Source organism: Maylandia zebra, linkage group LG14, assembly GCF_041146795.1.
Source record: "Maylandia zebra isolate NMK-2024a linkage group LG14, Mzebra_GT3a, whole genome shotgun sequence".
Classification (NCBI taxonomy): domain Eukaryota; kingdom Metazoa; phylum Chordata; class Actinopteri; order Cichliformes; family Cichlidae; genus Maylandia; species Maylandia zebra.
The window spans coordinates 8810177-8868023 of NC_135180.1; the positions used below are offsets into that span (position 1 = coordinate 8810177).

Here is a 57847-nt window from a genome sequence, read left to right on the forward strand (position 1 = left end):
GAATATTTAATCTAATATTCTGTAGTTAGTAGTGTTAAATTAAGTCTGTCTGTTTCTGAAAATTCAACGAGACCTCCTTCCAATAACCAGTTTTTCACTTATTAAGCAATAACTAGGACGTTATAATGAGAAAAGTCTTACTAACTTACAATCTGGTTGTGCTGAACAAGGGAAGTGTTGTATAATGACTAATGAAGAGCTAATAAACCACTAATGAATGTTGATAAGCCACCAGCTGAAGGTGAATATAAATGCTACCCTGCAGTTTGCTCTGTGAGTTATTTTGGGGCATCTCTGTGTGCCTCCGTGAGAACATTCAGATCAGCCGTGTTACCCGTTAGCACAAACTTAATAACATATGTTGTGTTAAAACGTGTTGTTATGCTGTGAGTGAAAGGAGGTGTTACAGCTGTGATAAAAGTGATGGGTCGTTTAAGTGTTTGTGATGTAAATGGCTGTAATCTGTGTTTAGATAAACAGCCTGTTGGATAAAGTGCGAAGATTTATGGTCCAATTCAGAAAAATGCTTGAGAAAAATCCGGATCAAGATCTGATCAAGAAATCAATAACTTTTGATGGTCGTGTATGTCGTCAGCCATCCGGGTCACTGTAGTCTTAAGGGCTTGAAAAAAAAAACTTTGAAAAAATTAACTTATGTTAATTCAGTAGGCTATTTGTGTTGTGGAAAGGGTTAGAGGAAAATCTAAAGCCCTGCGAAGATGAATCCATCAGATGTTACACGCTTCGGTGTTAATCCTTTCATTTAACCTGTTAAAGAGAAAACAAGCCTTGGATCGCCTTTTCCAGCCCATTGACATGGCATCGTGGCTCAGTGTAGGATGGGGCTTGAGCTCTGTGATCACCCCCGCAGGAAAGCAGCACCCTGCGGAGTTGAAAGCCCTCCCCGGCTGCAGGGACGACGCGGGGCCCTCGCAGGCGGCCCTACGGCCAAACACCGTGCCGCCCACAGAGCCGCCTGCCCCGGCCTCCTGATCCCCGCCAAGCCGCTGCTGATTGAAAAGCAGCCGCCTGTTGGCCCCTCACAGCAGGGCCCGGGGGAAAAGAACGTTTTGGATAATTATCATGTTACTTAGATGTCATTTACAACACAAGACGGCGAGTTTAGCAATGCCACTAACATCTGAAAGGTCCCCCCTCTCTCTCTGTTTCTCTCTTTCTGGTTAAAATGAAAGTTACGCGTAATGGTTTTATTTTCGGACGTCTTTCAATCAACAACAACAATTAAGAAAGAGGGCCAAAGGGTGGCATTTGATTTGGGTCAAAAGGCTGCCCTTGAATGGACGTCAACAAAAACAGCAAAACACTGTGAGCCTGTAAATGTCATGAGCACGCTCCAAACTTATTTATGAGGCACAGGAGGGATAGCTTCACCGAGACCAACTTTAATCCTATAATTAGTGGAGATGAACTCCGCCGAAGGCAAACCAGCGTTATTTTTCTACAGCTTTCTCTTTCTAATTCAAGTCCTAATTGTTGCACATGTGATTAAAGTGCCCATATTTCAGAAGGAGACCGTTTTGAATGAAATGTCTTTGTTGTGTGTGTGTGTGAAGGTGATCACACACCTTCAAAGTGTCTGGATTTTCATAGATTCTCTTAAACAGTGTGAGCTATCGCTATTCTTCTCCCCAGTTATCCCGAGATGATAACCGCGCAGCTGCAGGGGGAGGATGGAGGGGTGGAGGAGTGAAATCAGCGCGGAGATAAAAACAAAAAAGCGATCGAGGGGGTCTGCGTCTTCTTCTTCTTCTCTGGCGTTTGTGTGTGTGATAAGGATAAGGAGGAGGGGAAAAGAAGGAAAGGGAGGAGGAGGGATGAGGGGGGGCGTGAGTGGGGGGGCAAGAGACCCCGTCGTGTTTTGACCCTCCGAAACCTCCCCGCACACCGCCACCATCACCATCACCACCACTCCACCTCCTCCTTCTCTGCACCTCCTCCTCCTCCGTCTCTCCTCTGGAGGCTGAAAACACCATTGCTCATTCCCAGCCGTGACATTTTCCAGCCTGTCGCCGTATGCTGAGCGGACAGCCAAACGCGAGGAGCCAGGAAAGGAAGAAGAAGAAGAAAAAAACTGGGGGGAAAGGAGGGACGCTGTCTGTGAGTCCGTCTTCCACAGCACCGAGCATCCCGACGCTCTGCGATCCGGAGCGAGACGCGCACCAGGCGGAGGCGAGGCGCTGCAGGAAGCCGCCGCTCCCTTTCACACCGGGGGATTGTGGACTACACCGGACACGGCGTAGGACAGGATACGGCGAGCGTTTACGTCTCGGTGGGACATTTTACACCATTTATTTGAGCCTCGCATTACTCCTCCTCATCCGGCAATAGCGTTTAATGGGCTGCTGGGATTATTATAGCGTTTATTAGCTATTATCTTACTATAAAGCATTAGGTCCTCCATAGAATATCAGCCGTCCATAAAACCTCTAGTCCCGTCGTTATGTTGTTATATAAAGCACGATGGACTCGGAGTAAACACACACGCACACAAGGAGCAGGTCCTAAGTGTTTATATCCAATACCTCACGCTGTTGTTGAATCCCATGGGCTGTTCTTACAATTACAACTTAATTCACAATAAATATAAAAACAAATGCACTTTTATTTCCAGGACCCCGGAAGGCAGAGGAAGGGAGCAAAGCACGCTGCGCTAGCCGAGCAGCGCATCATCATCCCCGGTGTAGGACTGGCTGTCGGGTCGCATGGAGAAGAGGGTAGGGCTGCTCTTTTTTTTCTTTTTTTTAATGAGTGAGGCAGACAAGAGCCTGTCTCGGCTAACATCGTTTTATCATTACAGAGAAGTAATTAGAAAACAGTCACAAAGGGAGCACATGGTAGGAAATCCTCTTGCTTGCAGGGCACATAAAAAAAAAGAAAAAATCAAGGCCCAGTGAAAGGAGAGCAGTGGATGTTTAGTAGGGGAAAGGACAGAACATTAATATCATTTCATGCTATAAAAACTCATCATAAAATATTCTGTATATAGCAGCTAAATGCTTACTTATAATCAATTTGATATTGATTCAAAGAACTTTTTGGCCCACCACTTTTAATCAACCATAATCTATTTCACGAGTTAAAATTCGGTCTAGTTTAGTTTATGCGATGCATAACTTGCAGTGTGGGAACCATAAAAGAATGTCCTTTTTTTTTTTTTGCGTATAGCCTAATGTCAGATAGGTTTAGAGTGGAGGTCATTAAGAGGCAGAGGAGAAGAGATGCAGCTCTGCAACTCGGTAAGTAGGTCAGTTTTTTTGCTACAGTGATTCAGAGGCTTGGTGGTGGTGGTGGTGGTGGAGGAGAAATAGGCTGACGGGCAGCAGGCGGACAGAGACCTCTGAATGGAGGAAAGCAAGTGTAGATATTCAGTGTGTATACAGAAAATCACTGCCGTGTGAAAACAGCGCAGACAGCGAGAGCAGCAGGGGCCAAACATGGACAACCACGTGTACCGGGAACTGCTTGCACACAGAGCCCATATAAAGAAACTGAAAGATTTTCAGATCGCAGAAATAAAATGGATACTTGCTGTATGGCTCATTTGTATATTGAGAGACAGAAGATTTTCACTGCTCCATTTAACGTTAAATGTTTTTATTCGGGTTCGTACAGTAATAACGCAGATTAAAAGAGAAAAGTTAAAAATTAAATTTAAACAATCAATTCAAATGGAAATCAGTGCTTTAACGTGTCTCTGCGAAAAACACGCCTATATTGTGGCGCTCCAGTCTATAACCTGCAACAGGTACGGGTATTTTACCCTCAGAAGAAATATGTAGATTTCGTTTTGGAAAGCTGTAGATAATCATTTCCATATCTTAGGCAAATTTAATAATTAATACAATTTTTAAACAGTGCATTATAGAAATATATGCTAAATCTATGTTCTTTCCTTGTGGAGGGTATCGCCCGCTGCTTGCGCTTTGCGATTTTTAAGGTTTATTGATTTTAGAAGAGCGTGGAAAATCTGAAGTTTAGCACAAAATTATCAAAAATATCCACACTTAGTTATTTTCCAGTAAAATGAAAGCAGGCTTGTACTTTTAAGCCCATAGATTAAATTGCGTGCTTCTTGTTTTAAAACACAGTTTTTAAATTTCAGTTTGAAAGAATTTATATTTACAGTTAAATTATTCTCCGCTGATAGAACATTAGCTTCTTTTGCTCAGCTTTACTTTCACATAGTGTCTGACATTTATGAAACACAGCATCTGCTCCAGGTTTCCTCTTTTAGAAAACTTTGCGTTACTGTGGCGCATATGACCATAGTCAAACAGCTCAAAGTCTCCTGTTAGGCCAGCTATAACTTCTTTTTTTTAAATATAATGAAAATGTTGTTCTGCCATCTGAATCCTGTTTACCGGCTCCGTGACTTTTCTGGAAAAAAAAAGGGAACATTCGCGGAATTTGTCATCTCGACTTGTTCGCTTTGATCCGCCTTGACGCACGGAAACTCGATAGGGGCCGTGCGTAAAGAGAGACGCGCAATCTGATAGCGGTGATTGTGTTAATAGCCAGCCTCCATAAAAACTAGAAGGTGTCCGGGGACAGGGCCTCAGAGCAGGTGCTTTCTGTGATCCCGGTGGCCATATGTGAGGCTGAAATGCAACAATTTGATAAGGCGTTTAGGACAGTGGTTCCCAAAGTGGGGTCCGGAGACCTCCAAAGGGGTCCTAAAGAGGGGTTTTCATGGAAGGCATGTGCATGCGTGTAAAGAGGAATGATTTAATTTCTGTTTCATTCTTTTATGTAATTCCCAGAGGTTAACATTGAGGGAGAATAATTGCTTTTATACCAGGTTTCACTGTCTCACCACTTGCAGGTTATCTGCTTTTGCACTCTACAAATAAACATCACTGATGATCTGGAAGTGGACACTTCTGAGTAAAATAAATATAAAAATAATGTGGTTAATCAGAAACCTTTATTTGGAAACAGTCTGCGCAGTAAAAACCAGCCTAAGCGCATCATAACATTAATGACTGGGTTAAAATAACACTGAAGTTAAAGGTGTCCATGCTGGGGTCACTTGTCCCGTGCAGTCTGATCCCAGTGGCCCTTTGGGAGTGTAACAGGAGTCCCAGAAGCAGATCTTCTGACCTGAGCAACATCACCTTAGAGACTGAGTTTCAATAACTCAATAAAACTCACACAGAGACAGAGCAAGTTGGGGGAACCAGGGAGTCAGACATGTGGATTCATGACACGTATTTTGAGGGCTGCTGAGTGCACGATTGTCTCTGTGCATGTGTGAGTCATTGCGTCTGCAACATATGTCTGTGTATGATTCCCTCTGCAAGTGGGCCTCAGTGAGGCTGTCACACAGCAAATCATGAGAGATGTCTGCACAGCTACTGTCTTGTCTGAGTAATGCAACCAGGATACTGTATTAGCAGCTACAGGCTTGCTGTCTTTCTTCAAAGATGACATCGCCTTCTTTTGTTATCTCCTCCTCTTCTTCTTAGCTCACAGAAAGTAAACTTTTCAAGTAGTGAGGATAACTGCTTTGCAGCTCTGCTGCTGCTGCTTCTGTTTGGCTTTCATGAGTGTTTTAGGATCCTGGCATTGCTAGAATTTCCTTAAGTATCTCATCATTCTACCAAAGTGAAAAAAAAGCAATTTTTCATAATTAAAGTGCATCTTTCCTCCTCAGATGATCCAGGCCATTTTTCTCATGAATGTTACATCAAACTGCAGTGACACTGGTTCGACAGTTAGTTTCAGATTAGCTAGGATTACTAGTTGTAATAGCACTTACACACATACTCAAACTTACAATATCAATATGCGGTCATTTTCCATTTATATAAATGACAGCATAAACAGAAGCATACAGATATAAACCCACATCAGGTCTAGTAACTGTAACTGTATATTAGACCGTTCCACTGACAGCCCGACCACATAATAAAATCCCAGTGTGATTTGATGTCAGACAGCCACAGATGTCCAACGTGTCTCATGTTTTCTGTCTTTTCATCTAATTGTGTTTCAGTATGAAGAGCTGGTGCACTACTCAGGGTCAGAGGGCATGTCGGTGGGGGGGTACGGGGATGAAGTCCGGGGGCTTCCTCCCCCGCAGTACGGACCCACCATCCCCGACTCCCTCAAACACCACAAGGACCAGATCTACGGGTAAGCATGTGTCAAAAAATGATTTAGTAGCCTTCCAGTGGCTAGAAAAATTTTAAGTACATGCACACTCTTATGAGATTAACATAAAGTATATGTTTGTGCTGAATATGAAAATACACATGGAGTGTTTATAGCTGTGTGCAACATAAATACTGCGGTTTAAAGTTTCTCTTAACACATGAATGTCAACTGTGACTGTGTTTATGTATAGTTTGTTAACTCTGTGTGTGTGTGTGTGTGTGTGTGTGTGTGTGTGTGTGTGTGTGTGTGTGTGTGTGTGTGTACAGTCACCCACTGTTTCCACTGCTGGCCTTAGTGTTTGAGAAGTGTGAGCTGGCCACCTGCTCCCCTCGAGACTCCACCTCCCTGTCAGCAACCTCCCACCTCCCTGGCATGACCAATCACAGCGACGTCTGCTCCTCCGAATCCTTCAACGATGACATCGCCGCCTTCGCAAAGCAGGTGAGCGGTGACTGTGAGGCCCAATCAGAGAACCAGGTCTCAGCTGATGTTGTTTGCTTACAGATTTTTTTAATACCGGGTTGTAGATTCGGTCAGAGAAACCCATTTTTTCTTCCAATCCCGAGCTGGACAATTTGGTATGATGCACCAACTAACTTCACACTTAACTCAGATTTCACATTGTGGGATATGTTTTCATAACTAAAGTGCATCTTTCCTCCTCAGATGATCCAGGCCATACAGGTTCTTCGCTTTCATTTACTGGAGTTAGAGAAGGTTGGTGAGACTGCATGTTGTTGATGTTATCTTTGTTTAGCATCATATTTCTTTTTATTAAACTAAACAAGAAAGGCAATAAGTCTGTAAAATTCTTATTGTTATAGTTATAATTTCTTTAAATTTGAAATATGTGCACCTGTCCTTTAATCTGTTGGTAGGCTTAAAGCTTAAAGCTCATTATTAGGTATTATTAGTATTAATTATTAAGTAAAAATCTGTAAAAATAAATAAATAAATAAATCTTTTTCCCAAGGTGCACGACCTGTGTGATAATTTCTGCCATCGCTACATCACCTGTCTGAAGGGCAAAATGCCCACAGACCTTGTGCTGGATGAGCGAGAGGGTGGGTCCAAGTCTGACATGGAGGATTTCACCGGGTCCTGTACCAGTCTGTCGGAGCAGGTGAGACGTTGGATGTTGATCGGCATGCTTATCACACATCCATCTGTGTCCACTGAGAATCCAGAGTAGTGCCCCTAGTGTTTCTCAATTCCCTTTTATTCCGCCTGTACTAGGAATTCCTCATCTCACCTCTGTCCTCCATCTTTCCCTGTGCCTGCAGAATGCATCGTGGCTACGAGAGCCAGATGAATGTGCCACTACTCCTCTGGGAACGCCAGGCACCTGTGGCCTACCTTCACACAGCACAGCAGACACCTGTAGTGATGCAGGTACACATACGCTAGCACAGATCTTAGCTGCATAATTATAATAGCCAAAGGAAGTCGCAGCTATGATATATCTAAAACCATCAGGGAATTAAATTTAACTCTTTCCCCAATCTCTGTACCCTCAATGATGTGTTTCTCAATATATATCTATAAATACTTAGTTTGATGGCCATAAGAGCAGGCTTCAGGTTTTTCTGAGGGTAGTCCTAATAAACTGTATAGGGAGAGGTCATTCTCACTAACGTCTGATGCACAGCCAGTCCTTTTGTGCTGGAAGCATGCCTGAAACATGACAGAAACCACTCAGTTTAGAGAAGAGACATAAGGGTGTTACCTGGCAGGTGTCCACAGGGTTAAAGAGTCAGAGTACAGAAAAGACAGGCAGATAGAGTGGAAAGTAAAAGAATCAGTCTACGCAGAGCAGAGGACAATTTGTGCGTGAGACATGATCATATGTGTATTATTTACATGACATCAATAGTTAATGATGAACAGAGCTACTGTGTGCACCAGAAAACACTGCAGTGAGGAAGCAGACACAGGGAAAGCAGGTTACACATTCACTGTGTATAGTAAGAATATAAATAACTGTGTGTTAAAACAAGCCAGTATTATCATAACTACTGGTAGCTGCATTGATAATCAATGAATCACTTTAGGTGTTTTTAAACAAAAATGAGAAACATTCTTCGCTTTCAGCTTCTTAAAGACAAATTACTGCCTTTCTCTGTCATTCGCAATATTAAATATTTCAAGCTGGATAGAAAAAATAGTTTCAGTGCAATAACTCTAGAAAATTAACCATCTTTCAACCGTAAAATGAATGACATGCACAGCAGTTATACTAAACTGTAAAATAATAGTTATGGTGAGTTTGATTTGTGAAAGCAGAGTGTGGTTTTAAAGCTGACGCAGTTTGCCTGTCTCGGGTCAAACACATTTGCTTAGTGGGCTCGCGTGAGTTGGGACCTGATAGATGCTGGCAGTCATTTAGGATGATGATGATTCCATGGTCTCCCTGCAGGCGATGGTCTCGATGGAGGCGTGGCCTCTCCCAGCACAGGTGAGGAGGACGAGACGGACAGAGACAGGAGGAACAACAAGAAGAGGGGGATCTTCCCTAAAGTGGCCACAAATATCATGAGAGCTTGGCTCTTCCAGCACCTGTCGGTGGGTTGGCTTTTCATCTACCTTCCACATTAAAGTGAATTATTACCCTTGAAAATATTGAATTTAAACGGTAGTTAAGTCATCCTTCCACACTGGTAACCAAACAAAGGAAGTCTGCGCGCTGTAATTAGTGAAAGAGAGGATTTAGCATGGAACAAAACGTCTATGACAGGAATAGAAAGAGGGGTGAATGGAGGTATAATGGAGGTCAATTAAATTAAATGAAAAATCTGGGATTAAGTGATTATGTGAATATGCTTGCTGCTGAATAATTGTGGAAGCGACAGAAATGGAGTGAGTAATTGTTGGTGAGCTGCTTGGATTGGTAATTAGCTACTAAATGAGGCAGGTCAAATGTTGCTTCACTTCAATTATTAAAACGTGTGTGTGAGTTAGAGAGAGATACTGAGATGGAAAGCGAGAGGGGCTGATGAGGGTGAAAATGGGAGTGCAGATGTTCGCTCAGACGGAAGGTCATCGATGTTCGAGCTGAGAGCTCACACACGTCGCTTTATTCTAGATTCAGGCCTCGAGATGATTCTCAACAAAAGCTGAAAAGATCACAGCGCAGAGTCTGGAATGTTTGATTTCTCTAACCTGAGCCTCGTGTGTCCTCCTGCAGCATCCGTACCCATCTGAGGAGCAGAAGAAGCAGCTGTCACAGGATACAGGACTGACCATCTTACAGGTCAACAACTGGTAAGTGTGCTCAACATCAGTTACATTTTTAGATGTGAAGCATAACCTTTACATTTTATGTTTCTTATGCCAAGATTTATTTTTATTGTGCATGTTACTAGTTTTGTGATTTGGTGCTATATGAACAGAACTGCGTTCCAGGGTTTAAACTTTGTCCAATAGTTACGCTCCTTTAGGCTCCGCCCCTCTGACGTTCATTGTTCCTTTAAAGTGTGGCAGGGAAAGTTTTTTTTTCCTTTTTCTGTAGGTTAAACCAGAAGTTAGCATCACCTTTGTTTTCTCCGCACAAAGCAGATTCTTGTTCTTTAATTATCGTGTAAAATAAAAGCTCATGGCATGTCAGCAAATTAATCTGAATGAATGCACATCTCTTTTCTGATCTTTGCAGCATAAGTGCAATTGGAAAAACTAAAATGCAGGCATTATGGTATAAACAAAACCACCTGGGTTCAGCGTAATGACGTTAATTGGCCCATTGTTAGTCAGTAGTGCTATTTTTTGTCATTATGCAAATGTGTGGGTGATTGAGCATGCATCCAGATTTCTAAAGCTTAAAGCTAGACCTTATTTCATCTTTCTAACCAAAGAGACCTGAATCCAAACGAGGGAACCAGAGGTGTAGAACTGCTATATCTCTTCTGGGTTTTAGGACTCGTTTCTCTGGTGCTCTATTGATGGAGATTTAAGATCCTCCCTGCCAGCATGCCCTGTTTTTAATGTTGTGTTGAAATTATGTTGCTGCTACTTTGCTTTGTGAACTTTTTTTGCAAGTTTTTATTCTACAAAGCCCAAAGTATTTTTTTTTAATCCAGTTAAAAAGTGCACACAAAAAAAATTGATTTGAAAATACACATTTAATGTACTTTACTGGAGTGTGCCGTGTAACAGGAAGCATTTTTCCCAAGCTGCAGTGCCATGTAATTCACAAGCTCTGTGTTCGGAATAGTAAACCAATAATCAAATAATCAAATTATTTAGTGCTCGCATCTTTCCTATACACTCTCTGAGCACACACACACACACGCACGCACGCACACACACACACACACACACACACACACACACACACACACACACACACACACACACACACACACACACACACACACAAATCCAATCAATGCAGATCAATCAATTATCACAGGGCTGATCGATACGTCCTTTGCCCTAACGCTGATTTACTCTGTCCTCTGAAAGGGTTAAGTGGTTGTAAAATGGAAAAGGTTAATAGTCTCCCGATCAGCCTTTTTCTCCATTAACGGGTCTTTCTCTCTCTCTCTCTCTCTCTCTCTCTCTCTCTCTCTCTCTCTCTCTCTCTCTCTCTCTCTCTCTCTCTCTCTCTCTCTCTCTCTCTCTCTCTATCTATCTATGTGAATGCTTCATACAGGTTCATCAATGCCAGGAGGAGAATAGTCCAGCCAATGATTGATCAGTCAAATCGCTCAGGTCAGTGTTTAGTCAGTCATTCAGTAAATCTAAATGTGTGCATATGAGTGTGTGTCTGTTGTGTATTTGTGTAAGAAGGCGTGTGTTGTCTCACAGGTCAGGGTGGTCCCTACAGCCCGGAGGGCGCGGCTCTCGGGGGCTACGGGCTTGACGGCCAGGCCCACCTCGGGCTTCGAACAGCAGGTACGGCAGAATTAAATACAGCTGAACTGCATTCGTCACTAGGAGCACAAACACTATAGTTTATTTTGACAGACACACACCGTTTGTGCTGCTGGAAATACTCATTAGCACACCAAATGTGGAGTTATCCATCTCTGAAAACACCCCCCAACAACTGCAGCACCAAGCTGAATCTGGAAATCATTATGTTATTATATTATGATATATTATATCTTCAATAGGAGCCTTTGGTTTTGGAACTAAATTAAGGAGGGAAGTTGAAATTATTAAGAAATGTTTGTTTTGGTCTTTTCAGTTTGCTGTAGAAGTTAGTATGAAGTATGAATCTATAGAAAATTACCAGCAACGCTGATTATGAAACGAAAATAAATGAAAATAAATAACATGGATTAGGTAAAATATCTATAAATATTAAATAAAATATAACTACCTGCGTGGCTACAGTTAATTAACGACCCACCAGTTTCTTTTTCATTTTCATTTCTAGTTGAAGTAGAAGTTTTAAAGTTTGTGATTTTAATATTAACAAAAAACTTTGCCCAGCACTAAACACCACTCTGAAATACCAAACCCCGTGTCCTAAAATAAAGTTGTTAAAAAACCTCTTAAAAGTCAGCAGCAGTGTTCAAGGGACTGAAATACATGCTGTACAGCAGGGCAGTGTTTAAAACCTGCATACGTTTGTTTTTAAGTCTGACAGGGATGTTTCCTGATTTATAGAATATTGCAATGAATTATAACAATTATTTGTAGCTTTAATTGAAAGCTGTTACAAATTTCAAAGGATTCAGGTGCTTAAGAGGAACTAAACAGGTGAACCTGCACTGAATACCTGCGTCAGGTTCACATAGTTTCCAGTGCAAACCTATAATCCATTAATAATGTGAAAAGACTGATTTAAGACAGAAGGGAAGGGTCTTCTGTACTTCTGCATCTTGGAGGATCCTCGTAAATATTCCACTTTCTTCTCGCACCAGGTCTCCAGGGAATGTCCTCCCTGCAGGGTGACTACCCCGGCGCTCTCCTGTCCCAACCAGGCTATCCTCCCCACCCAGGACCGTCCCTCCATTCTTATCCTGGCCCGCACCCTCACGCGGCCATGCTGCTCCACCCGCCGCCTCATGCACACCCCGCAGAGCCGCTGCTCACCCAAGGACTGGACATACACGCACATTAGTTGTGGGAGGATCTGGGGTGTATATGTGGTGTGTGTGTGTGTGTGAGAGAGAGAGAGGGGTAATTGCCGTTTGAATGTGTGTATATGTTTGGAGGGATATGTATGCGTGTGTGTGTGTGAGTGCGTGCGGCTGATTATGTGTAATGAAGGTACACTATTTAAAGAAAAAAAGACACATTTCTCCAAAAGTTTACATTCCCCACTGAAAGACACTGACCTCAATGTAGCTGTTCCACCCTAACACACATGCACACAAACACACACTCACACAAGTGGATGTGACCCTTACACACATGCGTTAGTCTGGACCCACAGGTTTAAGCCATACCTCTTTCAGAGTAGAAGTGCTTCCTCTTCTTTAAATGACTCCACTGTGTCCTGTGGGTGAGACATATGCTTTAAACTACACTTCCCATCATGCCTGCTGAACCACAGGAAGACCCAGGGATTGGATCAGACACACCGATGAATACTCATCCCGGACTTTTTGCCACAGCACGGGGCTCGGGTCCTGTGAGCACGCCTTCTTCACTCCTCCCTGTCTTCCTACACATGTTTGACTGTCAGAGACTGAGACACACACACACACACACACACTCCCCTTCACACACAAACTTTATTTAAAGCTTTGTTCTTTTGTTTTTTTGTGTTGTTATTTTTTTTGTTAGTTTTTTCTTATTCTATTTTTATATTTATGCACGCCACTCCAGGCGGCTGCAGCTTCACGTGAGTTTATTGAAATATTAGTGCTCTTCCTCAGCATGAAGCTAAACACTATGAATGACTTCCAGTCTGCCTCGCTATCGTACCACTGACCTCCTTAAGACGCCTGCAGGCGTCCGTTACCTTAGGATCTTTCCTATACACACGCACATACACACACATTGCAGTAAACACTACATTGAAAGCCATTGCAGCACGCACACGCACGCACACACAAAGTCCTCTGTAAGCATTTCTATTACAGTGTTGTCTGTCACAGCGGTGCGTGAGGGGAGCTGCAGCCAAAGGACTCTTTAAACATTCGGCTCCCTCTCCACTCTGCTTGGACTGCTGAAGTATTTCTGAATGATTATGATGATGAAGATGTTGATGGGAATACAGTTAAAGTATTAAAATCTTTTTATAAAACTTGAGGGTTTTTTGTCTTAAACCAGTAATATTATCACATGACATTTATTAGCAGGTTAAAATTAACTTTTGCAAGTGTTCCTTTATTTAAAAGCTTATCGTAACATGGTCGTAATGTCTGCATAAGCAAATTGTACGAATCATGATCAGAAAATTCATATTTGTCGTGAAGCAATGTGTTTCCCAGAAAAATTAGAAGACATCGGTTCAGTCAAGGCCACTGTAGTCAAAAGAAGACGGTTATTTCCATCTGCAGTGATTCATATTCTGGCATGGATCTGTTCTGGGATCTCTCCACTCTTGAGGAGGGGAGAGCAACACATCGCTGAGCAATAACAACAGGCCTAACACTGATTAAGTCATGCAGCATGAAAGGAGAAGCAGGTATCGGGGAGTGGATTGCAAAGCATTGCATTGCATTGGTTGAAAAGCAAATACATAAGCAAATGGTCACAACCACAGTACCATAAATGAAGCAGAAAGCACCCTAAAGATCTGCCAGCTGGACACATTGAAAGGTATCGATGATATGACATGATACTGATATAAGCTGATTTTCACCTCATTGTCTGTGAGTGTTCTCAACCTGGTCACCCCTTTAAAAATGATCTGGCACTCAAATGTGTTGTAAACTGCTTGTGTTTCTTAGATTTAAACGAGACAGTGGTTAAATCAAATGACCTTAAAATGAAATTCTTCAACTGTAAATAAAATAGTGTTATTAAACTCCTTAAATTAAAGCTGGAAGCTCAAACTTCTAATGCTTTATGAATGCTCCATTTCACATCTACTGAGGTGATGTGAATAAAAAACGGAGAAATGTGTGCATCTGGTTTTATTTGGCACATACACAAGCCTGTGCAAAAGCTGAGTGATAATACATCTGATGTACATAAAGGATAACCCAGACAAATGTCAAATTATGAACTCAGCTTTGCATTGCATTTCTATCGTATGCTGTAAAGAGCCATACATTCAGAGTGCAGGCTTTTTGATGAAAACACAGCCACTTATGAGTAAACACACGGCTCATTTTGCAGAAACAGTCATTTAAAAGTTTGGAGTTCCTTAAATGCATCTATTCTCCTCAACTATAAACCTTTTCTCTTATTGGTAGATATATACACATATGGCAATGGGACAGCAAAGCTAATGCAAAACAGCACCGAGAAATAAAAACAGCTCGTGAGATTTACAACAATCCGTTCCACTTAGAAAATGTGGAACTCCAGAGACATTCAAACATTCATAACAAACATCGCAGCCGCTGGCTTTTCTAAGAACCATTTTTTGAAAAATGGTGCGATCTTTCTCTATTTTCCACTCATAAGTCACGTCGGTGTCCTCTGACTATCTGTTTATCTGATGGAGGCCTCAGGCTGCAGCTGCAGTGATCTGTCACGCAGGCTGGATTATCACAGGGAGGAAAAAAGAGTCCGAATTCTTAAATGTTTTATAGCGCAGACAAGAGCTCACATTCTTCTTTCCTGTCTGTTATGCCATATTTAGAAGCACAAACACTTAAAACTTGAGCAGCCTGTCGCCTCACTTTCCCCCCTTAAAGCCTGGTAGACACCAATCCTATTCATAACCTTCACCTCTCTTCTACTTTAGGCCCCAAACATCCACACATAATTACACCGTTTGCTGCCTTACATCCACTCACAGCACCCAAAGGACACAACAAACACGTAATACCCCATCCTCGCCCTACCCCCATTTGGCCTGCAGGAGGATGGGGACTTGCAGGGGAGGTCAGAGGCCAGAGTTCAGACAGGGGTCAACAGGAAATGGTCGTTCTCCCTTAGCACGCAGGTCCTGACCTCAGCACTCCTCCACTTTTCGTTTCTCTTTGTCCCTTCACGCACTCGCTCCTCAGCCATGCTGGTCAGGACGGGCCCCTCACTTTTACTCTCTAATCCCCCCCACCCCCCCATGCAGCCCTGTATGCCTGGTAATCCCTTTTTTTTTTCACAACACTGTCATGCAAATAGTTCAGCAACTTTTGTTTCAGTATGATCTGTGAAAATGTACCATTATTTTTTATACTGGTTTTGAAACTGAGCTCTGCACCAAAGTAGATACTAAAGCCTACAGCAAACACACTGTCCATCACACTGTCACTGTTTAGTCAGACCAAAAGAAGGAGGGCACAAAAGTCAAAAAGGGATAACAGGAAGTTTTTCAGTGAGACATTTTATATAATTTTATATAAATGTCTCTCCCTGGTGAAGCACAGAGTCTCTCCAGGGGATGTGGATAACCAGGGGAATGAATGAATATGGTTTGTCTATGAAAAATAACATCTTGATGGTGCCGTATCTGACATTTAGCATATCACGGAGTGAAGGGCATGGTTTTAAATATTTGAGAACCTCCAGCATCAACATGGGAAAAGATGAAGAAATGCAAAGAAATGTCTCCTTACCACTGAAGTTTAAGCCTGAGGCCTTTACATTCTCAATCCATATAACCTAAGTGTGTAAACATGTATGTTTAAACAAGAAAAAGGCTGTAATATCAATATTCACTCCTCTGACCTTTGAAACAGATGATTGGTTTTCAAATGACACGCTGTTTTTATAATCTGTACAAAAAAACACACACACATTATCATTAATTTCCCCCTCAGCATCAGAAAATAATATTAATAATAATAACCAGAAATAATCACACCTGTCAGTGCACGGGACTTATTGACAGAAAATCTGCTGTAGCCCGTAGAGGTGTGTAGTTTGGCATTACAGTAGATTTGAGCCATACAGCGTCACAAATCAGATTTTTACTTTTATTTTCTTAATGCATTAAAGCTCACTTTGTGGGAAACATTTATTATTTATTTATTAAATTCACATAAGATCAAGCTATTCCGATTTTTATTGCAGCACTGGTGCAGTGTTGGCCCTTCATATACATATCACTACACTCCTTACATCTCCATCGTTTCAAGACTCATCTTCTTGAATTTGACGATTCAGGTTATTGAAGCAAAATGAACACGTGTGGAAATGTGCACACCTGTGTGCATAAATGTGCGTGTGTGTGTGCATAAACATTGCACAGTTCCATTTTAATATAAAGTCTGCGTGGTTGAGCAGGAGAGAGAGAAAGAGAGAGAGAGGAGGAGGGTTACTGTGGTGGTCATTAATCATTCAATTACACACCTGTCAGAGTTCAGACAAGTAGGAGAGATGGGGAGGGGGAGGGAGTAACAGAGAGAGGGGTAGAGAAAGAGAAAGGAATGGAGGAATGCGGGGGGGGGGGGGGGGGGGGGGGGGGACTGAATGACAAGGGAGAATGTAAAATCTCCACGAGGGTTAAAAAGAGAAAAGGAGAAAGTTTTATTGTGGGCGTGTGAATGAGCTGTGACAGAGGAAAGCTGTTGTACGGTGATGGTTAGTCAGAGGCTGCAGTAAAGACAAAGGACCCTCACGCGCATCATAGAGGGACAAGAGACATGTGAGGACAAGGAAGAGCACGGCAGTAAAGATGCTCTGCTGTTCAACGGGATTGCTTTGGTCAAAGTGAGACATTACAAGGTGCACTGTGGGAGTTATGAAAAGCAAAGGAGGGGGAAAGAAGTATATCGTTATTAATAATTCAATTCAATTTTATTTATACAGCACCAAATCGCAGCAACAGTCACCTCAAGGCGCTTTATACTGCAAGGTAGACAGAGCAAATCCCAACAATCATATGACCCCCTATGAGCGAGCACTTTGGCGACAGTGGGAAGGAAAAACTCCCCTTTTGACAGGAAGGAACCTCCAGCAGAACCAGACTCAGGGAGGGGCGGCCATCTGCTGCAACCAGCTGGGGTAAGACGGTGAATTATTTTTATTTACTGTCTGCACTCCCTGTCTATGTAATGTATCACATTAAATCAACTTACTGTACTACTATCGTGTTAATATAGTGAAGAAAAACTACAATATTTAACTGAGTAACTGAGTTACTAAGTAGTTGTGTGAAGTAATATATAATGCAGATATTTGAGGGAACATTAATAAATCAAACTTTGTTTTCCCGTCCTTGTTTCTTTATATGTGAGCATGTGTGTGTGTGTGTGTGTGTGTGTGTGTGTGTGTGTGTGTGTGTTGCAGTTTCCGTGTTTAGCTGCAGTATCTCAAACGCCTCAGGCCACAGCCATCTGTGCCCCCTCCCACATCCCTGCCTTACGCTCTTCATTTCACACACACACACACACACACACACACACACACACACACACACACACCACCACCACCACCACCACCACCTCTGCCACTGCCATATATCTAATTTATGGCAGTGGTGAGTGAGTTACACACACTCATGTATGCATAATATATCACATATGTGAAAGGACTATGTGTGGGAGAATGACACGTACTGGCCATGTATGGTTTGGACCACAACTCTATCTTCAGCACTTCTTAAAATATTGCCCATGTGTGTACGTATATGTATGCATGTGTGTGTGATATAGAGAATCACTACAAATGTGATTCAGTGTGTATCGCAGCATTTCTTGCTCTGTCCACCAACTATCACATACTGATAGTATGTGTAAAGAAAAAGTGCGTGTGTGTGTGTGTGTGTGTGTGTGTGTGTGTGTGTGTGTGTGTGTGTGTGTGTAAAGGCCCAGCTGTTTCTGGGCTTGCCATCCACATGCAGGCAGAATGCCAGATGTCTCATTAGGCAAATTTGATTGGCTCGGTCATTTAGAATGCAGCAATGAGAGGGTTCCATATGTGCATGTACATGGAGCTGTGTGTGTACATTTACATGAGAGGCCCTCTGCATAACTATTCACATGTGTACACGCTCAATGTATGTGCATTTATTAAGTATTGTGGTAACATTTGAATTTACAAGCTGTTAATTATATTATAACAACAAAAATAGCAATGTAATAGCATAAATGTATCATGAATCATAGGAAAATGTACAAGAACAATAGCTACAGACTGTAGATTAAATTACAATAATGAATTTAAATTCTACTTCAGTTCTTACAAGAATTCAACTGTCTTTTCCACCTTTTTTTTTGATTTAGCATTTTTATTAAGTTTTATTTATACAGCATCAATTCAAAGCACTTTATATTGTAAAGTTCCTACAATAACTGAAAGAAACCACAACCATCACATGACCCCCTATAAGCAAGCACTTGGCAACAGTGGGAAAGAAAAACTTCCTTTTAACAGGAACAAACCTGCAGGAGACTCGGGCTCAGGGAGGTGCAGCCATTAGCCGCAACCAGTTCGTGGTAAGGGGAACAAGAAGAGAGCAGAGGAAGACAGGATGAAAGGTAAACTATGGGAGAAAAAGCCAGAGTTTAATAATAACTAATGATTAAATACAGAGTGGTGTATAAACATAGAAAGCAAAAAAAGATGAGCGAAGAAGAAATCATGGGAAACCCCTAGGAGCCGAGGCCTCCTGAGCCGATGACTCCTTTTATTTTAATTTTTAACTGTGCTATTTTTCCACTAAGTCTACTTTAAGTGAGATGCTTCAGCCTTAATTTTTAGTTTATTAATAGCCACTTCTTAAAGTCTTAACCAATTGACAACCCCGAAGACTAAAAAATAGCTGATGTACCAAAAACTAGATTTTTGAAAGTGAACCACAAACTGCCATGTGAAATGCCAAACTTTATACAGCAGATTTAATGTGTTTTCAGCTGTATGGGTTTCAGAAGCTGCATTTTAGAAGTAGACTGTAGAGGCTCTAACTTACTTACTTACTTACTTTAAATTGTGCGATATTAGGCCTGTGGCCACTTCCTGACTGGGCTCACCTCAACTTATTTAAGTCAATAAAGTCTTTGCACTTTTCAGTGCAACAGTTTAACAAATGAATTGACTTTAACAGCAGTGACGCAAATTTGGTAAATTTGGTTCTAGTATCTTATGTGTATACGTCTTAGCACTCACGAGCAGTTTCTGTGTAATGCATTAATCCTGTCTATGGATGCACCTTACAAACCAAGTTAGCATTAGCTGACAGCTTACCCCCAACCCCCCATGCCCAGTGCTGAACCGTCACCTGTCACTCTGTTTTTACAGGTGCTTTAACTTGACTTACACATTTAATGTCAATGACTAGCCTAACGTACCTCCTTTCAAGTCTCCTTTCAAGAACCTCTTCGAATGTGACTTGCAACTATCTTTTCATTATCACTTCAACTGCAACTTTTACAGACATGCCATCTCCCTTACATATATGCAAATTTGGTTTTGACTCCTTCCTTTCAGTCTTGTAATTTCAGTTGTCATTTTCAGCTTTGTCTCATGACCAATGATTTATTCCTTACTTACCTGTTTGGTGCTATAGCTTCTGCTTCTGCTAAAGATTATACTGTGCCAAAAGAGGCACACTATCACTAGTACTAGTAGTGGTAGCACAGTGATTTTAACTTATGTAACTTAGTTTAGTTTCAGCTTCCTCTTCAAGAAAGCTCCAAAGCCACCCACCAATCAAGGGGCTAAAAGCTGTTCATAACAGAGAAGGTTGAATGCTGCCCTCTAGTGGCCCAAACTGCGGATGAACTTTACTGTAGTGTAGAGATAAGTGATAATGGTGCTACTGTAATTGCTTTTTGTGGGGAGTCTGTGGATTTAAAGTGTTTGTGCATTACTGTGGAGACCAGAAACAACATAGCACATGCCTTTGCAGCAAAATGCTGTTAGAAAAGAGCCTGAGACAGAATTGAGAAAATCAAATGATTCAGTTTTATTTATTGATTAGTTTAATTTATTGCCACTTTAGGACGAAAGGAAAAGACATGCCCATAGCATTGTCAAAATGTTACTGTTAACACCATTTAACGCTATTAACAAAATTAATAAAGTTAGCAACAAGTCCAAGTAGATTTTAGCATTTCATCCTGGAGCAAGCTTCTGCAATAATAATAATAATAATAATAATAATAATAATAATAATAATAATAATAATAATAATAATAAACTCTACGAGCAACACAAAGTGGGACTGCATTTACCTGAAAATAGCCGTCTGTTGTAGGCGGTGCTAAAAAGAGCAGAATAAACTGTACAACCTAAGCAGACTTTTTTAGACCTTAATGACTTCACTCTTTTGGCAGGCTACTGCTTTAATATGACCACATTTAAAAATGTCGAATGATACAAGTTTAAATTAATCAGCATGAAGGATTCCAACCCAGGGCACAGCTTACAAAATGCAACCGCTTCCTGGTCAGGGGGGTTTAGGAAATGTGATAAAGCAACTGTATCAAATACATCGCTTATGTTTAATATATACTGTTAATTGATCAATGTGATCAATTACTAGATCTATGTCACACATTTACACTGATGATGGTGGCCAAATAAGCTCCCATTAAGCAAGTCTCTAGTAACAAGTGTTGTCTTTACAGCTCACTTATGACATTGAACTTGTTGTCATTTAGACCAGTGCTTTGAATCTTTTTGGAGTGTGACAAGAGAGCGGTATCCATGTGTGACACCCCTTGTTACACTTTAGAAGAAAACAGCTCAAATTTAAGAAATGTCACTTTAGTATCTCATTCATCCTCTCAACTTGTGACCCTCCAGCTTTATAATGAGACCCAAGAGGAGCCCCAATCCTCAGGCTGAGTCAGGCACACGTTCACCTTAACTGACACCATGGTATTAGTGACACATGCTAAAAGGTTAATTTACCTCTTTGCAAGAATTTCAACAGGTGTGAAATAGCTTTGACCAGTAAGAACATTTTGAGGGTCTTTGACCTTCTCCTGACGACGTGCATCTCATTATAATGCTCTGTGGTCCTCCTCTTTTCCTTCACCAGAAGTCTGGCTATCTTCCTGTTTGCTTGCTGTTTCCTCTTCCTGTGTCACAGGTTGAGAGTCTGAAGTTGGACTAGTAGGCTGTGATTGGTCATTGGCTCCTTGTTCCCTCCCTGTCTCCTCGCTCAGTGTCTGCAGAGCCTCTGTGTTGCGTTCTTTCTGTTCTTGTGACCCCTCCATACTAACAGATGCATTTTCATTTTTGCTTTCATCTTTACTCCCGTCCCGACAAACCTGCCTCCGAATAGTCCGTCTGTGCTTGCTGCGACGCGACTGGTTACAGTGCAGTGTGCGTCTGCGATGCCACTGATTGAGAGACTGTTGGGCTTCCACACTGAGCTGACGGGCAGCCAGTCGTGGGCGGAAACTGCTGATGTAGTAGAGAGAGGCATATAGAGTTGTAAGGTAGTAGCCACCTGTTGATATGGGGATATAGAAAAAGGTGACATTGAGTGAGACAACCTATAAGCAGGGGGGAAACTACAAAACTACAACTACAAAGTGTCATCATAAAGTTCCACACATGTAGGGGGACTGATTAAACCCAAAGCTTAGCCCTTGGGAGTACACTAAATGCTCATATTTGTTTGTTCTTTGCGCTGTGTGACATCCCAGGCATACAGCTCTGAGGCTGCGAGAACAGAAACACCATCCACTTGCTGTTTCCTGTGTGCGAGGGGCAGCCAATCAAAAGAAAGATCACTAAAACAAAGGGGAGCTAAAACTGTTTTTTTCAGACAGCTGAAAAACTAAAGGGCTGCACCAAGGACAAAATTAAGAAAACGTAAGGATTATTTTAAGTATGCAATGCCATATTAGTAGTGCAAGAATAAAATTATAAGGGTAAGGCCCTCTATAGTCTATAGTCATCTTTAGACTTTAAAAGGCCATACTTTTTAAGTTCATGTACATCCAATCATGTGCAGTCAGGATCTTGGAGGACTACACAAGAGCCACTCCTCCATCAAAATTTAAACCGGTATGCAGATGAACACATTTGCAGGACTATAAAAAAGGCTTCACTTAAAAGAATAAGCCCTTAGTCACGTGGGCCTGGAGACCAGTGAGCAGCCATCATTAGGGAAAAATGTGCAAAGCCATTACTAGCAGATTGTTAGAGTTCCATGAAAAATGCGGACCTGTGTGCAAACATTTGCTGTTCACTCCCTGAGTAAACACATTTTAGCCCAGTTTCTTACTTTGCACAGTTTATTTACATTTATCGAGGAGTAAACACACATGTAAACTACTGGTGACTGCAGCAATCTGCTAGCCACCAAAGCAATCCCTTTGACCAATTCATCCTAGCAACTTCCAGCATCCACTCACAACCAGTCGGGGAATACACACTTCCTGATGATTTCCAGATAGTTGTTGACCAGGCAAACATAGGCATTACTGTCAGAGTGTGTTAGCAAGTCACTTACTAAGTTTCTGAGTAAAGTCAGAAAAACTTCTATTTAGTTTCAAACATGATTTACTCAAATGGAGCATCACACTTCCTCTACATTGTCCTTGAATTATAACTGGCTTACCCTCTCCTTGTAGCTGTGTGGGATCTAGCAGTTCCATCATGTAATCTGTGTCTACCTGCAAGGTGACCAGGTTGCTACGGAGCAGCACCCACGTCAGGCAGGGCAGGAAATCATCTGCTCCATACACTTTACCTGCTGTGAGGAGAACATGACTTTAAGTGGATATAGCAACCAAGCGACTCAAAGTAGAAGAGTGGTATTTACGAAACACTGCCAGGCTACCTGAGCTAGCATTGGCACTCATGCTGTGATAGATGCTCTTGCAGACTTTGAGCATGATCTCCACTTTCTTGTTTGGAGAGTAGACATCGTGCATATTATTCCATTTCTGCTGGATACGATCAAGCGTGACGGAGTCAGGAACTCCAACTCCTGCTGAACCTCCTAGTTCAGTCACCTCGTTCTTTTCCAGCAAGCGCAGGTTGCTCTGGAGACGCTCGAAGGTGCCATCATTGGTTCGGGAGGTTTCTATGCAGGAGTAGAGGTGGCTGGAGACAGGCTTCAGAGCCACTTTGTGGATGGAGAGCTCCACCAGGGTGTCTACACCAGGATCAAAAGATAGCAGAGGGATAATTATTGGAGCACTAAGCGTTCAACCACAAGGTTTTAAGAATGCAAAATATATATTCTGTCATTTATGCTGACAACAAAAACCTAAAATCATTTCTGTGTTATGTCACAGCCCACTCACCAATCTCTGAGTCGTTTAAGTCAGTTATGCTTTCCAGTAACATCTGGATTTCTGCATATTCCAGCAGTGTCTCCCTCAGTGATGTGAGTGATAATCTCACTTCCTGTAAGAACTCCGACCCTGTGACACCGCTAGAATCAGTCCCTCTCTTCGATGTCATCTCCACAAATCCCTTCACAGCCTCTGCAAATGCAGCACCTTTCTTCTCACTCAGCTCTTGCACACGATTGGACAGTCTTTTTCTCTGGCTTACCAGCCCACCCAGCGCCTGGCCCACGGCAGAAAGGCGATGTAGGACCTTATCAGCCAAACGGTGTGCTGAAGCGTGGTGATGTGACGAGCTTAGCATCTGGGGCTCCATCTCTTCCTCTATGCTGCTGATTGAAAGCGAGTCAAGCTCGAGTGATGGAGGCTGGAGCAAGGAAGAAGGCCTGGGTGGAGGCAGCCAGACGCCATCCTCAATCCAGGACACCCTGTGAGGAGACTGAGGCACGGGGCTGCTGTGGCGCTGCAACTCAGGTGTTCCATTTCTGGGGGTGGAGGAAGTGGATGAAGGTAGGCTCCCCGTGCTCACCCTCTGAGGCTGGGCGATTACTAAATCCCGACTGGGCCGCCGGAGGACCACCCCTGCTGGTGTTTGCTCAGTTGGTGCAGAATCAGCGGAACAGGCTCTGATTAAACCTGAATAACATCACAGTTTTTTGCAATGAATTTAACTGATCCCACTTACTGATATCACAAGTGACATAAACAGAAAGACAGGACTGGCATTTTAACTATTTCTGAAATATGATGTACCTCTGACAGTCTCAAAAACAACCATAGGAATTAGTTTTGTCCACTTGCTACGCAGGGCTAACTTGTCAGAGCTAGCAATTAACAGTGTGGTCAAGCCATGTGCAAGTGTGGAGCAAGACGACAGAACAGCTGACAATGATTAAAGTATTTTAATAAGTGCTAACCCACATGAATGCTTTTTGTGGTGATATTTCCATTTAGTTTTAAAAGCTCGCACAAAGCCACTTCCTGTTTGCACCAGACACAGTGGATTTTTTTCTCCCCCTGACCTGCAGGAACAGCATACTCTCTGTGGCCCAGGACTTCCTGATTTAGAAACTCCTGTGTTTTTGCCTCTCACACACTTCAGCAGAACTGACCAGGACTGCATGTACAAAATGTATGGAAAACACAGTTACGAGTTTATTGGTAGGCTTATTTTTTATAAAGGGAAGAAAAGGTTTTTAGGGGTTTAAACAGTGCAAGGAGAGGAACTTTAAGTTCAAAGCATCTCCTGATCTGGATAGATAGAAGCATTGTTTTCCAAAACTGTGAGGGGAAATGAAACTACACTGTCTAACATTGCTGTTCAGAACTGAGGAAGCTTTTTTTTATATTGGGTGAAATCTGAAGTTGGTGCACTGACCTGAGCTCTCTGTATTGGGAGCAGGGGTTTCTTGCTCCAAAGAGATGGCTCGTTTACTTTGTAACCCTGCGCCTGCCCATTGCCGGGTGGTGCTGAGGCGTCTGAAATTTGACGGCTGTGCGGCAGCTGGCCTGTGGGTCAGCCACTCGTCTCCGTGTTCACGGAGGTAGAGGGGATTGATGATACACAGGGCCCCGTTTGTGGACGTCAGCTAGTGAAAAAAAACACATACATACAGTGTTAACAGGATAGAACGCAACATTGGTTACATAATAGACACATATAACCACTTTAGAAAGTTAAATTATTCTTAATTTAAATATTCTTGTGGGCACCTGAACATTATTTTGGAGTGGTGCTTCTGGTTGCATGATGAATGTTCTGTTTCTGAGACAATTACCAGGCTATTGATTTACCCACTGAAGGAAGTAAAGACACCATTTCCCCTTAAGTCCCTCCCCCTCCCTCACAAAAATCTACACACACGTAGATAAGCAACATACCTGTATGGAGCACATCATGCTGCTTGGTTCCCTTTGGGACATTTGATCAGTCTGTTGATCAGGCGGTGTGGAAAGCCAAGTTTCTGCAACAGAGATATCAGTGAAATTAGCTGACAAGGCTCCTCAACACAGTTTTGTATTGTTTTGTTGAAGATTATGAAAGGCAAAAGCTCAGGAAGGCCCGGACGCACTAGGTTCAAGCTGTGAAAGACGCTCTTTTTTTGTGTCTGTTACGCTGTAGATCCAGCGAGGAATGTGGAGACAAACATCCAGCACATCCCTGAAACACAGAGGGAGAGAGATCCAAGAGATAAACAGACAGGATTTGGTTAAACACAGGTTCGAACAGTCTTTCACAATGTCCACAGTTCCACCAATAACCAAGCATGGAGAGTTTTTTATGTAGCTGAGACAGGAGATTCTTACCTGGTCAGAGAGTAGAAGAGCACCAGCTGAGTCAAGTCAGAGAAAGACAGATGAGACTCAGACAGTTGGAAAACTGTCAGAGAGAAACAGAAAGAGTGGGCAGCTTTAGTCTCATTCTGAAATGCTCTGGTGAAAAATACTTTCCTGGAAATGCACCAAAGTTTATACCAGAAAAAAACTAAAAGGGAACTTAAGATAAGCCAGCGTTAGGGTTTCACATATTTCCACAGTAGCTTTACAGCTTGATTATTTCCTGGCAGTGTGTGGTTTATAAAGCCTGAAGAGGGTGTTGCAGGCTAGAGGAGTCAGATGACCCTTTAGTGTTTGATTTTTTTTAATCTTTTAGATACATCATGTAGATCAGTAAGTGGAAAAGTTTGGTAAATAAATAAAATAGGACCAGAGTTTTATGTTTTAATCTGCATCAATCTACAATAACTGCCATGTCTGCAGGTACACAAACCTGAGAAGAGAAAGTGCAACCATGACGTTACTAGGTTATTTTCTATTTATCGGTTCAGTTTGACATGTTTGACAGAAGTACTGACTCATAAAATAACCACTAAAAATGACGCAGGGAAATTGGTAGCTTGGTCACACAGACACACACACAAGCACAAGCACATACATGCACGCCCGAGCGCACACACACACACACGCACAGATGTTTGCATGTGGCGGGATCCTACCTGCTCCTGTGCATTTGATATTATAATCAAAGACTTCCTCATTCTGCGCTCCGGCAGACACACACAGCAGGCTTGGCTGAGACGTCACAGAGTCCCGCACAACCAGGAAACTCTGCAGGGAAACACACGTGTGACTCATTTAAAGATTTCAACTGTCACAGAAACCTGTTAAGCAGGAGAACGTTTACTTTTAACCCTCTCAGGCTCAAATTAAACTTTTTGTTGCTAATGCACAACCAAGTCCTGCAGTGGTACTTCTGAGTAAAAAAAACTCATAAAATATGTATGTGGGGTAATCAGGTTGTTAGTTTTTAACTGTTGCAAATCGGCAACGCCTGCCTCGAGAGGGTTAAATGTTCACGCTGGCAGGCTACAAGGCGTGGCCAGATGGTAAGCAGGCAGCAGTAAGAGAACAACTGAGTGATGGATGGACACAGAGAGAAAAAAAACTATTTTAGCGTGTGGTTTACAAAGAAATGTGTCAGAATTTCTGTGACAAGAGTCAATTGATTTGATCTCGACGTGACAGAGCGTCATGCACACTGCAAATGTCTAAGGGCTCATGCATTAAGTGCTGATAAGTGTTTGTTTGCCCACTCAGAGATGCTGATATGAATCTGTAGATGATGGTTAACTCTGAGTGACGAACCAGTGTGGCTTAGGACCGCTCACATCACATGATTTTCTTTAACCATGTTCTATTCTTCATGTTTTATTTTGCGCATGCATCAAAACTAAAACCTGAAACTGAGCCCCACAACACTGTTAGTGCGCAAATCCATCTTCATTAAAACCAATCAAATCCTATACAAGAAAACCTTGAAAACCGAGGGTTTCAAAGAGTGGCCCACAGGCCGGTGGCAGGACTCGTTCATATTTCATGCAGCCCTTGAGTCTGACAAGAAGAGAGAGCTCTCTACTGTGCATTTTATTCACTCACAGTTCACACCACATGTGTGATACAGCAGCACACACCACGACCCCAAAGATGTTGTTTCTTTTCTAGCTTCTGTTTTAGCCATCAGAGCCGACTAAACTGTCTTAACTCATGGTGGAAAAACTATAAACCAGTACAAGAGTGGACTAAAGTAAATAAACACAAATGCTAACACAAAATGCCACCATCTTCCGAACAACCATAATCATAACGATAACTAAAAGAGTTTTACGTGTGTAGTTTCCTGCCCAGCTTTCAACCATGTGCTGACTCCTTAAACTGGCACTCAGGGATACCTGCAGCAAAGAAATATGTCGTGCAGAAATAGACTGTAAGTTCAGGGTAATTTATTACTGTAGAAGTACAGGGTTATTATACAGTAATAGGGATTATTAACAAGTAGAGATCATTTATGACAGTCTTCTCCGGTGTGGCATCCTATTAAATTCACCTGAAGACCGTGCAATGCTCAGAGAAACTGCAGAAAACCCAAGAGCTACATCTAATACCGACACCTCAGTTAGCACTAAATGATACAGTACGATTATAAAAGGACTGAATGGCTTGTATGGAACAGTTGCCAGGAGAAACCAGAGCCTAATTTTGCAAAGTTGGATGTGAACAAACCACAAGACTTCTGGAACAATGTTCTCTGGACAGATGAGACCAAAGTGAAGGTGATTGGCCGTAATGCACATCGCCACGTTTGGCAAAAACCAAACACAGCTTTTTTAGTACAGAAACCTCATACCAGCTGTCAGGCACGCTGGAGGAAGGGTGATGATTCGGGCTTGAGAACTGGATACTTTGCATTACTGAACTCCTCTGCAAGTATTTTAGAGTCAAATGTGAGGCCATCTGTCTGACAACTAAAGCTTGACCCAGAGTGGGTCATGCAACAGGACAATGATCCCAAACACAGCAGTGAATCTATGACAGAATGGCTGAAAAAGAAGAAAATGAAGGCATCGGAATGGCCCAGTCAAACTGCCCACTCTCTGTGTGACTTTATTAGTTTGAAGAAATACTTCTGCTAAAGGTGGGTTTACAAGCTAATGAATCAGAGGATGTACTTTCTACTTGATGTTATAGAGCTGATAAACAATGACAGTATGACATTTGTTGTCGTTCATGTGAGGTTGCATTTGAATAATTTGAAGACCTTCTAAAGAGCAGATGATCTTTATATGTGCTGACATGCAAAACCTTAGCAGTGAAAGTGGCTGCACTTTCTTTTTCGCATTACTGTGAATAGGGTCTTGCAGTTAGGGCATTTATTTTTAGGTTCTTACTCTCAGATCATATCAAACTCATTCTGTCTTTAAACGTGCCTTGTGACTAGCTTTTGTAAAGGCCTCATTGAATCAGGCACTGCTGTAACTCGAGCGGGCTAACGTGATTCATGTATTTTAACTTAGATGGCATAAAAATGTACAAGAAACAGGATCAGTTACAGTCAGTGATGAGGCTAAAACGTTGTACTGCTGACTCTAGCCTCGTCAGTGATGGTAAAAGACTAATCTTGTTCCTGGTATTTGTCCACTTTAGAAAAAAATGTGAAGTGTTTCTGTTTCTGGTGTGAATATCTCAAGAGGCCCTTTCACTTCTTCATGTCTCCTTTTATACACAGAGCTTTGCTTTGTCTGCACAGAGACTTGCATCGATCATGACACCTTTTTTGGAAGCAAAGACAATAAAACGGCCAGTTGAGACACAATTAACTTGAGTAAAGCAAAACGCATGTAATCCCAGGCAACGGCTCTGTCAAGTAGTTACATCATCACAGCCAAATTCAAAGGTGCTCTTTAGACCAGCACACATTTACAAACATGTACAGAGGAAGTGGTTTTCAGGCTCTGTGTGTACAAAAATAAAGACTGACAAGCTTACTTGAAGTCACCAAACTCTGAGCACAGAAACACACCGAAAGACAGCAAAAACGGCGGCAATTAGGAAAAATATATCTTCCACTGATTCATAACAGCCATCTTACTGTTTGCCATTCATAAAAACAAGAAGAAATGAGTCAATCAACCCTCCCTTCCAACATCTGATTGAACAAAAGTCGACTACAACCTCCACAGCATTCTGCTTATCACATTATGCCAGTAAACTTGTCTCTTAACACTTAATACAAAACAAAAAAAGCACACTCCTCCTCCATAACACATTTGTCACGGCTCAACGACTTGTTGCTGCCAGTCAGAGTTTTGCATTTCAGTGTAATTGTCTCCATGTCACGCTTTATAATAACCGAGAACAATGAATACGTAAAGCATCATACGTTGTTACTTTGTTACTTACATTCCCTGCGAGTGCAGCAGCCAAACCCACCATGAAATGTCATTTCCCTGACATGAACTCGCTTTTATTCAGCACGACTTCTGCATTTAAAACCGTTCGTTGTGTTATCAGACCTCAAATAGAAAAAAAAGAAGGAACTACATTTAAGTGACGAGTGCATGTCAACATTCAGACCCACAAAAAACACTTGGTTGCTAGAGAAAATGTAAATGATGCCCGCGACTTCGAGCTTGGGAACGCAAAAAGCAGCGAAACTGGGAGAGGAAGCAGAAGAGAGGACACACTGGGAAGTGGGAGACACTGGCGGGAAACTGAGAAAAAAATAAAGAACTAAGATTTCTTTTTTTAAAAATAGTCTAAAAGTAAATGCAAAGTAAGTAAGTCATTAAATGTAAAGTTGTTTTATTGCATAAGAGTTGTCAAAATTGAATCGACTGAGTAGCAGTTGATTAAACTGGTCAAATTCTAATAAAATATGACTATCAAGTGGGCTGTTATAGCAAATGCCGTAATGGTCCAATTGGGAAAGTGAATCTGTTGGGCGTTTTTTGGCCGTCGGACAACGATTCTGATCGCCACACTGCCAAATAGGACAAGGGGAAAGAAAAAAAACTGAGTAGCAGGCAATGACTAAGATCAAGGACGTGTGAGGAAACAGAGTCATTATTTAGTGTTAGTGGGAAGCTTTACAGGGAGATCCTTGAATGATTTGATCAATCATCTGGACTTCATTTGACACACACTGGACGCTTGATGTCACATAATAACAGCGAGAGTCATTCAGTGATGTCTGCTCCTACCCCAGCAGGTGTCCCACAGATAGCAGCGTGAGCCCCCTCTCTGTCCCAGGCTCCCCCAGGGCACCAGGCCTCCTGGCAGCCTTTCAGCTGATCCAGCAGTGACAGTTTCCTCCTGCTGCTCCTCCATGGGATGGCTGTTGTCCCATTAACTGAACTGTGAACAGCCCTGGACACAAACACATTGACATATTTTTGTCTACATCTATGGACATCAGCTGTAGATAAAACAGAAGGTCCATTCAGTAAAAAAGACAATCTGGGTAGTTAACAGTGCATAATTCAGCAAAAAAAAGTATACAAAACTAAGAAAGTTTCCTCTAAGATTTGGCTTCTGGGACAATCATTTTTAATAACTAGACATCAAACTCAAGACAATGTTAGACAGAGAATTAAACACAAGCACATTAGTGGTATAGAAATAGCTGATACTCACATGTGTCAGGCTGGCTCGGTTAGTTGGCGTATCTTCCCTCCTTTACACTGTTAGCAGTTTCTACACATATTGCAATCTTCCCACTCTTGAACTCTTTCTTTCTGCGCAGTGCAAAGTGTTGCTTAAGAGTTCAGAATAGCTGAAATAGGAAGCTGTCATCTTTCTCACTAACACGTCGTCAAAAGGTTTCGCGGCAAAATTTTCTTAAGTTTCTCAAATTCAGGTATTTGATGTACGGCTCTCATGCTCGCCTGCTTCTGCCTCCTGCTCACGCTGGCATTTAATGTAGTTTCAATTTTCATGTGAATGTTCACGACACCTTCTTCACCCTTCCCTCCCCCCTCCAAGTCTGCCTGTGGTTAACCCAGCTCTGACTACAGCGTGGAGAGAGAGAAAACACTGCATGTTCTCTAAAGAGCTATGTGCCTATTTTCTTACTCTCTCTGCAGCACCTTTCTTCTGATCTGATTCTGAACTGTAAAACCATCAAAGCTAAGAACAGCCAATGGTCTGAGAATGCTTCACCATGTCTTCATCTCTGTGACAATTATAGACAAACATCATCTGATTAAAGTAAGATCACACGGATGGTTTTACTTTTCATGTGTGAGAACTCGCTCACAGCGGAGGATGGACAAAGTCATTGAGATTCAGTTCCAACAACTGGTGAGAAATGCTGAGTGTGGGAAGAGTAAATGGATAAATAAATAAAAGCATGCACAGTGAAATTATTGAAAAAGTCTGAAAGATTGATTAGTGATATAAACGTTTTTTTGGGGGGTTTTTTAAAGACCAGATTATAACAAATATACAATAAGAAAAATGTACACAAATGAATTTAAAGCTACTCTACTTCTTGTCAGAGTGCGGCCTTTAAAGCCTGATTTTCTTGGAGTTCCTGGGCTGGCTGATCCCTCTGGATCCACCCCTGGATGAAGTTTCACCTGGTTTCCTCCTTCCTACCTGTTTAAGATTATTAATCATTATTATATCTGCGCCAATTCTTTGCCAGGTCGTCATTGCCAATATGGTGAACTTTAGGTCACTTTTGTAACTATTATTGTTGTTTATGATCATCTGTCTGTAGTAATCCTGTCTCTCTCCCTGCTCCCAGCTCTCTTGGAAATCTTGCCTCCTTGGAAACACACTTGTCAGCTGCCTGTGGAAACCTCCAGCTCATCACCCACTCTCTGTAACGTGTGAAGAAGAAGGAGGACTCACCTGATCACCAGCCTGCCCACCCTCTGCCTGTTGCTAGCTTTTGGCTTGCCACCTGCCACCCACAGACGCCCTCCATGACTCCATTCATGTACAGTACAAGTGTTGTAGCTACATTTACATTTTACAAATTCTCTGTCAATACTATGCCTCTTCTGAACTGCTGTTAACTCTGTATTTCCTCTCTGGCAGAGCTCCTCTCCACTAGTTCTTCACAGTGATCACAACAAGAGCGCAACAAGCTACCCTAAAACAATCCAATGGTAAAAGCAATACACCTGCAAATATCAGGTGAAGGATAAAATGCTGTACAAAAATTACCGACGTGTCTGAATGTTCCACCGCAGCTACGGGACGCTGTTCTGTGGGTAGACGAGCGATAAGGAACGCTGTGTTCAGAGGAAGATAGCACAGCACACCAACATGAAAACCTCACTCTAGCTGTGAAGCACGGTGGAGGGAGCATCATGGTTTGTGGCTGCTTTGTTGCCCCAGGTTGATGGAAATCGTGCATTCATCGAGGCAACAATGAATTTTAATTGCATTAAGAATTCTTCAGAAGAATGTGAACAAAGTATGAAGCTGTGGAGAGTTTTGGTGACAATAACCCAAAGCATGAAAAGTGGACCAACCACAGTATGGCTGATAAAGAAAAAAAGTGTTTTGGCATTTCCAGCACAGACCTGACCTCAGCCCAGCGGTTCTCAAAGTTTGTCTGGCGTGCCCTACTTTAGACACTGAAAATAGTTCACTCGCCACACACACTAACCCCACAGTATTTTATAAACCATTATCAATTAAATTAAATTCCAAAACGTTGATTTTGTTCATTTGGTACGTCCAGATCAACAGAATCTTTTGGGATTTCCTTACCTGAATGATTGAGTATACATTTGTGGTTAATATTTCCTCTTCACCTCTTTGTGGGTCACATAAGCATCTACAAGACACATCCGATGGAGGTTTTGCTGCTAAAGGAGGTGCAAGTAAGCAAACCTAGTGTAGTTTACTCACTTTTGCCAGCCTGTTACGTGAGTGATTATATAACATGTTCAAGATCTGAATGGATTAATTTAGTCACTTTGTCCATATTTGCACCTTACGGCTAATTGCATTTTAAATAACCAGTGTATAAATACTGGTAATTCAAAATCAGTTGCACTTTTTCTTGCAACTTTATTTAGAAAAATAGAAGTATTGGAAGTAAAGACTGGGCTGAACATGTCTGAGGCTATTTTCTGTCATGGTACCTCATCTCAGCCTTACGAAGAAACCACAGACTGAGGTGTTGCTGTTTGGTCACCATTTCCGTGGCAAGCAGACTTCTAGTTTTAGTTTTAGAAGCAGCATTGTCACACCTGCAGCTTAAATCATATCCTGCCAACACCATGACACTAACCATCAGTTTAAAACCAGGTTAAAACTTCCTCCCCATTGTCGATGTTGCTTAGTTTGTAAAAAACTACAGAACCAGAGATTATGCACATTCTGATACTTTCAGATCAATGCATGCAATCATAAATAAAAGCGACTTTGGGAGATCCTTGATGTTTATCTACTGCTGTCATCGGGTCTGAAATGGGTCATGCAAAAGTATTTTGTTCTTATTGAATGCTTGCATGTTAACACATCTACAAGGCTAAAAATAAACTGCACACGTTAGCTTGTGTTAGTATTCACCTGAAAATACCAGTGTGCAAAGTAAAGCCTTGAAAGCACGGTAGCAGAATTTCATTCAGTTTACATCATAACAAACTATATCTGGCAATACATTGGGGTAATTTAATGTGCACTGACATGAGGCCACCTTAAAAATAGACCTATAATGATAATTTCCAGTTCCATATTTTATTCTCAGACTCTAAAAAAGGTTTCCATGAATCTTTATTAATCTTACAACCGTATGCAAATGTTTAAGTATTATTTAACCTGGTCATGCTTTGGGCAAATTCATATACTTAATGACAAATTGGTATGAATGATTTCTTTCACTTTAATATGCACCCATATAGTAAATTAACTTTCATTATATTGCATATTTACGTGCCTTTGCGATTTACCTGTATGACAGTACATGACAACAACATACACTTGACAAAAATGCGGGGGCATTAAGAGACAATTTTTCAGGCTTGAGTTAAATGTGTTAAGTATATTTATACAGCATTATGAAGCATAGAGGTAGCTTCCGGCTCAAAAACATGAAGGTGTGGAAGTGACTTAAACCTGCGTCCCATCTGAAGGCCACTCGATAGCAACAGCTGTGGTTGCAAAAAGGCTTTCAGTCCTGTAGAGGTGTGTGGTAAAACAGCGTTCTGACTTGACCTCTGTGAACACTTTATTGATGAGTTTATGGGCTCAGTCGCTTGTTTTGTTGTCTTTGTCATACATTATTTAAAAATGTAGAATTATCTATGATCATAACATGGTAGCTACAGTCACCTTGTGTACTGTCTATGGCAGGGGTGTCAGATATTACGCCCTAAGCTGAAACATAAGACTTACACTTTTCATAGGTTTTACATCTTTGCCTCTTAGTGAAGAGGTCCCCCAGGACCATTCACACTACACCAATGTAGTTAACTACTATAGAAATTTGTTTTATTATTACAGGACAGTCTGGGCAATTATATATTAAGATATTCCAGGGATTAAATATGCCATTACACTTCTTTACACCGAGACTGAATGTGGCCTATACTGTAAAATGAGTTTGACATCCCTGGTCTATGATCTGCTTTGGCTCCTCCTCTTCCTTTAAACCCACCTTTCTTGTCATTGACTTCTTCGTGTAAACAGGAGGCTTAAGCAATATGAAGGTGGACCTTCGATGTTCACAGCCAACGCTGTGTGCCTGATGTGACCCTAATAAGCTCCTTTCTCTGACATCATACAGAGCCAGGAAAAAACTGTTAGAAAACACCCATCACTGTAGTAGTGACAGAAACAGGGCAAGACCATATATTTCATGTTTATATAATGTGTGCACTTTTTTTAAAGTTTCTCAACAAGATTTTTTAATATTTTGAAGCATGACAAAATTAGGCACATGAGGCAGACTGTATCTTACCACGTTACCTAGGTTACTCTGTGTGGTGTATTTGGTGTAAATATAGTGTTTCTGAGCTCTCCTGTAAAATCTGTTTCCTTCTAATTAATCTAAGTTCATTCATTTGCTATAATGAAATGCCTGCAGAGCCTGCGAGAAGTTGGAAAATGTTGAAAAATAACAGCCTTTTTGGGGAAAACAGCATTCATTCTTATGCAGATTTATGCAGGTAGATGCTCCAAAAAACAATCTACACCATATGGGGTAGACTGAGGCTGCAGGGCTAAAGCGATATTTTCCTGTGTGACAAGGGCAGCAGTGGAGAGAGAGAAACCTCAAGGCCCTGGAAGGATGCTGTCATCAGGATGGAGTTTAGGAGATCCATTACACTGAGGTGTGATACATTGTTAGAGCAGAACACATAATAAAGAAACAATATTAGCATTGATTGGTCTCATTGGTACCGGCGTACAAAGTTAAGCCACAAACATTCGCGACAGAAAGAGTCGTTCTAAAAATCTCACTTAATTCAAGAGTGCCATGGTAACGATTTAGGAATCACAGCAACTCAGGTATGAAGTATACAAAGCGGTGTTGCCGAGGTGAGGTGATGGTGTGTAAAAGTCACCAAGACCCAACATCTGCAGACCCCCCCTGGCTTTAACGTAAGCAGGAGCGTCATGGCAGTGGTTTCTGAGCAGCTCCTGTAGGTGTGTTGTGCATGTGGTCCTATACTTTGTCCATGTAGCATACATAACCACAGTGTAACCAACTCCTCTATGAAAGACTTAACAGAAGTGAAAATGATCAGCTTTGAAAAGGTAAAATTTATTGCAGGGGGTTGCACTGGTTCCTGTGACATTGTACAGATGTTAATGTTATTGCATCCACCCGAGTATTTTTAAACCCACAAATCAATTCATGATCACACAAGTTTACAATAAAACCAGATCTTCTCATGTCCCCCATGCCCCAAATCAACTTAGGTGTAGACTTTCTTTTGCATTTTTTACATTGCTTTTTTTTTTTTTTAAACATCATTAAAAAAAATTAAACATGAGAGGAACATGAAAAACACGGTAAATTACAAATTGAGACATTTTAGAAGAGCCATGTGCCCAACTGCAGTCACCCATCAGGAAGTTAATTTTGTTAGTAGGAAAGTTATTAGCACAGCAGGTTTTGGCTTGAGGGAAATAACACAGCATCTAAAACAGCCCGCTTATCTTCACAGAAAAGATCATTTTTGATTAAACAAAATATCACATGTTCAATTGCTGGTTTGCATATTCGTCTGAGCCGCTGTGAAGTGCAATGGCGCCTGTTTTAGAGACATTAACCACAACGCACATGGGCACGCTATGTGCTACTGCAATACAGATAAATGAACAATAGGTTCTGTTGCAACATAAAATCTGCCGAGCCACAGAGAAAGTGATAAACAGTTTAGACTGAGTTAAAAAAAAAAAAAAAAAAAAAAAAAAAAAAAAATGCAAATGACTGATATAAACAGATGTCAGAAAGTCCACCACAGCCTCGCTTCCAGGTAACCCCCCGATGCCACTTCAATCTGTGACATCACCACAGGAGCTTCATTTAATCAGGGAGCTTTTTATTGGTTACTCCTCAGCTTTGGGTTCTGGTGGCGCTGATGCAGAGCTCGCCTTGGCTGTCGCTCCTTTGTTTTCACTGGCCTTCTCTTTTGCATCCTGACTGTCGATCTTGGCGTGCTCCTTCTTCACCAGCTCTTCCAGCTCTGCCTGGAGAGACGTAACAAACAAGAGCTTTAATGCAGCTGAGTCACTGAGATATGGAGCCCAAAGTGGTGGCAACAAGAAAAGCTACAAGACAAACAGCTCAAGCTTTTTTTTTTTTTTTGTACTGCGACACCTCTTCCATCAGGAAAACCACAACTTCACAACAATCTACAATAGGCTACCTTGACACTAGGATGTTTTTGCTGCTCAAAAACAAACAAAATAAATAAGAGCAGTTAAAAATCTTTAGACACATTGTTTTTTTCCTAAACAAAATCATCAAAGTAATCAACACGTTGTGGGCTACATAATCGCACAAAAAATCTAAAGTTCAAAATTTAAATCCGATCAGCTCAGTAATGTTTATGGCCTCCACATGCATGTACACAACATTCTAAAGGCCTCATGAGATGGTGAATGATGTCCAACAGGGTCTCCCTGCTGCTGTTTGGCTGCTTCAGATGCACCGATAGGATGCCCCAAAGGTTCTCAGTTGGATTCAGTTTTGGGGCATGTGAGGACCAGTTAATGCCATCAATGCCAGCATCATCTAAGAACAGCCTATGCACTCTGGCCACATGAGCACGGCTACTGTGCACGGCGACCATGGCTCAGGGGGTTGGGAAGCGTATCTGTAACCGGAAGGTCGCCGGTTCGATCCCCGGGCTCTCTGTCCTGGTCGTTGTGTCCTTGGGCAAGACACTTTACCCTACCGCCTACTGGTGTTGGCCAGAGGGGCCGATGGCGCGATATGGCAGCCTCGCTTCTGTCAGTCTGCCCCAGGGCAGCTGTGGCTACAACTGTAGCTTGCCTCCACCAGTGTGTTAATGTGAGAGTGAATGAATAGTGGCATTGTAAAGCGCTTTGGGTGCCTTGAAAAGCGCTATATAAATCCAATCCATTATTATTATTACTGTCCTACACCAGGAGGAACACAGGATCTTCGCTGGCATAATGAAACTTTCATCTCAGTACCTAACAGTAGTAAGCACTGTTGGCTAACACTGTCTAAGGATATGCCTCCACAGAACATCATTGATCCTCTGCCAAGCTGGTCATATCACATATCATTCACCACAACGTCTCCAGACTCTTTCATGCCTGTCACATGTGATCCGTCTGATCCTGCTCTCATCTGCAAGGAAAATGGGTCACCACTAATATAAGACATCCCAGAGGTTCTCAGCTAGCAGGTCTGGAGTGACAGACCCACCACTTCCTCTCTTGCAAAGGTTAATCGAGCTGCATGGTGCTGCACTATCAGCAAAGGTCCCACTGAAGGACACGAGGCCCTCGTGCTACCCTAATGTAGTCTGATTCTGACAGTTGTGTTAAATATGTATGAGTATGCGCTCTTGTTCCTCCTCCCACAAAGAAGCAGACACTGACCCTCCTGCTAGGCCGGCTTCTACTGCTTCTACTGCCCTGTGCTGCGAGGCACAGCAAACATCTGTGTGACAGCACTTATGGCTGTGCCTATGAGCTGAACTATCTGTACAATCTGAATTGACTGCAGGCACTGTGTCATCCTAACAGCAGTGACAAGGACACCAGCAAAATGCAGAACTAGATCAAAAAAAGTTAACAGCCGAAAAAAGAAAAGGGAAAAAAAAAAAAAAGGTAAGAAATGGTCCACACGCAAAGATTTTTTTAGTGGTTGTCACCTCTACAGTACAACTGTTGTCACTCTCATTTGCACCAAAGCAGGTGAAATGGACTCACAGTGGTTTCTGCTTCCCAACCAGACAGACTGATACCCTGAAGTTAAAATTACTTTATGTTATATTTTGATGATCAAGTGTTCCCATCACTTTCTGAGCAGTGTTTACTTGTTTTAACCTTACACATGATAGGCCTAAAAACATAGCAAAAACATAACATAGGACAGCATCCTTGAAAGGGGACATGTAACTTACCTTCCATCCCAGAAGATCAGCTAGAGCCAAACATCCATCATCACAAGTACTAATGTGAGCTACATCTCTGGAGAGAGAGGCAAATAAATAGCAACGTGTTAGTGCAAAACAACTTTTTATTTCACTGACAACACCAGCACCGCTTATCTTTTACAGCATAAACTGAGCTGCAAATAAGGCAGCAATGGACACCTTACTGAAGAAAGCAGTTTAAAAATAACCATCATTTTAATTAATTTGCTTTTTGTTTGTTTTGGCACAAGATGCTAATAAATTAAACTCACTGCTTCCACTAAAGCTTTCTTGGTCATTTAAGGCAGCGGTCCCCAACCCCCGGGCCGGTACCAGTCTGTGAGGCGTTTAGTACCGGGCTGCAAGATTTGAGGCTCGGGTGTGAAATTGATGGTTTCAGGGTTTTTATTGTTAACTTGGTTTCCCTAGGTCTTTTCCCGTGTTGTAGTTGTGCGTCTTATTTTGAAAGAAATATTTACATGTTACCATAGCGACCAGAAAGCTAAGGGGCAGAGAGAAGGCTGTTAATCTCATGTTGTTGGCGGATTTTAGGAGGACGCTGCTAATAAAGTTACACAACTACACAGTGAATACGCGTTTATTATTATATTTACAAAATATCACAGTTTTTGTCTTGGTCGTGAAATCTTATTTTGTTGTATTTATCCGCAAAACCGCAGAGGCCGATCCGTGAAATTATTGTCTGACATTAAACCGGTCTGTGGCGCAAAAAAAGTTGGGGACCGCTGATTTAAAGGGAATCTGATAACTTTCGATGACTTTTCAGTTTCATAGAAACTTTTTAGCAAGTCAGATACTGAGCAACGTAGTTATAAATTAGTTCAATCATTAATGTAGTGAGTAGTATGAAAAAAATGTAGTATATTCAAAGTATCTACCAATTCCATTTGGGACAGATAGATAAGTCTTTGGTGCCCTCTGGTTGTAAAATGGTGGCCTGCGTGATGTGTGTTCATTACTCTGTGCATCAGTCTGAACTTACAGCATACATTTCACATAAAAATAACTAAATCATAAAACAAAAAACCTTTTCCTGAGTATCTGTTAAACTGTATTTGACACATATATTGTGCAGCTTAATGTAAAGGTACGGCTACAGTACACTGCACTCATTAAGATCTTTTGTTTATATTAGTTTGTAGTAAACGGCAAATGCAGAGTAAAGCTATGGAGAGGAGTAGCTGTGTCTCATTATCACCTGTAAGCCTTGTCTGAGTCAAAGTCCATCCCTTCGCCGAAACCAAACAAACTCATCATGGGCTTAACCTGCACAGAGACGCACATCAACACAAGCCTGCACAAAGAATCCAAGAAAGAAGGAAAAGGAAGTGGTGAGTGCTTACCTGCCCTGATTTCTCCATGTTAATGAGCAGTCTGGGGCAATTTTTTGAAACCCTAAATGAAAAAGAAACACACAAAATAAAGTTTTCACCAGATCTACATGAAATTATAAAATGTGGTTGAGTGCAAAAGCTCTCAAACAAACTCTCCTGCAGGTCTGTGGTCTACTACCAGACAATTACTGTGGCGGTCTCTGTGCTCAGACAGGAATGTGAAAGTTGAGCTGCAGTACCTGCTGACTAGACTCGCAAATGGTTGAACCTGAAGGGATGTCCCCATAACAATGAGAAGGTCGCAACGAGGAAAATCCTGAAAGGTTTACCAAAAAAAAAAACCAAACCCAAAAACAACGTTTACTGTTACTAAGTAGCTGCATCACATTTCCTCAAAATATGCCAGAATGTTCACAAGCCGCTGGTGTCCACTCACCATCTTCATTGAAGTGAAGAATCGGGCAGGTAGGTTCTCTCCAAAGAAGACAATATCTGTGTAAGAAAAAGCAGAAGAGAGAGACTTTCTAAAAGTCATGGTTGAAACTCAACATTACTAACATTTAAACAAATGAACATCTACTGACCTGGTTTAACCAAACTGCTGCACTTGTCACATTTGGGAATGTCGTCAGAAAAGATTTTCTCTACAAGACAGCATGAGAAAGTTAAGATTCCAAGTGTCTCTTAATCAGACTAAAGCAACAATCCAAAGCAAGAAAACAAAAACACCACACCTTTCATCCACTCCAGGCTGTACTCTTTGCGGCAGCAGAAGCTGACACAGTGTGACGTGTAGAACGTCCCGTGAGCTTCGATTAGGTCGTCTCCTTCGAGCCCGGCTACTCGCTCCAGCGTGTCGATATTCTGAATGAACACAGGCGGGAATGTAAATGCAGCAATAGTGACTTCATTTGTGAAAAGCGAGTGTTCCTCCTACCTGTGTGTAGCAGCGTCTCAGGATGCCCTTGTCTTTCAACATCTTCATGAAATAGTGACAGATTGTTGGCTAAACACCCGCAAAGGTCCAACATGAGAGAATGAACACAGTGTGAGGCCATTTGTAGTTTTCTATATAACAACACATGTGACAAATAATCCGCAAGTGTGCGTGTTGTACCTTAAATTGTCCCGGGTAAAGCTCCCTTGCCAAGGCAAAGAATGGCTCTGGATGTTTCTGAAATACGAGACGGAGAAAAAGATAATTTTTTTTCTAAAATAACAATTTCAAAAAAGTTACAAGATAAATGTAGATGAGTTAAAGCCAAAGCCTTGAAGTTGACCTTTTATGTGTTTACTTACTTTATCCTGTTACAATGGTGCGTGTTCATACTAAACATGGCCAAAGCCATTCACAAGAAACATGGTTTAAAGGGAGGGCAAAGAAAGCTACAAGAGATATGTTTCAGATAGTGGATGATCTGAGGGGTTTATTTTGAGCTGTGAATCATGGGAACCTACTCTGGGAGAGTCCAAGAATAAAACAAATTGAGCTGAAAATGAACATAAAAAAGTAGTTTTTTGACTGAAATATGAGTTATGGTTTAATGTGTTGAATTCGAGGCCGACAGTAATTACCGGTAATATGTTGTTTTTTGTGTCAATATTAGCGAATACAAAGTTGTTTAAGAAGTGAGTAATAAATGGGCAAAGTTTTATAGCCACTATCTCCCCTCAAGCATGTCCAAAACAATCTCTCACAAACCTTAAAGTAATCTATCTGGAAAATAGCCTCTGGGTAAGGCAAGTTGTATTTTTGCAGGTTTGCATACAGGCCAGTTTCTGGAGAGCGAAAATCTGGGATTCCAGCAGCTGTAGAGAGAAATGATGTTCAGTTACTCATTAAGAATAATAATGATTATTATAATAATAGTAATTAATAAAAGAGGTGATCTTTAAGCAGTTTAAGTGCTTATTCTGTGATATAAAAGAGAGATACTCACATGTGGATATTCCTGCTCCAACCATGCAGATGATGTTTTTACCTGCATGAAAGCAGAGAAGCTTGCGGCTCAATCAATAATAACTGCATTGTGGAAACAGGCTCGTAAGCGGTAAATCGATCCACTCCGGTGGGGGGCAGAGTGAAGGCGGGCAAAGACTCACATTTGCCGCTGTTTATGTATCGTGCCACTCCATCCAGAGTCAGCTCATCCAGGACTTTCTCAGCAGCTGAACTGAGGCCCAGCGCGCTGGAGAAGAGGTTGCGCATGAAATCCACTGATGGGAACACAGGGAAAATCAGATAAAGGCAGAAATCGATACATTCAGCCAAGTGAAGAGGCAGCTCCTAGTCTGATAAAACATGTCTCAGCACAGCCACTGCATTAGCAGGAAAATGCAGAGGACACTGACACTGTTTAGTCACAAGTAGTAAAGTATATCTTGGGATTTAGCTACTAAGAAGTACATTATACTGCTGGGTTGGCACAATGGTCAAACTAACAGCAGAAATATATACAACTGGGAACCAGTCCAATCACTGGATGTAAGCAGTAAAGTAAGAGTGAAAATGAAAATACAGAAGTTATAAATCCCGTGTCTATGTGTTCACGTACTGTCTACGTCTCCTGCAGCCTCGTCTTCACTGCTGTCGTCGCATTGTTCCTGCATAGGAAACAATACTAACATTTACAAGCATATCACATTTATCTACACTGCACTGAAATATTGCTGAACAGCTTTATCACCTCTTCCTGTCTCAGACACTGACAAATGAGGGTTTTGTTTGGATTATGTCAATCTGACGGACTTAACCACACCTCGCTGCTAGCATTCACTGCTTCACACACACTACTATTCTCACCTCTGGTTCGGGAGTGACCTCCTCCTCTTTTTCTGATTTAGGAAGTTCTACAAATGTAAAAATAAAACAGCACGTCAAACTCACCGCACAGTTTCACGTAAAACGAATGCACCTAGCTTTGAAGCTAGCTACACTAGCACGCAGAAACAGCGACACATTCTCGAAGTTTAACCGAAATTTAACTATCATACATCCGTCCTACCTGACGAATCAGACATTTATCCGTCTGCTGAGGATCTTACACCACAAGGGTTCTGATGACAATCGATTTAAATGCCGAATTTTAAGAAGTTATGAGAGGTATCTAACACACAGCTAGCTGTTCTGTTGTTGTCCGTCACAAACGCGGTCCGTGCTTACTCTTTTGTTCAGCTTCACAAGAAAAGTCTGTTCCTACCTTCAGTTTGGGACTTTCGATAAGACTATTTGACTCCAGTTACTCCGAAACACTGCTCGGTGGTGTGGTTCCAACCAAAGCACCCACATCATGTGGCCAATGCTAATTTACAGTTTGATGTGTTTCACACAAGTTTCGACAGGTGGGTAGTGCTGTACCATGCTGCAAAGTTACGTATTGATGTAACACCAAGTAAAGACGCGGTCAGTATTGCCCATACCAATACCGATACTGAGACCTTTACTCCATAAAGCCAGCTTATGTAGCGGGAGCAGTGTGTTATGACTTGTGAGATGAATCATAATCAATTTCGAAATTCTGAACACATTTTAATGACCAATAAATCACTGTCCTTTTTGCTTTCCACAATAATTAATGAACACAACAAAACACACCTTTCAACTTTTTATTTTGAAACTGTTTTTTTTTTCTTCTTTTAATGTAAATGTGGCTGTCTTTAAGGTTCTATTGATCAACTTCTGTTGTTTAAATGTGCTATTAGCTATAAAAAATGTTTAGTTTTTTTAATAATTAAAAAAATAAGATACCAAAGTCAAACATAAAGGCTCAGACATTTTTCAGAGTGCATTTTTGATGTTCTTCTTCTTCTTCTTCACTTCCAAAAATGCAGTGGACTACATACTGAACTTCGAGGACAGAAACAAAGTATCATCAATCCTGTCATGCTAGCATCTATCCAATGCCAATACCAGCATTTGGAAAGTTCTTAACTGCTGCTTCTTGGTTTTAACCCTAAAACAGCTTTAAAATTAATTTATATTATTATATAATTATGATATATTTTTGAATACAAAAATTGCCTCCAGGTAAATAATAATAATAATAATGCATTTTGATATTTACTTACAGTCTATACCACAAAATACCTTTTCCCGCATTCCTTGGGTGATGTAATCATTTAGAGTGTAATTTCTAGTTTCTCATCTCAGATCTCAGGCTGACAGATCACGTGCTCCTTTTTTCTTTCATATCAGATTTTGTTTTTTTGTTTTTTTTTACTTAATTCACCGTGAGTGTGATGTCCACTGGAGAATTTGTTTGAAATAAATAAATAAATATATATATATATATATATATATATATATATATATATATATATATATATATATATACATACATATATATAATTATTATTCAAATTTTTAATGGTCACTGTTCGACTGGTCACTCCCATGGAAACACGAACAGACATCCCTTATCAGTGAATCTGATTTACTAACACACAATTTAAGGTCAGAAAACTGGCCATAAATGTGACAATTACTTTGCTCGCAAACTAAAACCTCAAACAATCCTCAGGGTAAGGAAGTTTCCACCCACAAATTACTAATTGAGGACCATTTCGACTTTCTCTTATTTATTTTCATGTCCCATGAAATAATTAGCTGCATTCATTCACACTTCATTCTACCATAGACGAATCATGTTCCACAAAATCCATTGGTTTACACTGAGCTCACCTACAAAGTGGACGACATTCAAATCCTCACAACCTGTGTGGATATTACAATAAACACAGCAGCCTTTTCTCCATATATTTTGTTTTATAAATTAATTTGTTTTGGTGTTGCTTCACAAAATAGCATTTTCAATACATGTGATAATAGGAAAAAGTGGCCAGTAGGTGTCAGTAGAAGGCTGCGGGTGTCAGATTGGTTCAAAACCTCATTTTAATTCTGGCACAACTCCTTCCAGCGTTTCAGTCTCTCACAAAGCCTCGCTGTGCCCATCACTACAGCTGATCCCAATACTTGATATTATATTAAATATCACCAAAAATGCATGTAGTCAGTAAACTGTTACTTAACATTTGAAATTATTATACATTTTGTACTTTAATATAGCTTCCAGTACTATCCAACATAACAAAATAAATGCTACCAAATGACTTGAGATGGTATATTTACATACAAAAGTAGCAGCAGTTTCTTCACCCACATTCACTCTTCTCTCATAGGTGTCTTCATCAGTCCATTGACACTGCTGCAGAACAAGGCTCACACTGGATTATGGGCTTTAGTTTCCTCACATAAGCTCCTGCAGTGCAGATTACAAATACATACAGACACGCTGTGATGTGTGACGACATCGCTTGCACTATCTTTAAAACATGTGACAAGAGTAAATGGTAAATGGCCTGTATTTGTACAGCACTTTATTTAGTCCCTAAGGACCCCAAAGCGCTTTACACTACTGGTGATGGCAAGCTACATTGTAGCCACAGATGCCCTGGGGCGCACTGACAGAGGCAAGGCTGCTGGACACTGGCGCCACCGGGCCCTCTGACCACCACCAGTAGGCAACGGGTGAAGTGTCTTGCCCAAGGACACAACGACCGAGACTGTCCGAGCCAGTGCTCAAACCGGCAACCTTCCAGTTACAAGACGAACTAAGCTAACAATAATTGTCACACTCTTTATTCTTTGTCAGTCTTTATTATATTTACACTTATATTTACATTCAGCAACAATTGAGACAGAAACGGTTTAGGTGGCATATAAATTTACATCACATATGTGTACATACCTATAAACTGATTCTGGTTTAAAGCAACCCAGTTTGTTGGGTTTGTGATTGTTTAATCACATTTGACTTCATAAACTATAAGTCTGATATTGAGGTCAATGTGACAACCATGGTGACAATGTTGGCCCGAACAGCAGATCTGCAACCATCTGGCAACCAGTTATGAGAGAAAAATTTGCATTCCCTGACCAGTTGCAAATGGTTGCTGGAGGTTGATGGCAGACACTGAGAAAAATGATTTCCAAAATCCCAGTCATGCAGGCCTAAAGACCAGTCAGTGACCCCCGGCAACCACCTGTTTCTAAGGAAAAATGTGTATTCTGGGATTTGTGAACTGCTGCATAAGTCAGATATATTGGCTCTGCTAATTTTTTCTTGCTGTTGTATCTGCTGCCCTTCTCCATGCTGCATTTCTCTGATGTCTCACAGGCTGTATCGAGTGAGATGGCACATGAACAGACAGAAGAGATTGCCCGTTTCCTCTCTGATTTCCATCCCAATCCACATGCTACCTCTGTCTTTGCATTTGCTCCTCTTCCTCTTCTTCCACCTTCCTCAGATTGTGGTCGTAGCCATTAGCTGTGATCTGGCACTGTGGTAGCATTTCCTCCAGCAGGATGATGACCAGGCCAGGATTTGAAATCCCAGGTAGGGATGAGACATTCAGATGCTTCAGTCCCCTGCAGCAGGCAGAGACAGTAAAAGAAATAAAGAAGTACTTACAGTTTTTTCTGAATGCTTAAACCCTAACTGTGATTCCTGTAGCACAATCTTTAAAACTATTCAGACTTATAGCAAAACCACTCACTGAGTTTGCAAAACTAAAAGCACAAAAACTGCTTTGCACTCAGTTTGCAATTTTGTAACACACACTTTGCAAAACTGTAGGCACAATTCACTGCACAACACTCAATTACCAAATTTCCAACACACTCCTAGCAAAAGTATACACATGTATGGCTATCATTAACACTAATTTGCCAACTGTCTGGCACACTTTCACATGTGAAAACTTTTTTAGATAATTAGTTCACTTTGCAATCAGCCTAAGCACTATAATACAGGTAAGCTGTGTGTGCGGAGTACAATGGAGGGAGCAGAAAGAGTGAGAAGTAGAGGAGGCCGAGGAAGAGGACGTGGAGGTGAAGAAGTAGGACGAAGAGGACGACAAGGACAAGGAGGAGCAAGAGGAAGACGAGGAGGGGGGAGAGGAAGATGAGGAGGGGGGAGAGGAAGGGTAGGAAGAGTAAGAAATAGAATTGCTGATGACATCATTAATCTAGCTGTGTTTGCTTTTGCAAGAGAACTACAATGTTTTGATGATTGGGTGACAGGTTTTCTTATTTGTGTGAAGAGTTTTGCAAAATTAGCCAATAGTTACAAAAAATGTGCTTAAGCAATCAGAAAAAACTGTATTATAACAAATATCACTAGTGATATTAACTAGTATTTTGATGCATTTTGGCTCATTTACTTGAGATTCCTGAGCGCAGCCAGGCCGCCTGTGGTGATGCGTGGACAATGTGAGATGTCTAGCTCCTCCAGAGAGTCCTGGAACAAATGGAGCCTGGCCAGGAACCAGTCGTCCACTTCAGGACAGCCTTTTAATTTTAGAGTCCGCAAAGATCGCTGCCTCTCTGTGGTGACATAAATCAGATCAGAAACTAGACTTGCTTGCTGAATATTAAAGAAATTAATTATCAGCAAGTGAAAAAATTAAGTTTGAACTCAGTACCCAAATTTTCCAGTCCTGTGTAGTTGATGATGGTATAACTCATGTCTGCTTCTTCTATAGGCGTGTTTTTGTGATTTAAGAAGTCCCAGCTGAATTTGCCCCTCTGGTTTGTACGAAACCACTCAGACTGGCCGACATACCTGAGAATCATGGATCACAGCAGCACAAAGACAAGAACTTAACTCAAACACTTCACACACACACGTATACACACACACACACACACACACACACACACACACACACACACACACACACATATATATATATATATATATATATATATATATATATATATATATATATATATACATACATATACATATACACACATATACATATATATATATATATATATATATATATATATATATATATATATATATATATATACACACACATATACATACATACATATATATATATATACACATCCCCGAAACAGCAATAGCAAGAGAAAAGAAAAAACTAAAAAGTTTAAAAGTATCCAACTCTAGTGCTTTTGTCATGAGACTCATCTGCTCATCATCTTTATTCTTCAGCACAGCCTGAACTCTCTTGGTCAAGCTTTCTTCAGGAATAGTGCTCCAGGCTTCTTAAAAGTTCTTCTTTCGATGTTTTGCATTTTGTTCTGTTCTTTGTCTCACTGATCTGCTTAACTAATGTTGAGGTCTGGGCTCTGGAGAGGCCAATCCATAACACTATCAGTGTTTCACTGTGAGTTTTTACTGCATTGCCAGTGTTTTGGGATCATTCTTATGCTGAAAAATGAAGCTGTTGCCAATCAGACACTTTCAACATGGTATTGCATGTTGAATCAAAATCTGATGCAGCCAATCAGCTTTGACCCAACACCACTGGGAATGCAGCCACAAACCATGACAGAGCCTCCACTATGTTTTACTGTTGGCTGTAGACACTCACTGTGATCCCCATCTCACAGTGAAGATGTTTGTGTTCAATAATTTGAACCACAAATTTCAAATTTGGATTAATTACTCCATAAGAGCCTCGGGCTGTGGGTGGACAATAAACTGGACTGGTCATGCAACACAGAGCACCTGTATAAAAAAGCCCAAAGCCGACTGTACTTCCTCAGGAGGCTGAGGTCTTTTAACATCTGCAGGAAGCTCCTGAGGATGTTTTACCAGTCAGTGGTTGCTGGAGTACTTTTCTATGCTGTGGTGTGCTGGGGGAGCAGCACAGCAAAGAAGGACTCATCCAGGCTGGAGAAACTGATCAGGAAGGCTAGCTCTGTGGTCGGCATGAAGCTGGACACTCTGGTGACAGTGGCAGAGAAAAGGACACTAAAAAAACTGCTGGACATTATGAACAATGCTGGGCATCCTCTGCACACGGCCATAAACAATCAGAAGAGTCTGTTCAGTGACAGGTTGCTTCTCCCCAAGACAAGAACTAACAGACTTAAAAACTCCTTTGTCCCACACGCCATCAGACTGTTTAACTCCTCTCTGGAGGGGAGAGGGAGGGGAAACAGGAGGACAAAGGAGGGGGGAACAACTAAGCTGTAGTGCCTCTTCACCTCACTGTGCAATACCTTGTGCAATACTTTTTGTAAATAGTCAACAGTGCAATAGACTCAATACTTGAAATGTGCAATTCACTTGTATTTTTATTTTTTATTCCTATTTATTCTATTTATCCCCTTTGTATATTTTATTTATATTTGTCTCTGTATTTATATGTGTGTGTGTGTGTGTGTGTGTGTGTGTGTGTGTGTGTGTGTATATATATATAACAATTCTGTAACTGTAACTTCGGTCGTTGCTGTGCTTTTTTTGGAAGTCGAATTTCCCAGAGGAACCCACCCGAGGGATTAATAAAGTTCTATCTTATCTTATCTTATCTTATTACCAATGATATTCAGGCCAGCTGAGTAATTTGGCATATCTGAACCTTTTCTCTTTTTCTCCCTTCAATAAACTGTTTCTGTGCAAGAAATGTTTGCAACACGGCTCAAATTTCATCCTGGAACTATTTTTCAAGATTTCAAGAAAAAACTGACCATTATTAAACCTGAAAATGTTTGGTGGACAGTTATTAAATATGTAAACAATCCTTCTATAGCTACAGTGCAGGCACAAGGGAACAAGGCACTTACCTAAATCCTCCCTTCAGACTCAAGATGTAATACGCTGATGCTATGTCTGGCCCATAAAACCTTTGTGTGTAGCTATAGTAGCTGGAAGAAAGTAAAAGTAGCAGAAAAGTCAGTGATTTACACCAAACAACAGAGAGCAGCAGGAGCAGGAACAGGTGCATCATCATGTTACAAAGTCCCAAAATGAGTCCTACACATTTTTCTTTTGAAGCTGGCTCCTTTGTGCCTGATACCTCCACCTGAGGAGCATCTCTACATCATAGAAACGCTGGGTGAGGAACAGGAGGAGTCTCCTGTGCAGAGGAGGAGGAGATGCTGAGTTGGTGCTCCACTGTCGCCTAGCAACAACGAGGAGAACTGATCGCTGGCAACATCTGTGTAAATACTGTGCACAGAGACAGGAAATGGGATGGAGGATATGAACGGTGACTACTGTCAGGTTAAACCTAAGTAGAGAATCAATGACAGCACATGTCTGTTAACAGTGTGGTTTTTGTTTTCCATTCAGACACGGAGATTTTGCCATAATTACGTATCTTACAGTTAGGTTATGTAAAAACGTGTCTCACACAAATTCAACCACAGGTCTTTTCTAACATTAGCTAACGTTACTCTTATCGTATTTATATGGTTCAGCTACCTTGCAAAATCCTAACAACACCATGCGCTTTAAGCCTGCCGGGCCTGCCTTACGTACAACATGTAATTTAGTCAGCTTAATGCAGTAATAAGTCGAAATTTGAAGGGTAACTTACTGTCAAGGGGGCCGACATGTTGACGCCGCTTTACAGAAAGTCGGAAAGGACAAACCGCACGCTTCCGCTTCTTGCTGGTGTCAGTTTGTTGTTGTTTTTCGTGTTCACCGCAAGGTGTCGCTCAATCCACGTGTCTAGTCCAGATTAGAAGCTCCTGAGTGGAGTTCTTCCCTCATAAAGTCCAGACGGACTTACAACTAGGCAAATCGTGAGGCAGTGAGAAAAAAACATGGTCTAACAAGCATTCAATGTCTTTGATTACCAAATGTATATACATGACACTGTTATGAAAAGAGTAACATTTCAGTTTTATTTATATAGCGCTAAATAACAACAGTGCCTTAAGGCACTTTGTACTGCAAGGCCCCACAAAAATACAGAGAAAACCCCAACAGTTTAGACTGACCCCCTGTGAGCAAGCACTTGGCAACAGTGGAAAGGAAAAACTCTCTTTTAACAGGAAGAAACCACCAACAGAACCAGGCTCAGGGAGGGGTAGCCATCTGCTGAGACCGGTTGGGGGTGAGTTGAGAGAAGCAGGACAAAGAGAAGCTGTGGAAGAGATCCAGAGCTTAATAATAACTAATGATTAAACGATTGCTGTTTCAGCATGTTGTGAGTGAAAAAGAAACACTCAGGGCATCATGGAAAATCCCCAGCAACCTAGGCTTCAGGGTCACATGATCCAGCCCTAACTAACTATCTGCTTTATCAAAAAGGAACATTTTAAGCTCAACGAAAGTCACATTTGGAAGTGTTTTTGCCAGTGTGCTAACTCATTTTAAAGCACTGCTGTCTTATCTTCTTGTTATTAAGAACGACTCCTTCAAAATCGTTTTAAAACACCAGGAGCGTATAATTGAATTTGCATATGCACACTAAGCAGGTTACTGTCCCCCCATCCTGACATCAGAAAGAGCTGTCAACACGTTACACTCTTACGTTTATAACCAGGCAAACACAAAAGAGTGCAGAAGAGTATGATGCTTATATGTGCAGTGAACTAAATATTCAAGAATAACACACGCATTATTAGCGGGGATAGTGTTAATCCTGTTCCATCTTCACTCTGCTTTTCATGCAAGAACACAGCTGATGTGATGCTGCAATTCAAATTGAGTGTGTTTCTGTATCATTAAACACAACCTTTAAATCACTGCAGACTAAGGCTCTCAAAAAATAGTCCAAATTCAATTATACAATTAGATATCCAAAGAGAATACCAACATCGATTTTTAAATTGATTGTAAAAATCAGTTACCAGTTATTCATCCTTCAAATGGGATTCTGTCTGGCAGAGTCAGAACAGCTGTGTAGGTTTTGTGGCTCCGAGGTGCAAAGCATAAAAACAAAAAAACGTTTAAAGGTCAATCAACCGTTTATTTGCTTGTTTGGACACAAATCCCTCATAGTACCAGGCCAGTTGGGACAAAGGAAAAACTGCTTCAGTCCCTGATTGTCTCCCAGGTGTCTGACTATTTTGAGGGATTTTATTTAGATTCTCATGGAATAGGATCTGACTAGATTTGAAGTGAACATAAAGAGGATATCACTGGCTCATTTTCAGGTAACCAAAACTTTTAATTGCAGTCTCCTGTGATTAAGGTTTTAGCCATAAAGTTATTCGTCCTGTGTAGTCAGAAAACATTTTTCAGTTATTTTCCATTTTCTTAAAATGCTTGTTAGAGCTAGGCTGACATGGGAAGCTTTTCTTAGCTGGTAGTACTCTCCCAGTACATGCAATTATAGTCCATATTATGGAATATCCTACATAATGTGGTCTATGAGGTTTTCCTCACACACATTCCCAGACTGCTGCTTTGTTGCTTCAGCATTGTTGCTTAAGTCAGCAGTATGTGTTTAACCTTTTTGGATTTTTCTATTATAACTTAACCTTTGTTTGTAAAATATGCCATTCTGGTGCAGTAGCTGCCAGTGTACATGTGCACTGCCTTTTCATTATAAACATGCTCATAGCTGAATGGGGAAATCCTGACTTTTTGAGTTGATAACCAGCTTGCTGTGACCGCTTAGCCTGATTTCTGACAACATGTGTAAATGAAGCCAGATAAGGACAATGTATCCTGGGAATGCTGGACTTTGCTCTCAGTACAGGCCCCCCGAAGCTTCCATTATGCCAGAACAAAGACATTTACAAACATCTCAGCTCATTGGCATTTCAGCTGTACAGAAGTGCTGTGGTAAATGTTGAAGCAAAGTTTTCACAACCTTTTAAGAGCTGTGTGTTTGGTTGTACAGTGAAGAATCACGTCTAATCCACTGATGCTGCAAACCTCAGAGTGTCAGGGGTCACTAGTTCTCCCAGCTTGGGTTAGTCAGGCTGCACACCTCCACACAGAAATCCAAGAAATAATCAAACAGATACGATATTTATGTTTTGGGGTTGAAGTGTTAAGATTTCCAGCCCTGCCTGCAGACAGTTAGTTGCAGAGTTTGCTGTGGGTGTCATCTCCCAGGAGGAGTTGTGGCATGGTTAGGTAGATTTGTGACAGGACAGCAGTAGGAGTGAAAGAGAAGTTTACAAGATGGTAGTGAGACATGCTGTAGTGTATAGTTTGGGGACGGTAGCACTGACAAAAATCTGTCAGAACTGAAGAAGTGAATATTTTTATTGGGGGTGACCAGGATGGAGCTTTTTGGAGACAAGGTTAGGCAAGGCTGAGATGGTTTATACATGTGCAGAGAAGGGATATACTGGAAAAAAGATGCTGAAGAGGAAGACGACAGAGAAGATCCATGGATGCAGTTGTGTGTGCAGCTGTGGTGACCCCTAAAGACAGCAGTCATCACAACATCACATGCAAATCATGTCTGTATCTAAATCTTTACAGCTTCCAAAACCTTCAGTAAAAAGGAGGTGAATGAGATTTAATTTAATCTGCAGATAGACTGTAGTCTAGCCTCCTCTACACTGAGGTAGAGGAGGCAGTGATACACCACTGCCAATGATACTGAAGTCATTTTATGAATCTGCTGCTGTTTGTATTCTCCTGTGTCGCCTCTTAATTATTCAGACCATACAAATAGCTGTCTGCTTCTGACATGTCAGTCAGTATGCTTCTGAATCATTCACCTCAAGGCATACATCTCTATGTCAGTATCACTTCTTTATAGAACTTCTCTGCAAGCACTGAGTGTTTTTCTCTTTGACACCACAGGGAGATAAGGCAGAGTGTGAAATGTCTCTCATCAGACAGATTTACTGCTGAAAAACAAGCCAATGCCACACTCCCTTTTCCACGCACGCACACACCTCCCTACGTAGGCCATCAGTATGAAGTGATGGGCGGCTCGCACCTGCTGGAGGCGCACACAATTAGCAAATGAGATCATGGCTAGCACTTTTCCTGAGTGTTTGCAAATGACAGGCAGAGAAAAGAAGCCACAGTTGAAAAAAGATCTCTTTGGTGTGATGGTGATGCTGATGTTAGTGCTTAAAGCTGTGTCGGTAGTCCATGCAATGCAGCAGTAATCAGCATGAATAAAACACCCTGCCAGAATATTTTGCACATGTATCACACGATTCATACAATGGAAACATGGCAGGAGGAAGAGAAGTTAGTGACAAAGTAAGAGTCTCTGTGGAGTGCAAGCAACTCACACTGTTGAAGGAATGGCTGAATGAACATATGGACCAATGAGGTAAACGAAGTGACTGGCAGAGGTAATGAGTGAATTGATTGGTGCACAGAATAGATGCGCTGCTTACTAGAGCAGAATTTTAATGCTTTATCAGAGGTTGTTAGACAACGCTTCTGTTTTTTCCCTCCATGGTTAAAGTGCTCATGTGTGGAAGTGGTTTGACTCAGAGTTAACTGTCAGAGCGACTGATGATCATAGATTCTGATCAGTTTGAGATATTCAGTAAATAAGTATTCTGCATGCAGCTCTGCTCGGAAACACCCAGAAACAAATCACCAGAAGCTTTTCCGTGCACCTCGCTGCATTACTGATGGGCTTTTTTCCCATAATTCACATAAAGTTTGATGCATTCTGTTCATATATGCCTTAAAGGACCGGGTGTTCACTTCAAGTGTGGAGTCAACAAAAAGTGAGACCACAGTTATACTGCACATGTTGCTAGTCTATGCCATAAAAATGTCAGCAAATGCTTTGGAGAGGTAGCATTAGATTCTTAAATAACACATAAAGTGTGAACGGCCAAGAATAGTGGTGCTAGATCAGTTACCAGGTATATAAAACCTGAGCTTGTGCCCAACAGTGATGGTCGCCTGCTTTTCGGGAAAAGAGCAGAGGAGGGTCATATCAACAAAAGCTGCCATCTACTTCCCCAAAAACTGGCCAATTAGGATTACTCACGTGACTTTGACTTGTGTGAATGCATGACTGCATTTTGTGCATGAGTGATTTTCATTTTTTACAGTGAAGTCACAATCAGGTAACCAGTAACATTAATTAATAGATTTATTGACCCATAAAATGTCCTTCCTGTTGTTGTTGTTATTGTTGTTGTTACAGGGTAGCATAAAGACATTAATTAAAGACAATCAAAACACAAGAAGACAAGGAAATACATTATTCGTGCTCCTAATTACAAAATATGCTTGTATAACATTCCACTGGCTACACGAAACAGTTTAAATATATTTACCCGTCAGCTTGAAAGGCTTGGGGTGGGCGCTGCATGGACAACTTTGTGAACACAATAATGTGAGAACAAACTGATACGATACATGCCTCTACGAAAAATTTTGATATTGAAAATTTGGCAAACATAATAGCCAAAGGAGGACAACAGGATTTCTGAAATTTCAATTCAGTTTCAATTTCAATTTCAATTATATATATGTGTGTGTGTGTGTGTGTGTGTGTGTGTGTGTGTGTGTGTGTGTGTGTGTGTGTGTGTGTGTGTGTGTGTGTGTGTGTGTGTATTTAAATTTTATACAGCGCCAAATCACAACAATAGTCACTTCAAGGTGCTTTATATTGTAAAACAGACCCTACAATAATAGACACAGAGAAAAACCCAATAATCATATGATCCTCTATGAGCAAGCACTTTGGCAACAGTGGGAAGGAAAAACTCCCTTTTACAGTTTTTTCTGATTGCTTAAGCACATTTTTTGTAACTATTGGCTAATTTTGCAAAACTCTTCACACAAATAAGAAAACCTGTCACCCAATCATCAAAACATTGTAGTTCTCTTGCAAAAGCAAACACAGCTAGATTAACTCTTCACACCTTCGTAAAAATGGTGTTTCCGTATCAAACAGTACACACAAGCCATCATCTACTAAGCACACAATGCGCCAACTGCACACTGATGGTATGAATACAAAACACATCTGGCTTTTGCTTTCTCTGTGCACAAGGTAGGCTATGTCAGTTTGAGCTCATACTTCTGTCATAGATCCATAAGCATAGAGGGATCCAAACTTCAAGTACTGGTGTTTATTCAAACACATCAAAACAAACACAAGTGTTTATTTCCAAGTATAAGATTATTTGCAATCGCCATAATGACTATATGGGTTACTTGGTCTGCAGTGAACATGCTTCCTCTGCCCCAGCATCTGGTCATCTAGCAATTCTGTAAAGTAACAATTTCAGTATTTTTACATCAATGGTATTGGTGTGTTTCTCATTGGCATATGGCAGTGCTACAAATCTTTGTGCGAAGTGACTGTACTCACCGATTCTCATTTCAAGATGTCCTTATGGTACTTGCTACAGTGTAGCGGCTCGAGTTAGGCTGGACCCGTTGGCCAGCTACCCTCAGGGTCATTCCACGGTTGATGACATGGTCCACTATTGTAGCTCTGATGTCATCAGCAATTCTATTTCTTACTCTTCCTACCCTTCCTCTCCCCCCTCCTCATCTTCCTCTCCCCCCTCCTCGTCTTCCTCTTGCTCCTCCTTGTCCTTGTCGTCCTCTTCGTCCTACTTCTTCACCTCCACGTCCTCTTCCTCGGCCTCCTCTACTTCTCACTCTTTCTGCTCCCTCCATTGTACTCCGCACACACAGCTTACCTGTATTATAGTGCTTAGGCTGATTGCAAAGTGAACTAATTATCTAAAAAAGTTTTCACATGTGAAAGTGTGCCAGACAGTTGGCAAATTAGTGTTAATGATAGCCATACATGTGTATACTTTTGCTAGGAGTGTGTTGGAAATTTGATAATTGAGTGTTGTGCAGTGAATTGTGCCTACAGTTTTGCAAAGTGTGTGTTACAAAATTGCAAACTGAGTGCAAAGCAGTTTTTGTGCTTTTAGTTTTGCAAACTCAGTGAGTGGTTTTGCTATAAGTCTGAATAGTTTTAGAAATTGTGCTACAGGAATCACAGTTAGGGTTTAAGCATTCAGAAAAAACTGTAACAGGAAGAAACCTCCGTCAGAACTAGGCTCAGGGAGGGGCGGGGCCATCCAGCAGAAGCAAGACAGGACAAAAGACATGCTGTGGAAGAGAGCCAGAGTGTACATAGTGCCATAGTGCATTTATTTAGGAAGGATATAATATATGCCTCTCATACTGGTATCTTAGTTGCATCGACAGACAATCTTTGACAGTCTGGAATTCTGCAAAATTCATAAAATTCATGCATTTTTTTATATGCAGGTTTCTCTATGTTGCACTATAATATGTAGCTATGATGTCACCACTGTTTCAGTCTTTTGACAAAATGACATTTAAAGCTTTTTCCACAGTTTTCATTCAGTGAAATTTCACAATGATAGTCACCCTTCTGTTGTCGGATTTTCAGACTGTATGGATTTTCAGGCCAGGGCACAATTTGATAGGAGGAGCAATGAAAGCTTTTCCATGTTAATTCTGGAGGAATTAAGATTAAGTGGTAAAAATTTCTTCTGCCAGGAGGCTCAGGAGTTGCACTGGCAGCTACTTTTCTTTCTACAGTTCTTTTATAAAAATCACAAAATCCTGTCTTCAAGATGCACTGATCCCAAGACGTAATATTCTTTGTCTTGACATCCTTTTTTAGTGTTTGTGAAGCACACCAACACAGACATCTTGTATTTATACACTGTAGGGTATTTTTAATAGTAATGAGTGATCATACTGTTTTACTGTCACTCTGAGCTCTCTGGTGTTCTTTTGTCCTCTGTGGCAGCGGGAAAATCAATAAAATCAATGAATCCTTACATACAACATGTTCTGGTTGCCTGCTGGGCTTTTAAGAGGACTATTTTTATGAATAATTTTCTGCTGTCAATCAACCTGATGTCAACAATTTGCCCTGCACTTCTTTTTTTACCTTCTCAGCTACT

General features: G+C 41.3%; 4 protein-coding genes and 1 long non-coding RNA gene across 10 annotated transcripts; 2 read left to right on the top strand and 3 right to left on the bottom strand.

The window, feature by feature from the left end:
• The first annotated feature begins 1853 nt into the window (after positions 1–1853).
• On the top strand, positions 1854–13375 carry meis3 (myeloid ecotropic viral integration site 3). Of its 2 annotated transcripts, none has more exons than XM_014412844.3 (13): positions 1854–2290; positions 2633–2735; positions 6017–6156; positions 6444–6618; positions 6705–6755; positions 6844–6894; positions 7151–7300; positions 7461–7569; positions 8594–8739; positions 9362–9438; positions 10826–10884; positions 10981–11067; positions 12045–13375. In XM_014412844.3, exons 2-13 carry the CDS (start codon positions 2724–2726, stop codon positions 12242–12244), a joined length of 1257 nt encoding a protein of 418 aa, XP_014268330.1. In that variant the 5' UTR covers positions 1854–2290; positions 2633–2723; the 3' UTR covers positions 12245–13375. The 2 variants fall into 2 exon arrangements, with proteins under 2 accessions (XP_014268330.1, XP_076748285.1); XM_076892170.1 differs by lacking the exon at positions 1854–2290 and adding an exon at positions 3187–3257 and having other exon boundaries at positions 2634–2735.
• Positions 13376–20071: 6696 nt separating this feature from the next.
• On the bottom strand, positions 20072–31181 carry rinl (Ras and Rab interactor-like). Of its 2 annotated transcripts, XM_004562786.5 has the most exons (11): positions 30915–31181; positions 30482–30647; positions 26441–26552; positions 25752–25824; positions 25517–25605; positions 25326–25408; positions 24823–25033; positions 23400–24080; positions 22931–23248; positions 22709–22843; positions 20072–21589 (listed from the first exon to the last, which is right to left on the bottom strand). In XM_004562786.5, coding segments are annotated over exons 1-11 (2322 nt in total). In that variant the 5' UTR covers positions 30917–31181; the 3' UTR covers positions 20072–21137. The 2 variants fall into 2 exon arrangements, with proteins under 2 accessions (XP_004562843.1, XP_004562844.1); XM_004562787.5 differs by lacking the exons at positions 30482–30647; positions 30915–31181 and adding an exon at positions 29682–30435.
• LOC105941183 (uncharacterized) lies at positions 23839–33670 on the top strand. The gene is made up of 3 exons (XR_001167811.2): positions 23839–23954; positions 32029–32223; positions 32325–33670. It is a non-coding gene; the product is annotated as an uncharacterized LOC105941183 (long non-coding RNA).
• A 2318-nt stretch (positions 33671–35988) lies between these two features.
• On the bottom strand, positions 35989–45418 carry sirt2 (sirtuin 2 (silent mating type information regulation 2, homolog) 2 (S. cerevisiae)). 3 transcript variants are annotated; one of them, XM_076892171.1, is made up of 16 exons: positions 45354–45418; positions 43025–43071; positions 42777–42825; positions 42325–42438; positions 42162–42203; positions 41924–42030; positions 41339–41395; positions 41159–41227; positions 40956–41085; positions 40806–40865; positions 40658–40713; positions 40461–40537; positions 40231–40282; positions 40086–40153; positions 38855–38921; positions 35989–36941 (listed from the first exon to the last, which is right to left on the bottom strand). In XM_076892171.1, coding segments are annotated over exons 3-16 (1041 nt in total). In that variant the 5' UTR covers positions 42778–42825; positions 43025–43071; positions 45354–45418; the 3' UTR covers positions 35989–36800. The 3 variants fall into 3 exon arrangements, with proteins under 3 accessions (XP_076748286.1, XP_012777754.1, XP_004562842.2); XM_012922300.3 differs by lacking the exon at positions 45354–45418 and adding an exon at positions 43422–43635; XM_004562785.4 differs by lacking the exon at positions 45354–45418 and adding an exon at positions 43227–43402.
• A 439-nt stretch (positions 45419–45857) lies between these two features.
• Positions 45858–50781, bottom strand: dmac2 (distal membrane arm assembly component 2). 2 transcript variants are annotated; one of them, XM_004562784.3, is made up of 6 exons: positions 50581–50781; positions 50020–50210; positions 49826–49906; positions 47704–47843; positions 47443–47605; positions 45858–46648 (listed from the first exon to the last, which is right to left on the bottom strand). In XM_004562784.3, the coding sequence occupies exons 1-6, from the start codon at positions 50596–50598 to the stop codon at positions 46477–46479; spliced, it is 765 nt and encodes a 254-aa protein (XP_004562841.1). In that variant the 5' UTR covers positions 50599–50781; the 3' UTR covers positions 45858–46476. The 2 variants fall into 2 exon arrangements, with proteins under 2 accessions (XP_004562841.1, XP_012777765.1); XM_012922311.3 differs by lacking the exon at positions 50581–50781 and adding an exon at positions 50466–50548.
• Positions 50782–57847: the final 7066 nt, after the last annotated feature.

Bases quoted from the DNA above. Each gene is read 5' to 3' on its own strand.
- meis3 (XM_076892170.1), top strand. The intron at 6,619-6,704 runs GTGAGCGGTGAC...ACCGGGTTGTAG, and splicing joins TCGCCGCCTTCGCAAAGCAG to ATTCGGTCAGAGAAACCCAT. The intron at 6,756-6,843 runs GTATGATGCACC...TTTCCTCCTCAG, and splicing joins ATCCCGAGCTGGACAATTTG to ATGATCCAGGCCATACAGGT.
- rinl (XM_004562786.5), bottom strand. The intron at 25,409-25,516 runs GTGCGTCCGGGC...TCTCTGTTGCAG, and splicing joins TCTTTCACAGCTTGAACCTA to AAACTTGGCTTTCCACACCG. The intron at 21,590-22,708 runs GTAAGCCAGTTA...CCATATCAACAG, and splicing joins CACACAGCTACAAGGAGAGG to GTGGCTACTACCTTACAACT.
- dmac2 (XM_012922311.3), bottom strand. From the start codon at position 50,489: ATGGTGTTGTTAGGATTTTGCAAG. The intron at 50,211-50,465 runs GTAGCTGAACCA...CTCTGTGCACAG, and splicing joins TGTTGTTAGGATTTTGCAAG to TATTTACACAGATGTTGCCA. The intron at 47,844-49,825 runs GTAAGTGCCTTG...CATGATTCTCAG, and splicing joins AGTCTGAAGGGAGGATTTAG to GTATGTCGGCCAGTCTGAGT.
- sirt2 (XM_004562785.4), bottom strand. The intron at 41,228-41,338 runs GTACAACACGCA...GCGGGTGTTTAG, and splicing joins TTTACCCGGGACAATTTAAG to CCAACAATCTGTCACTATTT. The intron at 36,942-38,854 runs GTAAGTTACATG...ACGTCTCTCCAG, and splicing joins CTGATCTTCTGGGATGGAAG to GCAGAGCTGGAAGAGCTGGT.